The sequence below is a fragment of the Chenopodium quinoa genome, unplaced genomic scaffold, assembly GCF_001683475.1.
Source record: "Chenopodium quinoa cultivar QQ74 unplaced genomic scaffold, ASM168347v1, whole genome shotgun sequence".
Classification (NCBI taxonomy): Eukaryota; Viridiplantae; Streptophyta; class Magnoliopsida; order Caryophyllales; family Amaranthaceae; genus Chenopodium; species Chenopodium quinoa.
The window spans coordinates 1,840,282-1,912,370 of NW_018742381.1; the positions used below are offsets into that span (position 1 = coordinate 1,840,282).

At 37.7% G+C, this 72,089-nt stretch overlaps 2 protein-coding genes across 2 annotated transcripts; both read left to right on the forward strand.

Annotated features, from left to right (window-relative positions):
• The first annotated feature begins 4,051 nt into the window (after positions 1-4,051).
• LOC110698384 lies at positions 4,052-8,958 on the forward strand. The gene is made up of 5 exons (XM_021875806.1): positions 4,052-5,085; positions 5,910-6,296; positions 6,393-8,000; positions 8,092-8,323; positions 8,404-8,958. The coding sequence occupies exons 3-5, from the start codon at positions 7,473-7,475 to the stop codon at positions 8,493-8,495; spliced, it is 852 nt and encodes a 283-aa protein (XP_021731498.1). The 5' UTR covers positions 4,052-5,085; positions 5,910-6,296; positions 6,393-7,472; the 3' UTR covers positions 8,496-8,958.
• An 11,761-nt stretch (positions 8,959-20,719) lies between these two features.
• On the forward strand, positions 20,720-21,981 carry LOC110698391 (oleosin 1-like). Its single transcript, XM_021875813.1, has one exon. It carries the CDS (start codon positions 21,007-21,009, stop codon positions 21,490-21,492), a length of 486 nt encoding a protein of 161 aa, XP_021731505.1. The 5' UTR covers positions 20,720-21,006; the 3' UTR covers positions 21,493-21,981.
• Positions 21,982-72,089: the final 50,108 nt, after the last annotated feature.

Here is a 72,089-nt window from a genome sequence, read left to right on the forward strand (position 1 = left end):
TTTAGGAATCGACGAGACGAGAAATCAAGCAAACAACAAGTCATCGCACGAGAAAATCCTAGCCTCGAAGTGGACTAGCCAATCGAGGGGTAGGATGGATAGCCAGAGCCATTGCCGCAAGGAAAGGCTCGGCCGCAAGCTCAACATGCCTAGCATGGTCGAGCATGCTGGTCGAGCCAGCCATGTGTGCAAGGCAAGGCCTGCAAGGGGCCAGCCGCACATGCTAGGTATGGCAGCACCCAACCCGCACCATCGCAAGCAAGGCCAGCAGCACATGCTAGCTGGGCCTTGTGCGCGAGGTAGCAGCGTGCTGGGCTGCACCTAGCACGAGCATCGCAGCAGCAGTAGCAGCACGCAATGTGTGCGTGGGTTGCGGGCTGTGCGTTCTTGTGTGCTGGGCTACGTGCACGCATAGCGCCCAACTAGCAGGCCCAGCTGAGCACCAGGCCACCAATGTGGCGCGCCTTGGTGCCAAAGGCTGGGTGGCCAGCTGGCGCGCGAGCATTGGCCGTGTGCGTGGGGAAGCCGGTTTGTGTGGGTTTTCTTAGGGAGCAAAGGGAGGGTGGTCCCCCCTTGTGGTACTCACCTAACCCCTTACTCTCCACTTAACACTTGTTGTTTGTTGATTTATTTGCATTTTAATTTGATTTTAGAATTAAATTAAATTGAATAAATGTCTTTTTACCAACTCTCCCACATTGATGGGAGATTGGAATTCAAGGGCTCTTTTCCCAATAAATACCAATCATTTGGCATTGGGAAAGGGCACTTGAGTTGTGAACTTGAAAGGATCTCCACTGCCCATAAAACCCATTTGATTGCGTGGTCCAAACTATGTGGACACAGAGACAAAGGAGGTATGGGCTTTAAACTTTCCCACCTTTAAAATGTTGCCCTTGTATGCAAACTTTGTTGGAGAATTCACAATTCTAATAGCCTTGCTTTTAGCATCATAAGGGAGAAGTACTGAAGAAGAGCTTTACCCACCCCCTTTAAATATGGTTCTCATATATGGAAAATTATGGGAAAGGGATGGAATATCTTTTCTGATTTCACTCAATGGGCCATTGATAAGGGGGATCAATGCTCCCTCTGGTTTGACAATTGGTCTGGCTTAGGTTCTCTTAGAAGCCTTATTGCTGGCCCCTTACTTCCTGACCAACATGAGGAGGGACTTTAGAAAATCATAAGGGACTGCAGCTGGGACCTTGACTTATTGCAAACTCAACTTCCCCCTAATATACACACTCACATCTTAGCCATCCCAATTCCTAGCTTTAGGGAAGACTTTCCTTTCTGTTCCTTGGGTAAAGGGGACTATTTTGACACTGTTGCTGCCAATTTTCATCAATGGGATCTAAAATACCCTGGGGGAGGGGCTAATTTCATCACTGGCCATATATGAACCTTGAATGTTAGACCAACCATCAAGTCCTTCCTTTGGTTGTGTGCTTGGAAATCCCTTCCAACTGTTGACCTCCTTCACCATAGGAGAATTATCAATTCTAGTTCTTGCCCTTTCTGTCCTAACCAGCCTGAAACCATCTCTCATGTGTTGAGAGACTGCCCTAGAGCTTCTGAAATATGGTTTTCCATTCCCTGTCACAAAAATTTCTTCTCTGAGTGCTTCCCAGTTTGGTTTGCCAAAAACATCAAAAACTCTTCTAATCATCCTTTGTTCAACCTAGAGTGGAACTCCTCATTTGCTACTATCCGTTGGAGAATTTGGTTGATGAGAAACAAATAGGTGTTTGGAAACCATAACTCATCCACTGAGCAGTGGTGGGCTACTACTAAAGGGTATGCCAATGAGTTTATATTGTTTGGACCAGGGACCCCTATTGCCAAACCAACATGTGTCATGACTAACATTTTTCCTGCTTGCTATACTATATACATTGATGCCTCCCACTCTGCAAGAACAATGAGTGCAAGGTTAGCTTTTGTATGTAAAGACCATTAGGGTTCATTAGTGCAAGAATTGCAACTCATGTAACAGTCACTTCCCCTCTCATTGCTGTGTGTCTTATGGCCCTTCAATGGTGCACCAGAAATAAACGAGAAGACTCTACCATCCTCTCAGATTGTCAAAGGTGTATTAAAGCCATAACACAGCCTAACAGCCCTGTTGATGAACTACACAATCTTGATCTTACTTGTAGGCACCTAAGCCAAAGCCTACCACAGATCAAGTTGTTGTATGTGTCAAGGAATAAGGTGCATGAAGCAGATAAGCTACCCAGGGAAGCCAGATTGGATCTTGCAGCTCAATCAGCTGGGGCTACAACCCTTGATTTGTTACTTTGTAAAGCAGTACTTTTAACCCCCACCCCCACTTTTTGATGATGTATTCTCTAACTCTAACTATGCTACTATTAGTCCTACTAGGAACTATGTGGGTGTTGTGCCACCTTATTTTGACCCCCCACTAATGGGAGAACTTATGTGTAACAGACTTAATTAATTAATCCTACTCATTTCTGCCAAAAAAAAAAAAAACGTTCAAAATATATTCTTTATAAATAGTTGTATGTTCATTTTTAAAGTACTACATGTTTTTATGACAAGAAATATACAAAAGTTCGATTATATATATTATAATTATTTCAACTCTAAAAATCTGAATATCCACCTTAAATCACAAATAAACATACGATTGCAAATTCACTACCAAATACAAAATTGATAGAAAAATAACAATTTTATAACATTTTACATATTTATAAACAAACTCAAAATCCGGTAAGGAAAGGAAAGAGAAAAAAAAACCATCTTCATTTTTGAAGTATTACATGTTTATATAGGGGTTGTTTGGTAAGTAGCTTTTTGTATAGCTTTTGGCTTTTGGCTTTTGAAAGTGGTCAAACAGCCAAAATTTATGTTTGGTTGATTGACATTTTGGTTGACTAAAAAGCCAGCTTTTCTGCCAATGCCAAAAACTAGTGAGAGTAGCTTTTTGGGGTTAGATTTTGGCTTAAATGATAACTATTACAATTTTATCCCTAATAAACACTTATTACCCATTCTTATCAATTACCTTTCTCTCTCCTGACCAACATGAGGAGGGACTTTAGAAAATCATAAGGGACTGCAGCTGGGACCTTGACTTATTGCAAACTCAACTTCCCCCTAATATACACACTCACATCTTAGCCATCCCAATTCCTAGCTTTAGGGAAGACTTTCCTTTCTGTTCCTTGGGTAAAGGGGACTATTTTGACACTGTTGCTGCCAATTTTCATCAATGGGATCTAAAATACCCTGGGGGAGGGGCTAATTTCATCACTGGCCATATATGAACCTTGAATGTTAGACCAACCATCAAGTCCTTCCTTTGGTTGTGTGCTTGGAAATCCCTTCCAACTGTTGACCTCCTTCACCATAGGAGAATTATCAATTCTAGTTCTTGCCCTTTCTGTCCTAACCAGCCTGAAACCATCTCTCATGTGTTGAGAGACTGCCCTAGAGCTTCTGAAATATGGTTTTCCATTCCCTGTCACAAAAATTTCTTCTCTGAGTGCTTCCCAGTTTGGTTTGCCAAAAACATCAAAAACTCTTCTAATCATCCTTTGTTCAACCTAGAGTGGAACTCCTCATTTGCTACTATCCGTTGGAGAATTTGGTTGATGAGAAACAAATAGGTGTTTGGAAACCATAACTCATCCACTGAGCAGTGGTGGGCTACTACTAAAGGGTATGCCAATGAGTTTATATTGTTTGGACCAGGGACCCCTATTGCCAAACCAACATGTGTCATGACTAACATTTTTCCTGCTTGCTATACTATATACATTGATGCCTCCCACTCTGCAAGAACAATGAGTGCAAGGTTAGCTTTTGTATGTAAAGACCATTAGGGTTCATTAGTGCAAGAATTGCAACTCATGTAACAGTCACTTCCCCTCTCATTGCTGTGTGTCTTATGGCCCTTCAATGGTGCACCAGAAATAAACGAGAAGACTCTACCATCCTCTCAGATTGTCAAAGGTGTATTAAAGCCATAACACAGCCTAACAGCCCTGTTGATGAACTACACAATCTTGATCTTACTTGTAGGCACCTAAGCCAAAGCCTACCACAGATCAAGTTGTTGTATGTGTCAAGGAATAAGGTGCATGAAGCAGATAAGCTACCCAGGGAAGCCAGATTGGATCTTGCAGCTCAATCAGCTGGGGCTACAACCCTTGATTTGTTACTTTGTAAAGCAGTACTTTTAACCCCCACCCCCACTTTTTGATGATGTATTCTCTAACTCTAACTATGCTACTATTAGTCCTACTAGGAACTATGTGGGTGTTGTGCCACCTTATTTTGACCCCCCACTAATGGGAGAACTTATGTGTAACAGACTTAATTAATTAATCCTACTCATTTCTGCCAAAAAAAAAAAAAAACGTTCAAAATATATTCTTTATAAATAGTTGTATGTTCATTTTTAAAGTACTACATGTTTTTATGACAAGAAATATACAAAAGTTCGATTATATATATTATAATTATTTCAACTCTAAAAATCTGAATATCCACCTTAAATCACAAATAAACATACGATTGCAAATTCACTACCAAATACAAAATTGATAGAAAAATAACAATTTTATAACATTTTACATATTTATAAACAAACTCAAAATCCGGTAAGGAAAGGAAAGAGAAAAAAAAACCATCTTCATTTTTGAAGTATTACATGTTTATATAGGGGTTGTTTGGTAAGTAGCTTTTTGTATAGCTTTTGGCTTTTGGCTTTTGAAAGTGGTCAAACAGCCAAAATTTATGTTTGGTTGATTGGCATTTTGGTTGACTAAAAAGCCAGCTTTTCTGCCAATGCCAAAAACTAGTGAGAGTAGCTTTTTGGGGTTAGATTTTGGCTTAAATGATAACTATTACAATTTTATCCCTAATAAACACTTATTACCCATTCTTATCAATTACCTTTCTCTCTCCTAAAACAAAAAAAAAACCCCAATATACTACTAATACACTACAGAGAAAATTTGTGAGAAGTTCAGGTGAACGTGGAGCAGCGGAAGCGACGGAGCATAAATTCAGAATCAAGATTTGGCAACTGCATGACTACATTATTCGGTAACTTTGAATTTTTTTTTTTGGTTATTAAGTTTTTTAGATCTGTAGAAAAATGCCCATTTAATTTGTTTTAATTTGATGTAGAATTTACCATGAACCTCTTCAATTTTCTTTTAATTAGAGAAGGATTAGCATAAATAAGAAGACTTATTAGTTAGTTTAAACAAAATTGCTGAGATCTCAATTTGTAGATGTATGGGTTCTGATTTTTTTTTAATAAAAAAATTTAAAAAAAAAAATTCAATCTCATCAAAAAAAGTGAGATCCTAACTAGCTTTGTTATACTATTAAATAAGTTCAATGTTATAATATACGTTAGCAACTACTATACAAATTAATTTTGTATAATTAAATTTTGGGTGAAAAAGGGTTATAGTAGTAAATTTGGAGAGCAAACACTAATAAAGAAGTCATTATGCTTTCTCTTCATTTTTCTCATGCATTAATATTGTGGTTTTTTTTTCTTCATATATATAAGTATGTGTGGTGGTTTGCTTAATTAATCTCCTAATTACTAAGGAGTACATAATAGAAATATTAGTTTTTTTTTTTAGAAAAAAAACATGTGTTTGATAACTGATGGTGTTGTTACAATTTGAGCTTTTTAGGAAAGAATTTGCAATTTACATCTTTCATATGTCTTGTTTCTGTGAGTATTTAATTTTAAGAGTTTGACTTTTAAACTTGCTATTCTATACTTTAATTATCTTGTTATATGTAATTGTTATTTACATCTTTCGTATCACAATTTGGTGTTTCATTCTGCTATGTAGTATATGAGCTTAAATAGTTATGTAATGATGTTATTACTTACTTATGTTTAGATGGCCCCAAAGAAAAATAAAAGTAATCACATAGGGGAGAGGATAAATGATGGAGAAATCCAAAAATTGGTGAATGTAAATCGAATAACTTGGTCCAATGAATTAATCCACATACTTTTTGATCTTTGTATTAAAAACACATTGTGGAGTAAAGGAAAAAATGGTGCTATTACTTCACACAACTTATTGTGGAAAAAAGTGGTAGAAAATTGGGAAAATACCACAAACATAGCATGGGATAAATGCCGGCTTAAAAACAAATTGGATGGAATGAGGCCTAAATGGATACTTTGGAAACAATTGAAATCGAAGGAAACCGGTTTAGGGTTGGATCATGAAAAAGGAACGGTTGTCGCAAGTGATGCATGGTGGGCTTTAAAAATAAAGGTTAGTTTTTTTTAATGTTATCATAAGAGTGCTGTTTAATGATTAACAAAATGGGGGAAAGGTAAGAAAAATTTTAACTCATTCTTTTTTTGATAGGAAAATGCAAAATTTGAAATCTTTCGTGATGAAGGAATTGAACCTGAGCTTGAATACAAAATGCACCAAGTTTTTGGGGGATGTGCCCAAGGAGCCGAAAAGTTTACCTCAGTGGCCGATCCGCCTACAATAGATGATGAAGCATATGTTCCTTCTCCACCCATTAGTTCTCGTCACTCTCATTCTCCTTATGTTAATGATCATGATGAAGTAGGTTCTAATTTGGGAAATGAATAGGATGCAATGTGGAGGGAACAAAGCCCTTCATCCCTTAACCCCATATCCACCCCTAATGAGATCGATGATAAAGGAAAAGGGAAAAGGGTAATGGAGAGTGGGTTCCTTTCAAAGTAACAAAAGTGCAAGGTCTGAAAAAAAAAAAAAGTCTAGAAGGAGTGCTTCCCTTAGTGATAAAATTGATGGAATGATGGAAATAGTTGCTGAAAGGAATAGTTCCACAAAAGAGTTTCAAACTGCTATGGTGAATATGATGAACTCTATGAATATTGATATACCAAAATATAGTGTGACTGATGCAATGGTTAAGTTGTGCTCCATGGATGATTTTGATTCCAGCTCACCTGAATTTTACTATGCTTGTACACTCATTGAAGATCCACAAAGAAGGACAATCTTTTTAGAATTTGCGGATGATAAGAAAAGAGTTGAATACATAAGGTTTATGTATACACAAAATGTGGGACACAAGTGATATGTGCTAGTAACTTTACTAACTACTTAGAATTGCATATGGTAACTTTTGAATTAAATTAAGAATGTTACCATATGCACTTTTGGAATTTTATGCTAGCTTTTGTTTGTTGGAACTTGCTATAGAATGGCTCTTTAAGCCCATAATTTATATATATCTCATTGTAAAACAAAAAGAAATAGAAAATGTTGTACGCATCCCCAACCTTTATATATGTTTTAGAGAAAAATTGTATGGATGTTAATGGGATTACTTTTGCTACTTTTGTTGGATGATTGAAATTCATCCTTGTTTTGTAAATTTAAATCTTATAAATATTAGTTATGTTATGTAATTGATTTTGATATTTAACTTGTTTGTTTCTAGGTATGGATTATAATATGCAACTTAAAATGCTCTTCTTATGCAAAGAGTACTTAGATGAAGAGGATAATTTTTGGGAATTGATTGCTTGCAACGTAGGTTACATTACAAAGTATTATTTGAACCATATATATAAGGAACCTTGTATGACCTCGTATTTAACCGGCCAAATGTGGGTGATTGAGTTACTTAACGGTCATAAAACACGTTGTTTTAATGTTCTTAGAATGTACCCTCCTTTATTTATGGAACTATGCACATATTTAGAAAGCAGGTACGGTTTAAAACCATGGTTAAGAATGTCAATTATAGAAAAAGTGGGCATATTTGTGTATGTCCTTGCTCATGGTGCCCCAAATAGATTAACTCAAGAACGTTTTCAACACTCCGGCAAAACAGTGAGTCGAGTATTTAAACAAGTTTTATATGCTATGGATAGAATGTCAAGGGATATACTTGTACCTAGAGATCCTAGTTTTAAGGAGGTGCCACGACAATTAGCAAATGATGCTAGATACATGCCATATTTCAAGGTAATACAATTTTCCTTTCGTTAAAACAAAAAAAAATGAAAATATTTTACAAGTTATCGTGAAATAATATAATGATACCGTTTCATTTTAGGATTGTATTGGAGCTATAGATGGTACACATATATCAATAATTGTCCCAGAAGAAGACCAACTGCATTACAGAGGAAGGAAAGGTATACCATTTACGAACGTTTTAGCTGGATGTGACTTTGATTTGTTGTTTACATACATGTTGACGGGATGGGAAGGCTCAGCTCATGATTCACGAATATTTCTTGATACAATTAGTGATCCAAGACTCAAGTTTCCAAAACCCCCAGAAGGTATTATACATTATTATTCCTAATGCCCCAAATTTTTTAAATATTGTTAGGGCTAATTTTTTTTAGTAACTTTCTTTTAGGTAAATATTATTTTGTTGACAAAGGCTATCCGGAAAGAAAGGGGTATTTGACTCCTTACCGTAAGACGAGGTGCCATCTATCTGAATTTTGAGGTGCAAGTCCAAGGGGTACCAAAGAAGTTTTTAATCGTGCTCATTCGTCAATACGAAGTTGCATTGAACGGTCATTTGGTGTTCTTAAAGCCCGATGGAAGATCCTAGATAAAATGCCTAGATACTCATTCAAAGATCAAAACAGAATAATACGATCTTGCTTTGCATTACACAACTATACTAGACGAAGTGGCGTTGGTGATCCAACTTTTTGACTCGTGGATAAAGATCCTAAATTTGTACCTTCCGAAGGAGTTGAGGATATTGAAACTAATGTCCCTCAATGTGTTCAAGAATCGTCAACTAGTGAGGCGACAATTGTTCGTGATAACATTGCTGCTTGCTTGATGAAAACTAGACGAGCCAAGCGAGTCAGAAGACAATATTAGATCATTAATATGCATGCTTATGATTTATTTTTTTCTAAGTTACTACTGGTGTTCAATTATTCACTTTTTATTGTATTATTGAAATTCTTTTAAGCATTATTTTACATGTGAAAAAAATATCATAAATCTTTTCTAAGTCATTTACCGTAACACTAATAATAATAATAATTATTGTTGTTGTTGTATTGTTTATAGTAAATAAAATATGTGATAAAAAGTTTAAAACATCACTAATAATAATAATAATAATAATAATAATAATAATCCTACTTAACAAAATAGAAAAATTATTATGAAAAAAATAATACGAAGTAACAGTGATACTAGTTAATAGTAGTCGTAAATAATAAACCTATTTAAAAAAAATATTATTATAAAAAAAAATATTATAAAAAAATACAGAGTAGCAGTGATACTACTTGGTAGTAGAAGTAAAAGAAAAAATAAATTATTAAAATCATTACTATTAGAAGAAAGATAATAAAACATATCAATGCCCTTAAAGGTAATTTTAGTCCCAAACAACCAACCGTCAATAACCAAACTTACCAAACATATTTTTTTAAAGCCAACAGTCAAACAACCAACATAGAAAGCCAATACAAACAGCTGGTCAGACAAGCCAAGAGTAACAGCCAGCAGCCAACAACCAATTACCAAAGAAGGCCATAATCTAGCTAGCTTAGCTGCAGAATTTACATCATGTAAGGGGAATTACGAAAGTATAAACCTTTTTCCTAACCCATGCATTAGCTTAGTAGAAATAACCACCCTTACGTGTTAGAAAAACGACGTAGCTTTTTTTCTCTCTTTCGGAGAAATGACCTTAAAATTTCCCTTTTTTGTATATATAATTCATTATGTAATGTGAAGTATGCAAGCATTAAAAAAAAAAAAAAAAGTATGAAAGCATAAGTAATGAGATAGTTTGTTACAAAGAAGATGGTTTAGCTAGTTAAACCCTTAATAATTATTTTATTTTATTTTTTTGAAACAAACCCCTCAACCAGGGCAACCCTTAATAATAATAATACTAAAAAAAATTATTATTATTATTATTATTATTATGAAAAATAACAAAAACCTATAAAGTCAACCGAATAAAAGAAATTAGTGGGGAGTCGAGATACAATTTGAGTCCCACCCAGATTATTATTATTATTATTATTATTTTATTTTTTTTATTATTTTTTCTTTTTGTGAAAACAAGGGGCAAGCCCCAAAACGGAAGAACAAACAATAAACAAATTACTGGTACTAACTACTAGACCTAAGCACCATCTAATACTCATGGTGCATCATTCGGAGAAATAGTGCATTATACTCTTGTTGATCTCAAGTTCTCAACTCAAAAACTTACTCTGTGCGGTAAAAATATCGTGACGAATGGAGAAAATATTGCAAAAGGGGAGATTCCACTTGGCATGTAGACTCTCTTAAAACAATTTCTGTACCATTAAATCATAAATCACAAACCCCATGTTGAATCATTCAATAAAATTGTTTCTGAAAGTCTAACTGGCTAATACAAGAGGGGGGGGTGAATTGTATTTGAGGTGAAATCTAAAAACTTTTTGCGGAATTTAACTAAATGAAATAATGACGAGAGAAGATATAGGCTTTTCTAAATTTCCACTATGTAATCAAAACTCTTTACAAGTGAAGATTCAAACCCGTTAACAAGTTCCACAAATTAGGAACTTGTTCCCAACTCTCACAGAAGACTTCAGCAACGAAGCTTCCTTAACCTCACCTTACAAACTCACAATCCCAACCCCAAAGTACTTGTATACAATCTGTGATTACAAATACCTATTGCACTCAAGAATATATGAAGGAAAATAACTCTCTTTATGTTATTAGATGGCTACTGGAATTTTTATGCTTAAGTTATATTTTGCTGAGATAGTTTGCATGAGTATTTATAGAGAAGGCTTAGTCATTAACCTCCACTATAATCACGTCCACATGCCAACAACCCACTAACAACTTGTGGAGTTATCTTGACAGATGGTAATCATGAAGAGGTTTCCTAGCCTTATCTAATTAGTCCACTATCTTAATCAACTTGATAATCATTAGCCGTATAAAGATTTTCACACAGAAAAACCGCTTGCTATCCTTATCAAATATTTGTTTAAAAAGATTATCAAAAGTTTGTTTAAAAAGATTTTATTTGAAAAGATAAATTTATTATTTATTAAAACAACTAGATAATTATCTTCGATAATTATCTTTATTAAAACTTTTACAAATTATCTTTTCTTTAAGAAATTATCTTTTAAAACTAACTTTTATTCCAGTAGTCTTTTTAACATAAGTCATTGAGTTCCTTTCCGACTTTATAATATTGAGTGCTCACAATTAAAACTAGAACGTGAGATTTGCACGAGGCTTTTTAGAGAATGCTACTCCGCATCCAAGTTCCTACTCCGGAACGAACTTTGCTTGAATCCTTTATTCACCAAAGACTCAAAACATTCATTAGTCGAGTTTGTCAATTTGTCCATCAAAACCAAAAGGCTCAACAAATTCCCCCTTTTTGATGATGACAAACATTGACAAACTTAGGTAAATAAAATCATCCAGGCATGCAACAAAAATTTAAAGTAAGACATGAAAAAACCAGAGTAATTAAAGAACTTAAAAAAAACTAACAAGTATTTCTTTTAAAAAGACTGAGCATCAGAAAAAAAATTTACAAAGACTTTAAAAGTTTAGAAAAAGTTTAAAAACTTAGATTACTAGGACTTTATTCAGAACTTAGAAAAGTTTGTACCTTCGATGTGTGAGTTCCTTGGTAAACACCTTAGCCGTCATGAAGTTTGTCTTTTTCCCCCTTTTGGCATTATCAAAAGATTGAAAAAAAACATTTTGCTATACTCCCACTAGACTACGTAGGGAATAGTGAGCTCAAATAATGCAAGGCAAAAATAAGTTAGGTACTAAATCATCAGCAAACACACACAATCATATGAAAAATACGAGCCAAGTTCCCATAGACGAAAATCAAAAGCAGGAAAGAGTAGCAAAAGTTATGAGTTACAAACTGAAATCCGAATGGAACAAGCAAAAACAAAAGAAGTAAAAGTGACAAGTTTGAAATTGCAATTATGGTGAGTAAGTAGGTTCATCAGCTGGGGTTTTGGGGTCATTGGAAGCTTCCTCCACCTCTTCAAAAGCCACCCTGTTAATCGTCTCCAATATCTCCTGAGAGCTGTGCAGTATGTTCTTCTCAGCAGCATCAACTTTGTTCTCCATCCCAGTAAAACTGGTTGCCTGAGCATCTGCCACAGCCTGCACTTGGCGTTGAAGAGAAGCCAGCTGCTTTGCCATGTCCTCCAGCTTTGTGCACACCATCTTTATCAGCTTCTCCATTTCTGCTTTCACCTGTTGAATATCAAAAACAGAAGCATTTGTTCCAGAGAAGGCAGCAAAGCCTGTAGGCTGTGATGTAGGAAAAGCTGGGGAGGGAGAGGGAGAAGTCTGTTTTGGTGAAACAGGAGGGGAAGAGGGTTTAGCTTGGTTTGTGGGAGAGGCAGGAACAGGAGATGGCACGGAGGCAAAAGGAACTTGTGTAGGGGTGAAATCAGGGTCTGAGTGATCAGAAGAGCTAATGTCTTCAATGATCACCGGCTTTAGAGTAGAAGTAGCAGGTTTGACAATTTTCCTCTTACTCCGCCTTAGTCCTCCTGTATAAGGGAGGTCGAGACTCTCACTTTCTGAGCTAGATTCCCCCTCACTCTGAGTCTCCTCTTCTTCCTCAGAATCTGCCTCCTGAGGTTCCCCCTCAGAAATTGCTTCCTCTCCTTTTTCTTCCTCTCCTTTTTCTTTATTTTCCTCTTTTTCAGACTCACTTTCCTCCTCTTCTGACTCACTTGTATCTCCCTCTACAACCTGTGTTTTCCCTTTTCCACGATTTTTCTCCTCACTTCCTCTCGTCAAGAAAGTAAGTATCCCACTCTCAAGTTTAAGGCTCAGGCGAAGCAAAGATTGCTCCGAGAGAATGTTCTCAGGTTTAATATAAGTGGGTGACTCACTTTCAACATCAATCCCAAAAGACTTAAACAACACAGTGAGGAGAGATCCATATGGAATAGTAGATTTATTTGCATAGAAAGCCAAATGTTGAATCATCAATTTTGGAAAGTTTATTTTTATTTTCCGAGCAAGACAAAAGATGATGGTTGCATCTAGTAGGGATACTGTGCTACGTTTTTGCAAACGAGGAACAATGCCTCTCCATGTGAAATTGAACAATAATTTGTGAAGAGGGGTGAGTATGTTATGATGTGAAGTCTTGCTTTTCGGGTTTCCACCGATAAATTTAATAACCCTATTCTCATCATAATGCCCAATTTGCACAATTTGCTTGTGTTTTAGGTATGAACTATAGCCAGAGGTGGGGACTTGAAACAAGTTCCCTAAATATGCAATATCAAAATGAATGTGAGTATCTTTGACCGTAGCCGTGCAAACACCATTGTTGTGTTTGAAAGTATTTTTGAATTCAAACAAAAGCTTAGGGTAAATTGGATAGTGAGAACAATTTTGGAACAAATGCACCCATTCTTGATAATCAATTAAGGAGATGAATTCGGAGAACTTACTTGCCGTACACCAGTCATAATTGATGTGATAACCGTGAGTGTAATTCCAAGATGGAGACTTTTGAGAGCTTCGCCTCTTTCTGTCACCTCCTTTCACGGTTGTAGCCTTTCTCTTTGTCGAAGCTTGAGGGTGAACAACGGCAAGTGGGACTGGTTCAGGGGAGCCGCCAGCAGAGGAAGGCTTCCGGGTTTTTGGTTGTTTCGGGGTTGAGGTTAGGTTGGTTTTCATGGTTATGAGGATGAATTGAAAGGAAGGAGAAGATGAATAGTGTGAATTGGGAGGAGAGAGAGTGAGGCCGGTTATGGAAGTTTATGGGGAGTTTAATTGATTTGATGGGTGAAGGTGGAGTGTTAAAGAAAAAATTTAATTGGGAAGGGTGAGAAAAAGTGACGGTTTGTATGGTGAGGTAGTAGGGTAGTTTTAGGGGTAGTATGGGTTTAATAGGGTGTAATAATTGCATCTTTCAAACGTATCACAATAATAAGATAGATAAAAATACGGAAGGTAAGGAGTAGTGAATATGTTTGCTCCTTATCTTACGTAAAAAAATCTTTTTGTATTCTTGAATTTTATGAGGAATAGAAGAATTGATCATGAAAAAAAAAAAAGAAGGAAAAAGATAAGAATAAAAAATAAGATAGAAATAAAAGATAAGAAAGAAAATAACAAGAAGAAAAACAGATAAATAAAAAAATGAAAAAGATAAATAAGAGCAAATTGATTGTAAATTATGATGATAATTTACGTGATCATGATACAGAGAGTAAAGAATGATGAAAAGGGAACTTGAAACAACATGGCTCAATATTTTTAACATATTAAAAGTATGTATACGTGACTTTTCAATACTTCACAAATCTTTCCCCTGGGTAATTTCAGCTGTGTTATGCACACAAGATTGAGCATAGCATCGTTAGTTACATCCGATTTTACCTTAGGGGTTCCAAACAAAAATCACTTGAGCCGTAGCATCCCCAATTCCACACGCATCTTTTCAAACTTGTCTCTGCTTAAAGGCTTAGTTAAAATGTCAGCAATTTGAAATTCAGTAGAAATAAAATCTAGCTTAATTAAGCCCTTTTCAACATTATCTTTCAAAAAGTGATGCCTTACATGTATATGCTTAACTTTAGAGTGTTGTACTGGATCTTTAGAAATGCAAATGGCACTTGTGTTATCACAATGAATAGGAACGCACTCTAAAATAATGCCATAGTCACGCAACTGTTGTTTTATCCATAGCAATTGAGAGCAGCATGCAGCAGCAGCCACATATTCTGCTTCGGCAGTGGATAGAGCAACAGTGTTTTGTTTCTTGGAACTCCAAGAAACCATGCAAGAGCCTAAGAATTGGACCATACCTGACGTGCTTTTACGATTTACCAAATCTCCTGCATAGTCAGCATCAGCATATCCTCTTAGGTCAAACGAGTCACTTTTTGGATAGAACAGACACAAGTCTTCCGTCCCTTTTAAGTATCGTAGAATCCTTTTGACGGCTGTTAGATGCGATTCCTTTGGATCCGATTGAAATCTTGCACAAAGACCTACACTAAACGAAATGTCAGGTCTGCTAGCAGTTAAATATAACAAGGAACCAATCATACCTCTGTATTTTGTTTGATCCACACGAGTTCCCTTGGGGTCTTGGTCCAACCTTGTGGTTGTTCCCATGGGAGTGTGGTTTATCTTTGTGCTTTCCATACTGTATTTTTTTAATAACTCCTTCACATATTTCTGCTGATGGATCATTATTCCTTCGTTAGTTTGCTTAATTTGGAGCCCAAGGAAGAAGTTGAGTTCCCCCATCATACTCATCTCAAACTCACTGCTCATTAAATCAGCAAAGTACTTGCACAAGGATTCATTAGTTGCACCAAAAATAATATCATCAACATAAATTTGTACAATTAATAAATGAGTTCCTTTTGATTTTAAGAACAAAGTTTTGTCAACTTTTCCTCTTTTAAAATCATTTTGTAAAAGGAATTTTGAAAGTCTTTCATACCATGCTCTTGGAGCTTGTTTTAATCCATACAGTGCTTTATCGAGCTTAAAAACATGGTTAGGAAAGTTTGGATCCTCAAATCCAGGTGGTTGTTCAACATAGACGTCTTCCTTTAAAAAACCATTTAAAAAAGCACATTTGACGTCCATTTGATAAAGTTTAAAACCCATAAATGCAGCAAATGCAATTAAAATACGAATTGCTTCTAATCTAGCTACAGGAGCAAAAGTCTCCTCAAAATCGATACCTTCCTGCTGATTGTAGCCTTTAACAACCAATCTTGCCTTGTTCCTTACAATTGTGCCATGTTCATCTAGCTTATTCCTGTATACCCATTTGAGACCAATAACCTTTTGATTCGTTGGTTTAGGTTCAAGGTGCCACACTTTGTTTCTTTCGAATTCATTTAATTCCTCTTGCATGGCAACAATCCAATCAGCATCTTCCAAAGCTTCTTTGTGATTTCGAGGTTCCAGTGTTGATAGGAAGGCATTGAATGCACAAAAGTTTCTCAGTTGGGATCTCGTCTGAGTTCCCTTGCTTAGGTCACTTATAATTTTATCCAGGGGGTGTGACCTTTGATGTTTCCATGGCTTTGGTTGGAATGATTGAGCTGGTATAAAGGTGTTATTTTGAGTCGCTCTTTCTTCCATTTCTTCATGGTGTTCTGCTTCTGCATTTGCTTCGCCTTCTGTATTTTCTGTTTCTTCTGTATTTTGATCAGAGGCTTCAGTATTGTTTGGAACTTCAGTAGGTTCCTTATCAGCATTTTCAGTAATTCGAACAGGCTGCTTTTTGGGAGTTAATTCTTCATCTTGGTCTGTTGAACGAGTGAGACCAATTTCGAAATCTCCATCTTCATATTCCTGTACACATTCATAATTATTAGTTTCATCAAAAATCACATGTATACTTTCTTCTACACACATAGTCCTCTTATTGTAAACTCTATAAGCTTTACTATTAGATGCATATCCTAAAAAGACTGCTTCATCACTCCTTTCATCAAATTTTCCAAGATTTCTTTTATCATTATTGTGAACAAAACATTTGCATCCAAAAGCTCTTAAATGAGCAATATTAGGTTTTCTCCCTTTTAACAATTCATAAGGTGTCTTGTCCAACATTGGTCTGAGCATGGCTCGGTTGACGATATAGCATGCTGTGTTGACGGCTTCTGCCCAAAAATTCCTTGGAAGCCCACTTGCTATTAGCATTGTTCTTGCCATGTCTTCCAATGTTCGGTTCTTCCTCTCAACCACACCATTTTGTTGTGGTGTTCTTGGCGCTGAGAAATTGTGACTTATTCCCTGTTCTCTGCAAAATTCATCAAACTTGGAATTTTCGAATTCCGTACCATGGTCAGTTCTCATATGAATAAGTTGATTACCTATTGATTTTTGTGTCTTTTTCAAGAAAGTCATAAACATATCAAAAGTTTCATCTTTACTATGTAAGAATATGACCCATGTAAATCTAGAATAATCATCCACAAGAACTAAGACATATCTTTTTCCACTTCTACTTTGAATTCTAACGGGGCCACACAAATCCATATGAATGAGTTCCAATGGTTTTGTGGTGCTTACCATTTTCTTTGATTTAAATGATGATCGAACATGCTTTCCTTTGATGCAGGCTTCACAAATTTTGTCATTTAGGAATTTGATAGAAGGTAATCCGATTACCAAGTCCTTTGACCTTAATTTGTCAAGCAATGAAAGACTAGCATGTCCAAAACGTTTATGCCATAGAAGTGGATCATCCTCAATAACACTTAAACAAGATAGATTGTATTTTGGAACTTTGTTAAGGTCCACGGTATATGTGTTCCCTTTACGAGTTCCTTCCAAAACGATTTTACCAGTGTTATTGTTGATGATTTTGCATTTTTCAGAAGAAAAGCTTACAGAGTTTCCTTTATCACAAAACTGAGAAATACTAAGTAGATTATGCTTCAATCCCTCGACTAAAAATACATTGTCAATTGCATGGGAACTTGACCTTCCTACTTTGCCAACAGCAACAATGTTGCCTTTCTTATTGTCTCCAAAGGTCACTGTTCCCCCTGTATAGGCCGTCAGTGAGAGAAATCTGGATTCATCTCCTGTCATGTGCTTAGAACAACCGCTATCGAGGTACCACTGGTTGTTCCCCCTCACTGCGACCTGCAAAAGAAATTAAGGGTTAGTAGTAGGAACCCTTTCATTCATGGGTTCCTGTGTTGACACATTTAAATCAGATTTCTTCTGCCAAACATAGTTCACATTCTTATTGTACAGATTTGCTTTCTTAGTACATTCTTCACTGCGATGTTCCTTTTTACCACAAAAAGAACAAACGGTCTCACTAGGTAAGTTCACATATTTCTTTTTCTTTCCAGTGGACTTCTTCTTATGAACATAGCCTAGACCTTCTGTTCTTTTTGTCTGAGCTTCCTTTACCCACTTGGGAACACCCGTGCTTGCTGTATTTTTACTTTTTCTTGCAATTTCTAGGTCCTTTTCTAGTTTCTCATTTTTATCATTGGTTTCCTTTATCTCTTTCTTAACATGCTCTAGTTCATTATTAAACATGATTAAAGGAACTTCAGTAGACCTGCAAGAATCAATGTTAGTACACAACATTTTATATTGAGTCAATTCAATATTCAGCATGATATTCTCACTCTTGACTCTTTCAAGGGATTCTTTTAGCATAATATTTTTATCTAACAATTCAAAGAATCTGCCTTGAACATCATTTCTTAAGCTATTCAGATACTTAACATGATCTCTACAAATTCCAGTTGCCTTTTCGGCTTGCCTTAGTTTTGCACATAATTCTTTATATTCATCTAAGGTTTCTAACAATAAAGAGATTAATTTATCCTTTGAGAGAGATTTCAAATAATTAGGTTGAATGACTACCTCATCATCATGCTTTGCCATTAGACAGAGATTGGCTACTTCATCGTCTGTGTGTTCCTGTTCCTCTTCTTCGGAACTTGATTCTCCCCACGTGGAAATCATTGCTTTTCTGAAATTTGTTTTAGAAAAGTTAGGCTTGGAATTTCTGCTTTGATCAGCTTCTTTTCCCTTGCCTTTCTCAGATTCCCATAATGGACACTCTTTGATGAAGTGGTTGGTGCTTCCACATTTGTGACAAGAAGACTTGGCTTTGGGTTCCTGATTTCTTTTACTGTATCCTTTCTTCTTGTCTAGAAACTTGTTGTTACGGTAGAATTTTTTCAGCCTTCTCACCAACATTGCAGCTTCTTCTTCATCGATGTCAGACTTCTCTTCGGATTCTTCATTAGCTCTTAATGCTAGCCCTTGACTTTTGACAGTCTCCTGAGTCCGATTGTTCGACTGGATCTCGTGAGTAATGAGGGAACCCGCAAGCTGTTCCAGATTGAACTTGTTGAAGTCTTTTGATTCCTGCACCGCTGCAACCTTTGCTCTCCATCTGTCATTGTCTGGAAGACTTCTTAAAACTTTTCTGACCTGCTCATCTATAGGAATTATCTTGCCAAGACACGTTAGTTCGTTAGTAATACTTTTAAATCGAGTAAACATGTCTTTAATGGATTCTTTGTTTCCCATTTCAAAGCGCTCATACTGAGACAAAAGAATGTCTATTTTGGAACGTTTAACATCTGACGTTCCTTCATGTGTAACTTCCAGAAGATCCCAAATTTCCTTTGCGGACTTGCACCCTTTGACACGAGTATGTTCATCGGGTCCAAGTCCCCAAATTAAAAACTTTTTGGCAGTAGCATTCATTTCAAGTTTTTCAAAATCAGTTTTTTCATACTCATCCATAGGTTTAGGGATTACCTCATTATTAGCATTCGTTTTCGTAATTTCGTAATCTCCTACTTGTATAATCCGCCATACCTGATAATTCTCTGCTTGGATAAAGATTTCCATCTTATCCTTCCAATAAGGATAAAATTTGCCGTTGAAGTATGGAGGCCTTTGAATGGATGTACTCCCGAATTCCTTTTCCTCTGTGTAAGCCATTTTCCAGGAACTTACTCAACAGGGTTGCCTGCGTGTTCTGAGTTCCCGCTCTGATACCAACTGAAAGTCTAACTGGCTAATACAAGAGGGGGGGTGAATTGTATTTGAGGTGAAATCTAAAAACTTTTTGCGGAATTTAACTAAATGAAATAATGACGAGAGAAGATATAGGCTTTTCTAAATTTCCACTATGTAATCAAAACTCTTTACAAGTGAAGATTCAAACCCGTTAACAAGTTCCACAAATTAGGAACTTGTTCCCAACTCTCACAGAAGACTTCAGCAACGAAGCTTCCTTAACCTCACCTTACAAACTCACAATCCCAACCCCAAAGTACTTGTATACAATCTGTGATTACAAATACCTATTGCACTCAAGAATATATGAAGGAAAATAACTCTCTTTATGTTATTAGATGGCTACTGGAATTTTTATGCTTAAGTTATATTTTGCTGAGATAGTTTGCATGAGTATTTATAGAGAAGGCTTAGTCATTAACCTCTACTATAATCACGTCCACATGCCAACAACCCACTAACAACTTGTGGAGTTATCTTGACAGATGGTAATCATGAAGAGGTTTCCTAGCCTTATCTAATTAGTCCACTATCTTAATCAACTTGATAATCATTAGCCGTATAAAGATTTTCACACAGAAAAACCGCTTGCTATCCTTATCAAATATTTGTTTAAAAAGATTATCAAAAGTTTGTTTAAAAAGATTTTATTTGAAAAGATAAATTTATTATTTATTAAAACAACTAGATAATTATCTTCGATAATTATCTTTATTAAAACTTTTACAAATTATCTTTTCTTTAAGAAATTATCTTTTAAAACTAACTTTTATTCCAGTAGTCTTTTTAACATAAGTCATTGAGTTCCTTTCCGACTTTATAATATTGAGTGCTCACAATTAAAACTAGAACGTGAGATTTGCACGAGGCTTTTTAGAGAATGCTACTCCGCATCCAAGTTCCTACTCCGGAACGAACTTTGCTTGAATCCTTTATTCACCAAAGACTCAAAACATTCATTAGTCGAGTTTGTCAATTTGTCCATCAAAACCAAAAGGCTCAACAGTTTCCAAATCACAACCAAAAATGACTAATTATTACCCTTTAATTTCCTCTGTAAAATCCAAACAAACCAAACACCTCATCCATTTAAACCAATTATAATCACCCTCACTTCTAATTTAGTAAACAACTCCGCAAAACAAGATCATAATACAAAATAAAAAACAATTAAATTAATCAATAAAAAAAATTAAAAAAAAAACCTTAAACTCCCTTAATAATCCACCTTTACTTTCTTCCACGTGCTTGGTTGCATGTCCCTAAAATTCACACTTTCCAAAAACACTCACAAATCCCACTTCCACGTGTCACCTCATCCTCCCTCCCACCTTTCCTTATTAACCCTACTATTCACCACCTCTTTTTGCATGATCTTTTATATCAAACAATTGAAAATATAAAATAACATCCTTAAAAAATGTCTTCAACCACTCGGCCTCACCGCACCACCCAACTCACCACCACACCACCACCGCACACCACCCTCCTCCGCCGCATCCAAGACTCTTCCCCTAACCCATCCCAACTCATCGGCTTCCTCACACTCGCCATCGTTGGCGGGATACTTCTTCTCCTAACCGGCTTTAGTATCACTGCGGTTGTCCTAGGCTTTATTGTTTTTGCACCCATTATTGTTCTCACTAGCCCCTTTTGGCTGCCTATCTTTGTCCTCGTCTTTGTACCCCTCGTTGGGTTCCTCTGCCTTTGCGGGTTTGGTGTTGCTGCCGTCGCGGTTTTATCATGGGTTTACCGGTACTCCCGGGGTCTCCACCCACCCGGTTCGGACCGGTTTGATTACGCTAGGAACCGGATTGTGACTACGGCTCGAGAGGTTAAGGATTATGCTAAAGAATATGGTGGTTATCTTCATAGTAAGGTTAAGGATGCTGCTCCTGGTGCTTAAATGAACTATAATCCGGTTTTGATCGGTTTTTTTTTTCTTTTTTTTCGAATAACAGATCAAAATAACCATGCAATTAAATTAAATTGAATTAACTCGAGTTATTAGTTAAATGAACCGTATAATAATTTGGTTTTTTTTGTTTGTTGTATTTTCATTTTTATAAGTTTGTTTTTGTTTGTTGTATTTTCATTTTTATAAGTTTTGTTCCATCTATTTAGCTAGCTAGTTCCTTGATTTAATATTGCTCGGTTTTGAAATTTTGATGTATACATAAAAATGCATTTGTAATTTTGTTTGTTAAATGCTGAATATTACACATGCATATGTTACAAAGGATTATTAAAATTCTAAATCCTTGCAATCTAATCAAATGTTAACATGTTTCCTTCGAGAAAAGCATATAATTAAATGCTATTATGTCAATACTCCGTAGTATTTTGGCTTAAAATCGTCATCACGGCTACAACAAATCGTTAGTTCAAATACCTATCTACCGTAAAAAAAGAATATATACATCCCTATTCAATTAATGTACTTTAATTTTGATAAAGGGATGAACATTTACTTGATTCAATTGTTTTATGAATTTGTTGCATTTAGATTTTCTGTTCTCCTTATGTATATGTCGTATAGTGGTGTGATCTTTTATCAAATAGAAGTTGTCAATTTTGTTAATTATCATTAACAGATTAATTATCTACATATAATGATTTCTTTTATGTAATAGTTATTGATTTTAATGTCAGCAGAAAAAATAGATAACAGATGAATTGGTGTGATGACACTCATGCATAGGAGGGTCAATTTAGTTGTAGAGCAAACAAAACGATGAATTTGTTTAACAATTGAGAAATTAGTGAAAGATTCTAGTACATATATTCTTATGTTGTAGCTCGAGCGTAGCAATGTAGCATATGTCAAGTTATGTCATTGCCAAAGTGGAGAGTTCAAGTGGCGGAGTTTATTTCATGGAGCACGAATAAAACAATTTGGCTACATAAAACTACAAAATGTGGTAGCCATGAAAAGGAGTAGAGACAAAAATTTCCGAGGAAGTCCATTAAAGTTTTACTTGTACTTTTTTTTTTTTTTTTTTTTTTTTTAAATATACAAGTTTCTCAACATGAGATATGTATCTTAAAGGGGCAAATCCGTCATTTCTCGTGAATAACTTGGGTTAATTTTGTCAAAAATATCTGTATTTTCAAGCTATAATAGAAGGCTTCAATGGAGCAGTGAAGAACTTCAATTGAAAAATGGAAGAACTTCAATGAAGAAGTGGAAGAGATCAATGGGCTTCAATGGAGGACGACCTAACCCTTTCCCGTAGGGGTTAATCTTGTCATTCTTTTCTCCCTTCATAGTTAGGGTTTTCATTTGGTGGTGTTAGTGGTTGTTCACGAACTACTTTTATGGAGGAGGAAGCATGAAGATGATAGAGAATGAAAAAGATGGGGCAAGAAGAAGGAAACAAAAAATAAAAAATAAAAAATAAAAAAAAATAAAGTATAAAAATATATTAAAAAAATTCATATAATTCCTCTCAGTTACAAATATGTCATTTTGAGATACAACCAAATATGCCAAATATTATTGGCATGATTGTGGCCTTATGGGCATAATCTATTAACTATTATTAAAACAAAATATCGTTGATATTATCTCTCATCAAAACTGTATACATGTTGCTTTGTTATGAATTTTTTCCCACTTAAAACCATTGATAATGTCATTTTTTTGAGAATTTTTTTTTTTTTCTGAAAGGATTTTTTTTCTTTTGTGTGATACTTCGTAAACAAGCTAATTAAGTTCTTTCAACAACTTTAATCTAGAAAACCAAAGTATAGTAAATTGAATAGCAACTGATTCTTTTATTTTTATTTAAAGACATATCATTCTCTCTCTTCAATTCCTTAACACTAATATTCAAATGTTAAGAAATTTCCTGAAACATTCAAACTGTATTTCTTTTAAGAAATCTCCTTCTAATGAATCTATGACAAAATTGAAAAGATTCATTGTATATACGAGTTCTATACTATAATTTTTTTTTTTTATTAAAATAGTGCATTGCACAGGGATAATCTATTTAAAAAAACTAAATAGAAAATTTTCTCATATTATTAATATAAAATTATTTTATTTATATGTTTTTTTTAAAATATATATATATATATATATATATATATATATATATATATATATATATATATATATATATATATATATATATATATATATATATATATATAAAGAGGAGCGGTCGCTAAGGGTGGTCCTCCATATAACCAACACTGCTTTTCGCACTATTCATCCGACTTACTTTGACCAATACTAATAAATTATACATAAGAAAAAAGTATATAGTGTTGTATGGGTACTTGTTGGAATCGTAAACACACCAGAAGTAAGTGTTACACTTTGTTCGTCACGTAATTTTAGGTAAATTATTGATTGAGTTTAATATAAAAAGAGATAAGTAGGATTATTGTTAATTAGGGTATTAAACAAATTATAGGAAAACGTAGTGGAGTTGATATTATTGTATTGAAAAGTAAAAGGTGTGAGAGGGAAAGAAATAATAATAAAGTACTTCCTTCGTTTCTTTATAAATGCATCACTTGCATTTTTACAAAGTTTAAGAAGAGTCCTTGTAATACTTCATCCTTTTTTTTTTGTTGGGAATTTAACGTTTAGCTTGCCAATGCATATTTTATAACTTAAATATTTTAAGTACTTTTGTTATACGCTGACATATATATAGATGCTTTTGGAAGTGATTTTGATCCGTTGAAACTATATTGAGTAATTGAAGCAACGGTAAAAACAATTTTGTGGCAAGCAAACAATCGGATATCCGTTGACTTGATCGGTTAAACAGGGTACCTGAAATGTGGTTGCCCGGTTTAACCGGGTTGGGTCATATGGGTCGGGCGTTTAACTACCTGAAGCTCCAAGTACCTTGATCTAAATACCCCTAGTACAAATAGCTAGGTACCTTCATATTGAATCAAGGTAACTATTGATTATTGTCTTAAAAAAAAAAGTAATTGTACTGTTGATTATTTTAGGATAACATTACCTTCGATGTACAATATTTATTCCACAGGCACCTAATATCTTAAAAATTTAATGTCTAAAATTCTTTTTTTTTTTTTTTTTTTTTTTTTTTTTTTTTTTTTTTTTTTGGTGTTTAACGTCTAAAATTCTAACTGAAAATAGCACTTAAGATGGAAGGGAGTGCTTAAAAAGGCTAAGAAACTACTCAATCCCTTATGGACTTATTGCCATAAATTATTGTTAAATGCAAGTGTGAATATTGTTTGTCCTAAATTAAAAAAGAAAGTAAAGGATTTTAAGTTTATAACTCAAGTGGGATACTCCTCTTATTGTCAATTGATTTTAGGATGAAACCTCGTTATAGGTTGTGTTTATGGGCTTCTTGGCTTCTCTCCCCTAGATCACACCCTTGAGCTACAAATTAGGACTCCTATGTTCTTTTATTATCTTCTTTATTGTTTTTTCTTACTCTTATTATTTTTCATTAACTTGTTCCGCATTTATCAACACCATCTGATTTATCAACAAATGTAGGGGAACCTCCTTTATGAAGTAGGTTTTTCTTAATGACGAGGGTTATGACTCTGACCCATATTTAATATAGTTGTCTGTTATATATTAGAAATACATAGCATTTATTTGACATATAGGTCCTTTGACTTGGTAGTGCTTGTAATCTTATACGTAAGGTGGAGCCGTGGAGCCGCAATGAAAGAGATGACTTTGAAAAACTTAGCAAGTCATTCAACTTAATCGATAAAATTTCTAAAACTATTTAATTAAAAAGTATGATCTGATAACTACTAAGGCAAATGTCTCGTTTACTTTGTTTTTTGACCCAATACTACCAAGTCAATTTATCTTTTGCTTCAAACTTAGGGACTTTTTAAAAGGGCCCCAATCACATCAGTTGGATTCTTAACAAATATTTTAGACTCACCATTTTTGGGTTTAAAATTTCAATATTGGTGTTCGTTTGCTAGTGGTCGTAGGTTATTATTTTATTTATATTTTTGTTTCAAATTTCAACTTAGGGAGTTATTGTTAATTACAGATTAACATAAATTTTTTATAACGCATTCTAAATTAATTTCGATTTTGAAAATTTATTTATTACTCAGATGAGGGTCTAAAGAATGCATATATATTACCCATCATTTTAATTAAACTTTTACTTTTATTTATTTATTTATTTTTTATATTTTGGGTAAAACATGCAAGCGTATTAATTTGTGCAAAAACAATTTATTTGTACAGATCTTGCAAACATGCTACCCCGTGGCATAAATAACAATATACTCCCCTAAAATGGTAGTAATTTAGAATGCATGTTTAGCATCGATCGGTGTAATTAATGTTAATTTTAATTTAACATTACTAATTTTAGTAATCTTATTTAACGCTTTCATATGTTAGCTTTTGCCTTTGAATTATTAAGACTTGTCAAATTCAATTCAACATTTAATACAAGTCATGTAAGAAAGAATTAATTGAATTTAGCTAAAAAAATAAAACCATGGTTATGGACTAATCACACATTGTTTGTTGCTGAATTCTAAATTGTTGAGACCCTTTTAAATACTTAGTAACTCTGCTTCGAGCATTACTACATCTATCCACTAGGTAGAAAACCCGCCACAAATAAAATTTAAAAATATTGATATAGCTAATGTCAATTCTACTACCACCACTCTTTATTAGTGATGGGTAGTTTACCAAGTAGGTAAAGAAATGACTAGTTACTTTCACTTTCATATTTAATTCACACGTAAAACTCGTATACAATTTTCTAAAAACGATAACAATATAATAGTTGATATTTGATAACATGCATGTATAGAGATAAGGATCAATGCACTAAACATTACATGATAATGTTGGCAACAAATATAATTGAGGTGCATGATGAACCAAGTTGACAAGTGATTAAGATAAGCAACAACAAATGCGGGTTTGAACGTGTTACAACTTTGTACCTACTTGCCTACTTTATCGTTCGATGAATGCCAAATCTTACTTCACCAATATTTAATATTTTGTTGGTTGAAATAGAGTTAGTGTTCATTAATGTTTTTAGTTTTATAATTTAAGTAAAAGAGAGCATGACAGTTAAGTTTTCACAAAAACAAGTGGCCGAATTATATTAAAGATTTTACCACACAAAAAATGTACAAAGTAGATTAATTTAACATATAATTAACATGGGGTATTATTCAAGCTAGCCAAATAAATTATGGACAAATTTTGATCGCGATATCTTGGAGTTTTATTTGATTTGAGTGAGGTATTTCGAATATGTACTGTGCTCTACTCTATATTTTTGAATTAATTTTACATTAAAAAACTAAATTGTACAAGTAACATACTAATGATTATGTACCACACGAAATTACAACATATTAAAAGCATATTTACTTATATATGGGTTTATACCAAAAAAAAATTAATAAGAATTTATACAGGATAATTAATTTAAGATTTAATTTGTAGAATAAACCACCTTAAGGCTTTAAGGCCTTTAACTAAGATTTTATACGAAGAAGCATGATACCTCCATTATCCATACTGATATGGTAATTGGTAAAGATGTGTAACTTTGAATAATGAGATAAATATATGTACTTTAGACTTGAATATTTGACTAAAAACTTTGTCAAACATTATTAACATTCATAAATTCGCTATAAATCCTACAATAATAAATAATAAACTTATAATAAAGTACTCCATAATGGAATAGTTAATACCTTCACTCTTACCAAAAGTTAAAAAAAAAAAAAAAAAAAAAAAAAAAAAAAAAGAAGAAGAGAGAGAAAAAGAGAAGGAAAAAGAAAACAAAACTAGCTACGGGCAAAGCTGAAAAAAAAAACAAAAAAAACAAAAATAAAAAGTTTATACACACAGCAACATCAAATTCAAAATCGATAATCAATTAAAAGCCTAAATAACAAAACACTAATTATGATACTAACATGCATGTTTGGAATGCCAAATCACTCCACGGCTTCCAATTCCAAGCACACTATACACAAAAGTAGTCCATTTTATCACCTAAATATTTATATCATTCGTACAACCTTTAAATTGCTCCATTTAATATATTTATATGATTAGACTAAAAATTTAAAGTATGTGAGAATGATATGTATATCTAGGTGATGTTAACTCAAATTCCGTATCCCTTATCCCACCACTTAATTATTCATATCAATAATTGATGGTAAAATAATTAATCAATTACCACCAATAATTGAATAATTAAGATGATAGTAATTATTATTATTATTACCTAATAATTCTCAGCCGTCGGATAACCGTGACCAATAAAAGGACTAGCACGTGGCGATTTCATAGGAGGCTCAGGCAACTTATTACCATTACTATCATAATATATGACTCCTGAAAAATCCAAAGGTTCACACTTATCACCCATCAAAATGGACCGTCGCCATACACCACCTTCACCGAAGCTTTCCTCACCAAAATCTTTCTCCACACCACCACGGCCGAGTACTCGCTTATTTCTCGGCTTCACGGCTTTTTGAACGAGCTTTTTCGAGGCTCGACTCGTGTACTTGGCGCATAAGTATGCTAGAGCCGCTACTGATTCTAGTATGTTGAGAGCTACTAACTTTGATGAACCTAGGATTTGCTTTGGTTTATTTGGATGACCCATGATTTTTTTTTTTTTGGCGGTTTTTTATGAAGCAAAAATTTTAAGTTGACTAAACTAGTTGAGATTGATTATTAGAGGGGATGAAGAAATAATGGGGTTGTAATTTGTTGGTGAATTTGTGTGTATATATATAAAGAATGTTAGAAGAATGATGTGCGGGGTGACGGGTGACCGGTATTTATAAGTTGGTTTTAGTTGGTTGACCACCTTTTAATTTTCTGGGCCACTTTCTTTTTTATTTTTATTATAATATTTTTCGGGTTTTTCTACATAGTGTCCTCGTTTAAGTGACTTTAACAAGTTGTGTCTACTGTTTTTTCATATTGCATTTGGTACCCGTCAGTTACAATTTTTTAATTCACCACCCCCTTGTCGCTAGCCTGATGTTAAGTAGTTCCGTTAGTGGTCAGCTAATTAATTTTTTTCTCGTTTTGCTCGTCGAAAAAAGGTTCTGTTAAGTTTTTACGGGTCGGTTAGCCCTTAAGGACCCAAATTAAGCTTGAAATTGGAAAAAAAAAACGTAAGTGGCGAAAAACTTAATGGCACACAAATGGATATATTTTGTGACACGCAAAACAAGGCACTTACTTTGTTTTTTTGCCAATTCCGAGCTCAATTTGGTTCCTTAAAAACTAAACCGACCCCTGAAACCGTAACGAAACCTTTTTCAACATGCAAAACGAGAAAAAAAATTAATTAGCTCACCACTAACAGAACTACTTAACGTCAGGTTAACGGTAAGGGCATGGTGTGTTAAAAAATTGAAACTGATGGGTACCATGTGTAATAAAGAAAAACAGAGGACACAGCGTGGAAAAGTCACTTACACAAGGGCACTATGTAGAAAAACCCTTATTTTAAGTAGGGATCATATGATATATTGAACTGAAATATCCCTTATTATCCTATATGTTTTTTTAAGTGCACATTAGACGATAAACATATATAGTTACATATAATAATAATAATAATAATAATAATAATAATAATAATAATAATAATAATAATAATAATAATAATAAATTGTATTATTAAACTACTCATTAACACGAATCAATTAAGACTAGTCATAATAACTATATTAATTTTATAGATTAAAAGTAATATAGAAAATTCTCTTAATTTATGAATAGTGTACCACAATTCCAAAAGCAAGAACAAAAAAGTTCAGAAGTAGTAGATTTATATAAAATCTAATATTAGTGGAGTATGAATTTTATAGTCCGATCCATATATACTAGGCCAATCATTTGAAGATTTTGCTCTTCTGCTCAAGATGCTTGGAGGGGTGGAATTTTACAAATCCACTTAGAATATAATGCAGACCAATCATTTGAAAATTGGATCATGTATTATATCCGGCTTTTCAAATGCCAGGATGGTTACCATGGTCATAGAACCACCTTCTTTATTGCAACTCTTTGAGGGTTGTGGATAGCAAGGAATAATAGGGTTTTTAACGTCTCAAGTACGGCGGGTATATATTTCAACTCCGGCCTTTATTTGCGAAGGTTTTTGCCAGCAGGGGCTTTTTTCTATAGGGAAAGAAAATATGTTGAGTCAGCATTACACGCCCACCAAAACAGATCCCGAACCACCCTCCCGGGTTCCTGCGACCTAGTTTACAACATTCGGGTGAAGAATTGCGGCCCACGGTTATTCTGGTTGATGGTTCTTAGAATAGGCACACTCATAGTTCGGGGATGGGTTGGTGCCCTTAATTTGGGGAGTATGGGGAACATGGGCCTTTCGGTGGAGCTTCCTATGGGTTGGCACAGTCAGCATTACACGCGGAAAAAAATGCTTGCTTGGAGGGGCTTCAGTGGGCTTTCAAACGGATGATACGTGTTGTTACTATTTATACTGATTCATCTTCTTTGGTTCACTCACTTAGAGATTTACAGGGTCAAGATATTACTCTTAGTTGGACGGTGGATCGTATCCGTCAGCTCAGCGGGGGTTTTGATTGATGCAGCGTTCACAAAGTGCAGCAAGACGTAGTCTAGAAGGCACACAGTACAATCTTGCCACGACTACAAATACTAGTCTTACTTCCTTTAATTATTTAATGTAATGTGTTGTTTAAGCTTATGTCAAAAAAGATATATATATATATATATATATATATAATATATATATATATATATATATATATATATATATATATATATATATATATATATATATATATATATATATATATATATATATATATATATATATATATATATATATATATACTAGGCCAATCTAGATCACTCTATTTTGTGAATTATAATTTGGTATTTTAATGGAATTAATTATGAATCCTATGGTTAGTGATGGGTATAGTATGAGATTCTAGGCTAAGATATGTGGTGTTGTATGAGATTTTATAGTAAAATTGTCCAACAAAATAAATAAAACAATGAAATGGATTCCGATCTCATTTCAACATGGCCAACCAAATGAACTTTCAGATTTATCGATTGTATTTGTGTATAATAAATTAATAATTTTATTATTTATCCTCTAGATCTATGATGACTTATAATTTTTTCTAATTTTTTAAATCTTGTGATGCGAATCAAAAACATCAAGATCGAAATATTAATTGCTTTCTTTAATCATTATTCGAGTCGTCTATTACCCGAGATTGAGTGATGTCAATTTGAATTTGTTTTCCATAGGATTTGTTAGTTTATAAATTCTAATCTTTTATAAGATTTAATTAGGGTTATAGTTAGGATATATTTTTATTTTCTAGTTTTATTTATCCTATTGGGCATGGGATTGTATGTCTATAAATATTTGTTTTCATTGATGAGAATATATGTTATCGAGTCTAAGAACATCTGAAAATTATGAGTTAGTTTGAGTGAATCAAATTGATTTCTAATTGTTGCTTTTCTACTTGTCTGAGTCGAAAAGATCAAAATTTAATTTATTGAATTAGGTATATCGCTAATAGTATTCTTTATTTTGTAAACTCTAAAAAATACGATTTAATCCACATGATCTTGTATGTTAAGCAGTGATGATCTTAAGGTATACGTTTGACAAAGGATGAATTCTTAATTTCTCCTTCTTTTTTAGCTGGAATATTTTTTTTAGTCACATTTCCAAATAATGCATAATCAACAATTAATATTTTAGTGACCTAATACAAACTCGTGAAGAAATTGGCAGATATATATTTCACAAAGGTTACCGCTTCTGCAGAGTCTGCCTTTTCTTTATTTCCTCGACAGTCAGCACTGTGGAAATCGCAGCAGGGGGATCACACCTCTGCTTGGCTTTGGGCAGTCCCTAGTTCCAATGTGTGCTGTGTGAAAGGAATGGTGTCCTTTGAACAAGAGTATTATTCCGATATAGGGTTCAGAATTAATTACGGATTTAATTATTCTGTGAAGTCAAGTGATCAAAAAGTCTGGCTAGAGGCCATCTTCGATTAGTGAGATTAATTTAATCTCACAGCTTTCCTTTAACTAAACCCAACGGGTCACACCCAAGCGTGCAACCGAACTAAGGCGACGAATTACGCCGAAGGTGTTAATATGTCAAACAAGAGGATACGTACTTCGACGTCGGATTACGAGCTTAAAGCGTCGAAGCCGAGCGTCGAACGTCGAGTCAATTCAAGTAATTGACAAAGACAATAAATAAGTCAAATAACATATCGTACTAGGCTCGGAATCCTAGTACAAGGTCTTGCCATACCACGAGAGTGAGGGCAAGGGCCATGGCGCAAGTGCGTGCCATAAGCACCAGCAGCACCGCCAGGCCTAGCACGCCGCCTTGTGCGTGCTGGCTGGTAGCCTTGACACAAGGCCTAGCTAGCACACTAGGCCATGCGGGCAGCAAGGCCGCCCAACATGAGGCCTAGCGCGCATAGCTGGCATGTGCATGGGCTAGCTGTGTCGCACAACAAGGATGGCAGCTGGGAGGCCTAGCGGTAAGCCCAGCGACCAGCACAGCCCTTGGAGTACAAGGCTGCCAGCGCGGCACACCATGCTGCCCAAGGATGCTGCTGCCAGCTGGCGGATGGTGGGTGGACAACCATCCCTGGTCCCCAAGGTTTGGTGGTCCTCCTACCTACCCTCCTTGTTCTCGAGCCACTTGTCGTTTGCTAATTGTTTAGATATTTAATTTAATTTAGAATTAAATTAAATACTAGTTCTTTCACTTTATGAAAAGTCCCACATTGAAAGAATCATGAGGGATTGGAGATGCCATGCCTATAAATACCCAAGTATGCCTTGGGAATTAATTGCAAGAGTTGAACTAAAAAAGGGCATCTCCACATAAAACGTGAGAAAACATTTAGAGTACGTAGACCTCTTGTAGTAGTGTCGGGTATTAGTCTAGCCACTAATCCCGACCAAGTTTTGGGGCGTGGGTGGACCTCGTTGGAGGAGTTACATTTAAGGCTCTAGCTGCGTTTGTGGGTTTGTGTTCTTGCTAGGTGGAAAACACGCTTCAAGGGTATGAACGTCTTTTCCCTCTTCTATCTCTCCCTCTATATTATGTGTTTATTGTTTTTATTAATTATACGCATTATTTAGTTTAGTTTCTTTAATTTGTGCATGTGGTCCTTGGGCGGGTTTTGGTTTCGCACGGTTTTCGCACACCGTAAAACCCAACACCGTGCTACCAGTTGGGTGTTCCATCTTTCTTTGTCTCGACGTTGTGCTCTGCTTATTCAAGGGTTTTTACTGGGGATATTTTCGGTGATCACGGGGTGTCGTGCGCTGGAATTGTGGGTATTAAATATCGGCATAATGTTGTTCGGGATACCCTTTTTGATGTTTACTATCGATCTAAGATTTCAGTAAGAAAGGAGGTTGACATTGGGTTGTCTGAAGGGAATGACGGGGCCCTCAAACTTGCAGATGTGTTATCCCTTGGATCCTGGTCGCGATGTCTGTGTTGACTTACCAGGGTCTTTTCCTTTGACACAGTTAGGGCTATTTGACTTTGTTCCTGGACAGGTTGTGGTTGATGCGGCTCATCGAAAGCGGGTCAAGTATGAATCTAGTTGTCAGACAATTAGATATGTTTTCCTTCCCTTCTCCTTTTCTTCTCTTGGGGAATTAGAGAAGGAGGTTGTTTCGTTGCTGAAGCGGGTTTAGAAGTTCTCGACGACTTAGAACATTGGGGCACGTATTGTTGTTCATATTTTCACCAGGATAGGTTTTGCTATAGCTAGAGGAGTGGAGCCCAGATTGTATCTCGGCTTCCCACTAATTTTTTGTAGGTTGTATGACTTTGTCATTTTTTAATAATAATAATAATAATAATAATAATAATAATAATAATAATAATAATAATAATAATAATAATAATAATAATAATAAAAGTTATTTTTATAAAAACATATATCGAGATAAATCTAAAAAGACTCCAATGACTTTTTTCAATTATTGCATGTAAGTATGGAAAAATTATCAAGAATAATACGATCTTTTACCGATCCTCTGTAAATTAAATAAAACGACATTTTGATTAGGAAAAATTGCAAGGAAGGGCCTTTTAAAGGGACGACCTTGTGACAAAGGTCCTTATAAAAAAAGGTGGCATCAAAGGTCCTTATAAGTCAGTTGGGTTGTGAGGAGGGGCCTTTGACCGAATTCCGACCAACTTCCGGTGTTGACTTCTATATTCAGGCAAAAAAAAAAAACGTGCTTGGCATGTGACCTCTTTTTATTTTTTTTTTCCCTTTTTCCCGTTTCCCTGTTCTTCCTCGATTTCCCCTTTTCCTCAACCATTTCCCCCTTATTGAACCCTAATTTGCGAACCTACTTCATAATAACACTTATGCCTGAGATTCCCTATAAACAAATCTACGACTACGAGAAGAACCAACGCTTCCGACGGCGGCTCTAACGGCAGAGAATTTAAGCTTCAAACATCGTCTTCGGCCACCAATTGTGGTCGGAAAAAGCAACTCTCGATGAAGAGGGTGGTTTTGGGGTTGAATTGGGAGTTGCACTTAGGAGAGAGAAAGGGTGGAGGAAGGAGAAGGTGTGGACCCCATTAATGGAGCTTGAATTTGGGGTTTGACTTTTTTTTTTTTTTTGGGTTTAATTGAGCATTTGATGATGAATGAAGAAGAGGTGTTACTGCTGTTAATTTCTGGGGAGTATGAAGTAGTAGAACAGGGGAAATCGAGGAAGAACAGGGAAAGGGGAAAAAGGAAAAAAAAATTAAAAAGAAGTCACGTGCCAAGCACGTGTTTTTTTTTGGCCTGAATATAGCAGTCAACGCCGGAAGTTGGCCGGAATTCGGTCAAAGGCCCCTCCTCACAACCCAACTGATTTATAAGGACCTTTGATGCCACCTTTTTTTTATAAGAACCTTTGTCACAAGGTCGTCCCTTTAAAAGGTCCTTCCTTATAATTTTTCCTTTTGATTATTTTAGAATAAAATGACATTTGACACACATCTACTATAAATAATATAAATAACCGGTAACCTAAACTAGAATAAAATGACATTCGATCACCGCTTTGCGCACCAACCACCACCAACCACCAATGGTGGTTTTCGTTAATGTTTCGCTGGGGTTTTAGGGCTAAAGGTCGGGTTTCGGGGCTTAATTTCCTGCGGGTTGCTGCAATTTGGGCTGCTTTGAGGTTTTGCTGTCGAAGAGTGAGGCGGGGCTGTGGTGGCCGGATTTGGAGTTTGGGTTTCGGCTTCCATGATGGCAGTGGTGGGTGGTGGGAGATAAGCTTGCTGCGTGGATGCTGGGTGAGCACAGGTTGCGATGTGGTGGTGCGGATATGCTGCTGCTTCGTGTCGGAGTTGTGAACTACGGTGAGACGAGGTGTTTGTTGTGGTTGTAAGTTGTTGTGCGGTGTTGCTGCTAATGTAGAATGAGGAGTGAAGATGAGTGTTGCTGGTTGATTATTCCGAACTTCCGGTTGGGTAGTGGAGATGGAGGGTGGGCGTGGGGGTTTCATGGCTGCCAATTACGATGTGCCACGTGTCACAATTGATTTATTAAACGGTCACGTTTTACTTTGAGCAGAAGCGTGTCAAAAGTCGTTTTATTTTGGAATCAAAAGATCATTTTATTTTTAGAAATATGGTAAAAGGTCGTATTATTTTTGACACTTCCTAAGTATAATTTACAAAACACACTCAAATAGGGGGAGGGTAATATAAATAATGCTAAATCTAAAATATGACAAATAAAAAGAAATGAAGAAAGTATACATTAGAAGTGATTTTTATGAGCTAATTAACTATCTTGCAAAGAGAGCAATTTTATCAATAAAAATGTAAACGATAGGTCTCTAGGTGAAAAGAGGAATTACATATAATTGACAACAAAGATTAAATAAGAATGATTTATAATCAATTCGGTCTTTTTTTAGGATTTTTTAGAAAATAACACCACAAAATTGTCACGATTAGAATTATATATAACACCACAAATACGTACATTAAGAATAAAAAAAAGGGAATTGGAATAAATAAAAAAAATGATTTTTTAGAAAATAACACCACAAAAAAGTCATGAATTGGATTATAACACCACAAAAAAAAAAAAAAAAAAATTATAACACCACCGAAAAACCCAAAAAATTTGATTTCACCACCACCACTTAACGGATCTTTGGATGGAATCTGTTTAGTGGGGCCCGCCATGTACACGTGTCAGTTGTTTATTGGTTTTAAAAAAGAAAATTAAAAAAAAAAGAAAAATTAAAATTAAAAAAATCCTAAACCCTAACCTAGCCACCAACACCACCACTGGCTTCCCTACACACCACCGCCGGCCAGCCCCACTGCCGCAAGCCCAACCAAACCGCCGGTAAACTCCATCGCCCCACCAGCCCTATCCCTCGATAACTCCATCGCCCTTACCACCACCGTCGCCGAACCACAACAACATCACGCCACCACCAACGCCGAACTCAGTAAGAACCGTCACCCTAGCCCAACCTGAGACGCCGCAACCCTGAAATACCCTAGCCAGTACCCAAAAACCGGCAACCCCGATAACGACCCTCCCTTACTTTTCACCCTCAAAACGGTCAAAATCGACCATGGCAACCCTCGATTGGTCGATTTCGGCCGCTGATTTCAATGGTCATTTCAAGGGTTGGGGAAGGGATGGATACCGCGGTGGTTTGTACGGCGGGCTAAAAGGGTTTAAAGGGATGGGTGGTTTTTGCGATGGTTTGAAGGGCTTTGAGTGGTTTTCGGAGAGCGGGGAAGAGGTGGAGTTCATGCTGGTTTCACTATATGGTAGTTGGGCTGTTTTCGCCGGATTATGTGAGGGCAGAGGATGCCAGCGGCAGCGGCGGCTAGGGCAGGTGGTGCCGGTGGTGGGGCTGGCTGGGTTAGGGGTTAGGGTCTTTTTCTTTTTCTTTTTAATTTTTCTTTTCTTTTTATTAATTTATTTATTTTAACCAATAGACACTTGACACGTGTTTTCTAGGGCCCCACTAACAAATTCCATCCAAGAATTCGTTATGTGGTGGTGAAATCAAATTTTTGGGTTTTTTTTTGTGGTGTTATAATAAAGTTTTTTATTTATTTAATTTTTTCATTCATTTTTGATGTTATATCCAAATCGTAACTTTTTTATTGTGTTATTTTAAAAAAAAATCCTTTTTTTTTATTTATCCCAATTCCCTTTTTTCAATCTTAATGTACGTATTTGAGGATCAATATCTTCAACTATACTCAGACAATGATCTTACACGAATATGATTTCTACAACTCATCACATTTCCCGTTTGTGAGTCAATTAATAAGTTTGACCACAAATTAAAATCTTGGATCTTTAAGAAATAATACAGTCATATAGATTATTATTTTTTTGTTTTAAGGTCCACTTATAGGCTGTCATATTTTTATAATTTTGCATAACTATGTTTTTATTACTTATGTTGAATACCGTAAAAAATTAAATGGGACAAGCAAAACAATAACCGAGTAGTTTATTTGTATTGATTTGTTGTTTTTGGTAGCACTAATGGTTGAATTATTGGCACATAATGATTATAGTGGTAACTTATAAGTGATACTCCCTCCGTCCAACGATATAGTTCGTGTTTTTCTATTTTGGAAATTCAAAATGTTGTTTCTCTTTCTATTTTTGATAGTATGTAAAGACCATTTGTGAGGAGGGTGTGCCCATCGTAAGGGATCCTTCTCCTCTATGCCCATGGCCCTTTAAAAGCCTATGACTTTACACTTTTAAGGGTGTGTTAGGATTTTAATTCCTGACTGTTTAGCGGACCTTGAATTAGAGTTGATCCTATCATTACGCTTTTTTGTAAGAAATAAATAAGGAGTCACCAATGAATTTTAGGGAAACTCATAAACTCATTTATGTCTTTCTCCCAAGTAGGGTTCAAGGGATATTTAGAATGAATCATAAGTTAACCCATGCCCAAATTGTCTACTTGTATCAGAAATGAGTTTGGGAGTTAGGGTACTAAAATAACGTTCCTTTTAGGGAGGAATCCCAATTCTAGCCCAAGTGTGGCCTCTACTAGCTCTTCCTTTTTCACAATTTCATTACTAAACAATATATGCAACATGATACCTAAAGCTAAGTTAGTTGATTTTATTTACACACGTTAATCACATAATGATTACGTTGCAACGAATGTCGTTATTCTTATTTAATTCAAATTCGTGAAAGGAACAAGATAAACAAGATTCGCCTTGGCTTAGGTGATAAAACAATCAATTAATTATTCCAATTCTAGTCTTGATTGACACAAGAATACTATGTGAAATTAATTAATTAAAGTTTATTTAAGGTGATTAAACAACACTAAATAATTGATTAAAAGTTGTTTAAGCAAGAAAAGCTGATTTATCCAAGTGCTCGGGAATTTACCACTTTTCCTTGTTAGATCTTCGTTTAGAACACTTATGAACTCCTTCTTGTTCGGGAACTTCCATCGTAAGAACAAACAATTAAAGGGTGAGTGTGTAGGACAAGAAGGATGATTGGTATCTGAGTTCACAAAGTTTCTGCTGACTTTTAGGTTAATTGTTGTGTGTTCCAAAGCTCGTGTTGAACCCTTATTTATAGGGAATGGGTGAGTTTAGGGTTTTGAACATTCTGCCGCAGCAGGTGGCGCACGCAACTCAACAGGTTGTGTTTCGGGGTTATCTGATGTCCTGCGGGAGAGTTACAATTCCGAGACTGGAACCGGACGCCTGTACCTGCAAAACAAACGGATGCTCCGGATGATTGGAGATCCGCCTCCGACGGTCAAGTTAGTACTTGATTAAGGAGTAATTAATGCGGAAATTAAAGTGATTGGGTCTCTCTAGGTGAGAGAGTTTAATGTGTATAATCTGCGTAATCTCCCTTAATGAGGATTAAGGGAGGTATTTATAACCTCGGGAAACGTGCCAATCTAGGTTTAGGTTAACCTTGGGCTGATTGGGCTTCCCACGGAAGTTGGGCCTAGGTGACCGGTTATCCCAGGTGTCATGGGAAGGACATGTGTCGTGTCGTAATTGGTCCATAGTGGACGGATCATTGCTTGACACGTGGCAGGATCCTATTGGCCCATGTGACGGACACATGGCGGAACCTGATTGGTCCACTTGTCAGATGGTGATTGGTGGGGAAAAATCCCCTAATCATTTGCCCCTCACAGGTGGCACGTGGCTGGTCATGTGTTACCTGTGACAGGTATCGCCCTGTAATAGGCGACGGCCTGCTACAGGTGTCACTCGGCGAGAGGCCAAGAGATTCTCCCGCCAAAATTTTGAATTCTGGAAGTGACCCTTCGCCTTCTCACTTCGCCTATATAAAGGAGTGTTGACTTCGGTCATTTTCACACTTGAAAACTTTGTGAGAGAACATTCGGACCCCTGAACTTGCTCTGACATTTTGGACCCTTTCTGCCTACCGCCTGCTCTGACAAGCCGACTGCAAAGGATTTTCAGAACTTCATCAATTGTCACTCGTTCAGGTAACCGTCGGTTCTCTTAATCTTAATTTTCTCTTTACTTTATTCTTTTTTGAAATGGCACCACGGAAGCACACGACACGACCTAGGTTAGTGATCAGCCGGTCACCAGGGACGGCTGAATCTAGGACTAGGAGTGTCGCCTGCCCTTTTCTGGACCCATCTTTGCCCTTTATACAAAGTCCGACTGTATCTGTGTCTATGCAGAGCATGATGGCCAGAACAAAAAAGACTGCCAGGATCTCAAACTCAGACGGCTCCTCCCACAGGGTGCCGATTAGTGAAACATCTGACCAGGCGCCAGATGTGGAAGTGAAACAAAGCGGCTTGAAAGCCGGCAGTTCTGAGGGAGGAGTCAAAGTGACCCCTTCCCATTTTACAGTTGACAATTCTACATTCTCTCCTGCTCGTTTTAAAGGAGGGGAGAGGGGAGGAGTCGTCCTCTTCGGACTCGTCAGAGGACGATTCCGAGTCTAGCTCTTCTGGCCATGCTTCTCTGGACACAGAAGAGAAAAACAGTCGCCTGCAAGAGGCGAGGTTTTCTCACGCAGTTGAGAAGGGGGACGATTGGGCGGAGCCATCCGCCTCTCACCGAGAGCAAAATACCCCCTACTACTGCACGGTACCTCGGGGCCGGATCACAGCCATGCAAGAGAAAGTGGAGAGCTTTATCGCAAACCACACAATGGCCCCCGGCTTTTTAGTGTTCGTGCCGGATCCAGAAGACACAGTCGTCTGGCCGGCTGGTACCAGTTATGATGGCGCCTGCTTTGGCTGCTACGAGGCGGCCATCAAGGTTGGGCTACGCTTCCCACTACATCCGGCTGTTCAGCGGATCTTGGATGGGTATGAGTTGGGGTTATGGCAGTTAGCCCCGAACTCCTGGGTCAACGTACTCGGCTATGTGGCCGGGTGCGAACTGCACGGGGTGGAGCCGAACTTCGAGGCTTTCGCCCACATGAACTACCTCAGCCGGACCCCTAAGGCAGGCGGTACCGGCTGGTATCAATTGACGAGCCACAGGGGCTACCTCATGACGAGAGGTAAAGCAAACAAATGGAAGGACTGGCGGAGCACCTTCCTTATCATTGAGAGTTCAGACACAGAGCTGAACAAGCGCTTCAACAGGTGGAACAAGAATCCGCCCCTTCTTGCAGGCGGCCGCAACATGCCGCCTGTTCCCCCCAAGGCTAAGAAAGAGATCCTAGATAAAGGACTCTTCAAAGTAGAGTCGAAGGTGAACTCTACTTCAGGGGTACGAGAGCAAGTACCCCTGCACTGCGTCCCGAGCTTCAAATGGCTCTACGACGAGTACTTTTTGGCCGCCTGTGGCCTCAGCAGTCGGTGCTCAAGAGGTAGCCGGCCTGTCGAATACTCTGTTGTTCCATGCATTTCTTGTTATGACTTTTATTAACTTTGCTATTTGTTTTTGCAGCGGACGCCATGAGCAAAATTACCGCCTCCAAGACTGCGGCGGCCATGTTGCGGGCCTCCATCATGCAACAGTCTTCAACCGACTCCCCCAACAAGGGGGCACCCTTGGTGGGCTTAGAACCTTTCACCCTCTTTTTGGAGTTGTGTTTATGCATATACTGACTCTTTTCTTCTTTTTTAGACGGGCGCTCCAAGAGCTTCTTCTTCCCAACAGCCGGACCCCAAGGCCCGGAGGACGACTGTTGCGAGCTCTCCTGGTTCTGCCAGGAAACATGTGGCGGCTGAGAAACAGCCGGCCACTTCTTCTAAAACTCCAGCTGGGCCACCTAGAAGTATGAAATTATCCTTGTAATTTTAGACTTGCTCCCTTCTTTACTAGGTCTAATCCGTTTGTTTATGCTTGATGCAGCCGGCCCTCAGGAGCCTGACTTGGTCGAGGTGGCCAAGTCTATGATCAAGGCCGTTCCTCCAGCTGAAAGGGAGGCGGTCAGGGGTGTCGGCACCCTTGACCTAGATGGGATTGCAGGGGTCCTTGCTGAGGTATACTTAGCATATTTTTGAGTATTTGAATTCCAGGACGCCTGTTTTCTTTTTTGTTTGGAAACTGACGCATGTTCCCCTTTTTACTTAGGCCCTGCTCCGAGTGAACGACCTTCACAAGCCGCTTGACCGGAAGAACAAAGAGGGAAAGGCTGGAAAAGCTATGGCCGCCTCTGACTGTGATAAGGCAATGTTTCAAATTGCCCAAAATGAAGTTCTGACCATTGATATTCTTTATTATCAGGCGCAGGCTACCGCCGCTATCCGGGCTCAGTTAGAGGCGGCCCAGAAGAGGAATAGCGAGCTAGAGGCGACCATCAACAACCTCAAGGCCGAGCTGAGACCTCTTCGCCAAAAGATGTCCTCATACGAAACCTTGGAGAAATCCTTGGCGAGCGTATAGGTACGCCTGGTGACCCAGGAGAAGAGTCTTACTCAGGAGCTCTCGGAAAAGGCCGAGCAAGAAAAGAAAGAGCTGGTCCGGGAGATGATGGAAGACTCTGCTCAAATCCAGCGCATGACTTGGGGCCGCCTCTTCCCCAATGCCGACTTTGCCTCATGGGAAAAAACGTACCGCCAATGTTCTGATAGATATAATCAAGAGATCCTGGCGGCTGCTGAGGAAGAGGCGTTGGAGGAGGAGGAGCAGCCGGTAGTGACGCTTGTGCCGCTTGGGGGTAATGCATCAAAGAAGGATGCAGCTGAAGCCGAGTCCAGCAAGAAGAGTGCTGACCAGGCGGCAGCTGCTAATATTGAAGATCTGCCCCCTTCTTAAGCTTTATGTCTTCTTTCCACGGCCTGCGTGCCGTTTGTTTGTATTTACCCGACCTGGGGGCTGGGGCTCTGAATATTTTGCCGGTCTTTGATGACCGGCTTCTTTTTAATGAATTTTTTTTGTTTTGCTTCAAATTTGTTTAAGTATTGAATATTCTGATATCCAATTGTACACTATACCGACTGTTTTACATGGCCGATAGTTGCAAACAGGTACGGATAGTTAGTCACGCCGCCTATGCCCCTGGACGACTGGTTGTCTGTTTCCAGGCTAGACGATCAGTCGGCCATTTATCCAATCGGTATTCGAACCATTTTAAAGACTGGATCCCCTTTAGGCAGGCGGTCCTGTCATTTGTAAAATTTAACCAAGTAGGAAAGTTGTTTCCTACTTGTCATGCTTTTAGGCTAGAGACTTTAGGCCGTCTAGGCCAACTGTTTCCCGCCATATTACATCTAGTGTGAACAGGTGCTGTATGAACACCTTTTTAGTTTCATACTAAAATTTTTAAGGAGTGACCAAGTAAACATGATTGTTACCTAGTCGCCAAGTAACTGAGTAGTAGAGGTATCAAGCGGTGGGTACCAGTTGTTCCCCTTTATTCGCCAATGTTTGTTGGCTTTTAACTCATAGGTTGTTAACCTAGCAGGAGTAGTGGTTGAGAGCCCCTGTTTGCTAAAAACAGGCGGACGACTTATACCTTTTAGGCTCCATACTAAGTTTGAGAGAGTGACTATGAGTTAACTTTGGTGTTACTCAGTCGTCGTCACTCCTGCTTGAGTAGTAAAGGTACCAGGCGGCGCGGCCGGCTGAACCTTTTGATTCGCCAATGTTTGTTGGCTATTAACTCAAGAGGTACCCCCTGCATTTATCCTAAGTAATACAGGCGGTCATCTGACTCAGATGCCAACTGCTACCACTGGTTTGGTTAGTGATAGAGTTATCCTTGTCTCAAAAACGGCTACGTGGTTGCCCTAGGGGACAGTCGTATAGGTGCCGTGTAATTAGTTTATAGAGCAATGTTCCACCCAAAAGGGAGCTGCTCTCTGCGACGAATTTCATCCGGAGGGATGCCGCCGGACGCCTGCTATGATGTTGGGACAGGTCGTATTAGTTTAAAGATTGGATCAGTTGGCTTGGCGCCTGGACTGATCATTCGGCTTGTGGAACTGGTTAGTACTTGGTGAACGTAGGTGCTAAGTAAGAGGAGGGTAGCCGATAAGAATAAAAATTAAACATGGAGAGTGGCCGACTGTTTGTCAGTAGGCATGTCCCTCTTAGGTAAAAATGAAAACTGAGTATGGAGAGTAGCCGACTGTTTGTTAGTAGGCGTGCCCCTCTTAGTACAAAATTGAATATTAAGTATGCAAACTTTTATTAAGTAGCCCTTGACTATTTATATCATTCAAAAGAAATATTTCTTAAGATTATCTGCATTCCAAGTTCGAGGCAACGGTTGGCCGTCTGGTGTTTCCAGACGGTAGGTACCGTCCCTGACCTCTTCACAGATTCGGTAGGGTCCTTCCCAGTTGGGAGTTAGTTTGCCAGACTCATTAGCCCTTCCAACTGCTTCCATTTTTCTAAGTACAAAGTCCCCCACTTTGAGTGGACGCCTGTGTACTTTTTTGTTGTATGATCTAGTCATTCTCAGACGGTAAATTTCATGGCGCAAGACAGCATTGCCCCTCCTTTCAGGAAGTGAGTCTAATGCTAGGCGCATGGCTTCCCAGTTTGCCTCTTCGTCATATAGCATTACTTGAAGAGTCGGCTCGTAGTGTTCTATTGGAAGAACAGCTTCCGCACCATAAGCTAGGAGGAATGGAGTTTCTCTAGTCGCCCCTTTTTCTGTCGTCCTAATGGCCCAGAGAACATGTGGTAATTCATCCGCCCATAGGTCGCCTGCTCGTTCAATCTTTTTCTTGAGACCGTCTGAGATGATTTTATTAAAGGCTTCTACCTGGCCGTTTGCTTGTGGACGGCCGACAGATGCAAAGTAGTGTGCAATTCCTTGGTCACCCAACCAGCTTTTGAGAACAGGCGTCTCAAATTGGGGACCATTATCAAAAACCATATACATGGGAACCCCGAACCGAGTGATGACATTTTTCCAAATGAATGAAATTACATCCTTCGTCTTGATTCCCTTTACAGCCTCCGCCTCTACCCATTTAGTGAAGTAGTCGACGACAACAAGTATGTACCTCCTTCCGCCTGTAGCAGGCGTATATGGACCCAGAATATCCATGCCCCACTTAGCAAACGGTAGTGGGCTATGAATGGTAGTGAGGTCAGTAGCCGGACGGTGAATTAGCTTGCCAAACCTTTGGCACTTGTCACATTTTTTCACCATCTCCATTGCATCTGCTTCTAAAGTAGGCCAAAAGTAGCCCTGCCGCCTTGCCCGTTGAGCAAGCGTCCTACCGCCTATATGGGAAGCATAGTAACCAGAGTGAAGATCGTCTAGTATCTCTCGTCCCTTTTCTGGAGAAACACACTTTAAGAAGGGTTGAAGGTACCCCCTTTTGTGAAGTTCTCCCTTTATTATTTCAAAACTGGTTGCTCGTTTTTTCAGTGCTGCCGCCTGTTGATGATCATCCGGCAGGGTACCCTTTGTCAGATATGCCCTGATTGGATCCATCCAGGTTGAGCTTCTGTCTAAGATTCCAATAGGTTCTTCCTCAATGCTTCTCCTCTCCATTACTTCCCAAAAAACAGTTCGAGGAGTATCACAGGAGGCGGATGATGCTAATTTTGAAAGTGCATCCGCCTGGTTGTTTTCTGATCTCGGCACTTGGGTCAGACGAAAATCTTCAAGGGATCCGACCGCCTGTCGTACCGCCTGTAAATACTTGATCATGGCCGGATGGGTTGCTTCGTATTCGCCATTGTACTGACTCACTATCAATTGTGAATCGGAATAGGCGTCTATTTTTCTTGCCCCTGCCGCCTTGCACATGCGGATTCCGGCTAGTAAAGCTTCATATTCTGCCTCATTGTTTGAGGCCTGAAAACTGAAGCGTAGAGCATACTCGTACCTGTCGCCCTCTGGCGACTGACATATGACGCCTGCTCCACAACCATTTGAAGTAGAGCTTCCATCCACATATACCTTCCAGACTTGGTCTGGAACTTGAGAGTCAGGAGGACGAGTCATCTCAACAATAAAGTCAGCAAAGGCTTGCCCCTTCACTGCTTTTCTAGGCTCGAAGGTAACTTCGAGGCTCTGTATTTCTATGGACCATTTGATCATTCGGCCTGACGACTCCCTGATGGTCAGTGGCCGCTTGATAGGTTGGTCTGTATACACGACGACTGCATGTGCCAAAAAGTAGGGCTTCAATTTTTTAACAGCCATGAAGAGTGCAAGACCAAATTTCTCCACTAAGGGATACCTCAACTCGGCATTTTTCAGTACGTGACTGACAAAGAAGACCAGGAGCTGACAACCGTCTCTTTCAGCAAGGAGAACAGCGCTTAACGCATGATTAGAGACGGCCAGGTACATGTAGAGTACTTCTTTGGGCAAAGGGCTGACCAGCCTCGGCAAGGAATGCAAGTGAACTTTCAATTTCTGGAAGGCCGCCTCAGCATCCGGCCCCCATTCAAACCTTGCCTTTTTCTTAATTTCCTGGAAAAAGTATAGGCATTTGTCGCCTGATCGGCTTAGAAATCTTCCCAAGGCCGCCAGACAACCTGTTAACTTCTGAACCTCTCGGATGGTACGAGGCGACTGCATGTCGATGACCGCCTGCACCTTCTCAGGGTTCGCCTCTATTCCTCTATGATTGATAAGGAATCCGAGAAATTTCCCAGACTCAACTCCAAAGACACATTTCTTGGGATTGAGCATGACATGGTGCCGCCTGAGTGTGGCGAAAGTTTCTCGGAGGTCCGACAGATGATCTTTCTGAAGTTTAGACTTGACAATCATATCATCAATATATGCCTCGACATTTCTCCCAATCTGATCAAAGAACACAGTGTTTATCATTCGCTGGAAAGTGGCCGGGGCATTCTTAAGACCAAACGGCATGACCGTGTAACAGTATAACCCCTGATCAGTGACGAAGGCCGTCTTCTCCTGATCTTTCTCCCATAAAGGAATTTGATGGAAACCAGAGTAGGCGTCCATAAAGCTCATCAAAGCATGGCCGGTTGTTGAGTCGACCAGGTTATCAATTTTAGGCAGAGGGTAACTGTCTTTGGGGCACGCCTTGTTTAAGTCTGTGTAGTCTACGCACATTCGCCAGGTGCCATTCGGCTTTTTAACAAGCACCACATTTGCAACCCAGTCTGGGAAGTAACATTGCCGAATGAACCCTGCATCAAGTAATTTTTTAACTTCGGCGGCTGCCGCCTGACTTCTTTCTTCGCCATGGTTCCGCTTCTTCTGCCGTACCGGCTTCTTTTTCGGATCCACGGCCAGTTTATGTACCGCCAGATCAGGACTAATACCTGGCATTTCATGGACTTCGAATGCAAAGATGTCCTTGTATTCTTTCAATAGTTTGTGAAAGTCGTCACCCAGGTCCCTTAGAGCAGTCGTCCCAACCTTGATTGTTCTGTCAGGACGCGAGTCATCTAAGATCAGGTCCGTATGCTCACCAGCTGGCTGAGGGCGGAATTCATCCGACCGCTCCTCTGCCAATGATTGCTATTTTCTGTCTTTTCTTGCGGCCCCTGTCTGGGATGCCTTTCTCTTCTTGCCGCCTGCTTCTTGAACAGGCGCACTCTCCTTGACATTGTCAAGGTCTATTTTTCTACCGCTCGACCTAGTGGCCATAACAGTGGGCTTGACATCCGAGAGATAGCACTCACGGGCCATCCTCTGATCTCCCCTTAGGGACCCGACTGTTCCATTATCCCTCTCAAACTTGAGCAACATAAGAGATAGGATTATAACAGCCTTGGAATTATTCAGGGTTGGTCGTCCCAGAATCATGTTGTAGGCCGAGAGTTCTTCTACTACCAGGAACCGGACTACCATGTGTCGTCCTTCCCCTTTTTCGCCCAGGCGGATGGGTAAATCCACTCGTCCCACTGGGTGGACTCCTCCTCCTCCAAACCCTACTAAAGGGTGGGATGCCGGATGTATGCAATCAGTCTGATATTTTAGTTTCGACAGACATTTGCTACTGATGAGATCTGAGGAGCTTCTGGTATCTAAGAGGATTCGGCCAACTCTCTGGTTGACCACTTTACATTCAATAACGATAGGGTCGTCATGCGGCCCTCTTACATCTCCTAGATCTTCTTCAGTGATGACAATCTCAGGAAATGAATATTTGGAGGGTCGTTCTTGGTGAACGGAATTTACATCTAACCGTCTGATATTGTCTTTGTTGCCCCTAATAATGGGGCCACCTCCTGAGAAGCCGCCTGCAATGGTGTAGACGACTGCATCATCTGTATCGGAACTGTCGGCCTGTTGATTCTTTTTGGCCGACTGCTTTTTCGAGGAAGTGTTCCCCGTAGATTTCTTGACATAAGTGTCAAGATCACCTTGCTCAGCCAGGCGGTCCAGATACCGCATGAGACTGATGCATTCATTGGTGTGATGACCAACATCTTCATGATAATCACAGAATTTTTCTTGGTTCCAGTTGTTTGCAGAACCCTTCATGGGGACCGGCTTCTCAATTGAGATCCATCCCTTGATTTCCTTTAGGATAAATTGGCTATCCTTGTTAAACGCATACTTTGGGGAGTATGGTTTGAATTCTTTTTTCTTTTTCTGGGCCGGCTGTTTAGAGGAATCAGCCGCCCAGACCTCTTTTCTCTTCTTGTCTTTGTTTGACGACTGTTTCTGTCGTCCTTCTCTTTTGTCGGACCTTCTCCCGTCTGACTGTTTTACCGTACTACAAAGATCAGTCGCCTGTATATAAGCTTCCGCTTCAATCAAGGCCTCTTGAAGAGTCGCCACCCTCTTTCGGACCAAATCAAATTTGAAGGTCGACCCGTCTTTGAGACTTCTGAAAAAGTCAGTATAGGATACTTCATCCGGTAACCCTGAATCTGTATTCTCATCAGGTTAAACTGCCTGATGTAAGATCGAAGCCCCTCCTTCTCGCCCTGCTGAATTGTTCCTAAATCAAGGGTCGTCTTCTTCGCAGGGATGTTCATGGCGAAGTTGGAGGTGAATAAGTAAGCAAGCGTCTTGAAGTTATTTACACAACCAGTCGGCAGGTTGCCGAACCATTGTTGTGCGATTCCTTTGAGAGTCGCTGGGAAACACTTGCACCAAGTGGGATCATCCAACCCTTGAAGGTACATCAAGTTGGTGAATGCCATCAGATGGTCTTCTGGGTTAGTAGTGCCGTCATAGGCGCCTACTAATACATTTTTTACTTTGACCGGCTGAGCGACTTCAGTAATTTCCTTGGAGAAGGCCGACGGCTGTTCACCAAGTCTAAGCAACCGTAGCTGCCAGTCCATAGGTTGGACATTTTTTGCTGCATGTCCACCAAACGGAGGTTGCTGTAAAAAATAATGTTGTTGCGATACAAACGGTAAGTTTGGTACCGCCTGGTCGCTATGAAAGCCGGACTGACGGGAGGTGCCGCCTGACTGACTCTCATGATACGACTGAGTATGCCTCATCGAGGTATTTCGCAGACTGTCTTGGAAGTTTGAAGTAGAGGCCGACTCTGACAATCGGTCACTCTTCTTCTGCTCTAGCAGTAGCCGAGCGTCTGTGTATGTTTTCCTCGACCCGTCCGCCTGAATATGACGAACAGGTTTCCTATTTCCTGGAGTAGGAAAACGGTATTTTGTGAAATCAAGGGCAGGTGGCTCCCACTTCCTAGATTTAGGATGAGGGGTCGCCTCTCGCCCTTGAACTGGCTTCCTCTTCCGTGAAGTGGAGGGTTTCTTAGCCGACTGCTCCTTGTCCAAAGCAGGCGGCTTCTTGTTGATCAACTCTTGAATTTCTCCCTTGAAGTCCCTCATGAAGGTCATGAGTTCGTTCCTTGTGATGGGAGTAGACCCATCAGTCGGCTGCTGCCGAACAGGCGGTGCGCCTGCTGGCTCGCTTCCAGTTTGAAGATGTTCCCGTTCCCTCCTTTCGGTATGACGGGTACGTCGGGCCCTTAGGGTCCCGTCTGAAGCTGTGTGAGCTTCCACTTCAAATTCATTCTCAGTATCGTGGTCCGACTGAACTAGAGGGTCGTCCAGGGGACGTCTCTCTTCAGGAGCCGGTACAAACGTGGATGCCATCTCAGAAGTACTCTCCCCACAGACGGCGCCAAGATGTTTCGGGGTTATCTGATGTCCTGCGGGAGAGTTACAATTCCGAGACTGGAACCGGACGCCTGTACCTGCAAAACAAACGGATGCTCCGGATTATTGGAGATCCGCCTCCGACGGTCAAGTTAGTACTTGATTAAGGAGTAATTAATGCGGAAATTAAAGTGATTGGGTCTCTCTAGGTGTGAGAGTTTAATGTGTATAATCTGCGTAATCTCCCTTAATGAGGATTAAGGGAGGTATTTATAACCTCGGGAAACGTGCCAATCTAGGTTTAGGTTAACCTTGGGCTGATTGGGCTTCCCACGGAAGTTGGGCCTAGGTGACCGGTTATCTCAGGTGTCATGGGAAGGACATGTGTCGTGTCGTAATTGGTCCATAGTGGACGGATCATTGCTTGACACGTGGCAGGCTCCTATTGGCCCATGTGACGGACACATGGCGGAACCTGATTGGTCCACTTGTCAGATGGTGATTGGTGGGGAAAAATCCCCTAATTAGGTTGCACGCAGCTGCTACGCGTAAGTGATTAAGTCGCGCTGCATTGGGCAAACAACCTATGATCTTGCGAGTGGCTTTATGGTAAGATTCGATTAAGTATTTTTATGAAATTCTGAATCTTCGGCAAGGGCATCACTGGTAGTTGTGCTGGGGTGTCACGCGCAACCTTGTGAGTTGTGCGCGCCAGGCAGCGCGACTCCTTGAGTTGCGTGCGATTTTTCCAGTGGAAGCCCTATGTTTTAACCTAAGCACTTATAAATCCATCAAAATTAAGTTTAATCTTGGGATTAGGCCTAATTGCTGATCGGGCTTAGTATTAACAAGCTTTGGTTTATTTTGTTTAAGGTCAAGCTAGTTGGTTTATGTGTTTAGGCTTTAATCAGCAGTCCATAAGCATTCTTCACCCTTATCCAACACAAAGATGGAATTATTTATTGTCATAGCACTTCCAATCGAGATAGGAGACCAGAAGTAAATGTTTACACCATTATACCGTTATTTTTTCAACTTTATTCATGAATTTGATTTAGAATATTTGTATGAACGAGTTTATCCGGAATTCATATGTAATATTTTTTAAGGCGATCGATGTTTATTAGTTGACAGATTTCGTCGCTACCAATATCCATTAATCTAACTGCCCCTCTTGATAGAATTTCAATTACGCAGTATGGTACTATCCAATTGGGCTTGAATTTCCCTCTTGGATCAGTTGGAGGACCTCTAACCTCTATTAGTACAAAGTCACCTTCTTTAATATTACGGGGTCGTACCCGTTTGTTAAAATGTTGTGTAATGCGTTGTTGGTAGACTTGTACATGATGCAAAGCTTTTAATCGTCATTCATCAAGGAACAAAAGCTCTTCATACCTAGCTTGCACCCATTCAGCTTTCGGTAGCTTACTTTTGAGTACGATGCGTAGGGATGGTATTTCTAGTTCAATTGGTTGAACTGCGTCCATGCCGAAAACTAAGGAGTATAGAGTTACCCCTATTAATGTTCATATGGACGTTCTATAACCTCAAAGAGCAAAGTGTAGTTTATTCGACCAATCTTTATAATGTTCTGCCATTTTCTTAATGATGACGGTTATGTTTTTGTTTGCCGATTCTACTACTCCATTCATTTGAGGTCGATATGGGGAAGCATGGTGATGTTTTACTTTGTAACGAGCCAAGAGGGATTCAACTTCTGCTTTGAATTGAGATCCCTAGTCACTAACTAGTTCGTGTGGAACTCCATATCTACATGTTTCGTTCGAGAAACTTTGCGACATGTTTAGAAGTGATATTAACGTAAGAGGCGGCCTCGATCCACTTAGTGAAGTAGTCAATGGTTACTAATGCGTACTCATGTCCTCCCGTTCTAGTTGGAGAAATTTTACCAATAATGTCAATTCCCCAAGTTGAGAATGGCCAAGGGGAAGTGAGATTATATAGTTCGGATGGTGAAAGGTGTTGTAAGTTAGCAAACATTTGGCACTCTGGAAATTTCTTAACATATTGGATGCAATCATGTTCTATTGTGGACCAAAAGTACCCTAAACATGAGATTATTTTGGCGAGCATTTTTCCATTCATGTGAGGTCCACAAACACCTTTGTGAGTATCCTCCATAAGGCGTGTGATCTCGAGTTGGTCTATACATAATAAGCTTTGACCATTTGGCCCTTTTATACACAATCGACCATTAACCATCCCATAATGGGCTGCGAGCGTTCTCAAGGCGCGCTGGTCTTTGGATGAAGTATTTTCAGAATATGTGCCATGAGTAATATATTGGAGGATATGATCATACCAAGGGCTTTCCCCTTCAATGTCATTTAACTCCTCTATTGCACTGCAATAAGCTGGTTCATCTCTTCTTTCAATGCATAATGGTATCATATTTAATTGATCAGGAATGTTGATCATTGAGGCTAATTTTGCTAGCGCATCGGTAAATTGATTTCCGTCCCTTGAGAGATATTTAAAATCAATATAATCAAATTGCTCAATGAGTTGCTCTAGGTGTGCTTGGTATAATATCATTGTGGAGTTTTTGATTTTCCATTTTTTAAGTATATGATTTATTATTAAACTGGAATCTCCATATACCTCTAGTTTTTGCACACCTATGCTAGCTGCTGCTTCTAATCCAACAATGCACGCTTCACATTCCGCGGCATTATTAGTAGCCTCAAAGTCTAGTTTGGCAACGATTGGAGTATGTGCTCCCTCTAGACTTATGAGTTACACTCCTACGCCACACCCTTTTTGGTTGGATGCGCCATCAAAGTATATTACCCATTTGTCATCTTGTGTCATGAGAATTTCTTCATCCGGAAGATGAGTGGTTTCTTCACGACTTGTTTAAATGGGATGTTGGGCTAGAAAATTGGATATTACCATTCCTTTTATTGATTTTTCAAGAATATATTTGAGGTTGAATTCGGCCAACATCACGAGCCACTTGGATATTCTTCCATATGGGTGGTTGTTCAAACAAAACTTTATTGGATTATGTTAAGAAATCACATGAGTGGTGTGGGGAAGCATATAATGTCGTAATTTTTTAGTTGCCCACACTAATGCTAAACATGTTTTTTCTAGAGTGTTATACCTTGTTTAATATTGAATAAACTTTTTACTTATATAGTATATTGCAAATTCTATTTTATCTACCTCTTGTGTGAGCATGGCTCCTATGGTCGTGTCCTTGATAGTGATATAAAGTCTAAGAGGTAGTTTGGGTACTGGTGGGGCTAAAACTGGAGGGCTTTTGAGATAATTTTTTACTTTCTCAAAGGCCTCTTGGCACTAGTCGTCCTATTCATGTTTTTCTTCTTTTTTCAATTTTTTGAACAATGCCTCACAAGTCATTGTCAACTTACTAATGAATCGACTATGTACTATAATTTTCCAAGAAACCTCCTAATTTGTTCTTCTGTTTATAGGGGAGGCATGTCAATAATTACCTTTATTTTCAAGGGATCGATCTCAATGTCGCGTGTGCTTACTACGTATCCGAGTAACTTGCCGGAAGTTACTCCGAAAGCGCATTTTTGTGGGTTTAATCTCATTCTGTACTCTTTTATTCGAGTGAAGAATTTGCGTAAAGATTTTACACGACCCATTCTATCTTTGGATTTTACGATCATATCATCCACATATACCTCTATTTCTTTGTACATCTCATGCAAGAGAGTCGTAGCCGTTCTATAGTACGTAGCTCCTGCATTTTTAAGACCAAATGGCATGACTGTCTAGCAATAAGTACCCCAAGGGGTAATAAAACATGTCTTTTCTTCATCTTCTTTTGCCATTAGAATTTGGTTGTAACCTGCGTATCCATCCATGAAGGATAACATCGCGTGTTCAACCATATTATCCACCAATATATCAATATGTGGTAGAGGGAAATCGTCTTTGGGACTAGCTTTGTTGATGTCCCTAAAATCGACACACATGCGAACTCGTCCATTCGTTTTAGGGGCTAGGACGATGTTTGCTACCCATTCTGGGTAATTACATATGCGAATGAAACCTGCGTCCAATTGTTTTTGTACTTTTTCTTTTATTTTTAAAGCAACGTCGGGTTTCATTTGTCGAAGTTTTTGTTTTACTAGTTTAGACATAGGGTTCAAGGGAATGGTATGTTCTGCAGTTTCCCTATCTATTCTAAGTAAACACGTCTTCGAATTCTTTAAGTGTTGATATGAGATTCGATCGCTCTTCCAGATTTAAGGTTAAGCCAATTTTCACTTCTTTCTTGTTTTCACTTGTTCCTATATTGATCGTTTTAGTTTCTTTGATCACAGGATTCTTTTGTTCTCATTCATTCATTAATTCAATCAATTTATTAATGTCATCATCCTTGTTAGATTGATTACTATAGCATTCAAAAGATTCAAGAGAAGACATATACTCGGAAATAGAGCTCGTATTATTGAAATCAAAAGAAAGTACATCAAGAGAGGAATCCTTTTTGGGATTCTCGTCCTTAGAACTAGAAAGTAAAGACTCAGTAATGGCCACAAGGCCTAAATTCTCAGCTTCCTTAAAATCTAAACTAGACTCGTCGTCGAATTCTTCAAACATTTGTCCTTCGCCTGTAATAATTTCCAGCTTGTCACCCTTGTGGTTAGTCCACTTGAAGGTCTTTCTCCATCCATGCTCGAAAGTATTATTGGAATAGGTGATCAATGAAGTAGGGTCGACAGCTTCGTCTTGTATGGCATTTTGATTGGTTATGATAGCAACATGGTTTTGCTCTAGTCCAAATAGCAAGTTAAAGGCTTGCCTATCATAGCACCCTAGAGTTGGGTGTTTTGATTGAGTGACATTTAAAGTCATCATTCAAGAAGTAGCAATCGTGAAAATTCTCGAATCTAGGCTTCTTGATACCTTCAAGAACTAGTGGTTCTGGAAAGTTGTAGCATGGGTAATTCTCCCCATCCCTAATGAATTTCCCATTAAGGGTTTGATTGTAAGATGGGAGTAAGGAAATTATCCCTTTCTTATTGTTGTTCCTACGTGCCCTTACTTTGGCATTGTGAGCTTTGAGTTCTTCCTTGGTTGGTTTATATCCCAATCCAAAGGAGAAGCTTTTGTTTGGGATAAGAAGTAAGATATTTTCTTCATTCCTATTCCCAAAGGCATCCTAGGAAAGTAACTACTCTTGAATAAGATGTTGTTTACTATTAAGGCGGAATATGGATCAAGTTTGAAGAGTATTTCAAGTTCTTCATCCGTTTCTAGTGTGCAGATAACCTCCGCGGCGAAACCCCACATATCTTCTTCATCGTTGTCATGATTTATCTCTAAAAGAAATTGATCGTTTATTGCGACTTTTAGAGGAGAAGCATGTATAGTCATAGGAAGACCTTGATAGTTCAACCAAATCATTTGATGGAGCGAAGATGGTATTGCTCCAAGTTCGTGTATCCAAGGACGTCCAAGAAGAAGGTTGAATGTAGGTTTTATGTCCATGACATGGAATTCAACCATCTTTTGTATTGGGCCTATGGTAATTGGTAGCTTAACAGTTCCACACACCGATCTTCTTGAATTATCGTAAGCCCTAATGCTTTGTGTTGTTGCATGAAAATCTTTTTCTGGGTCTAGGCCTAGATATTTTGCGGTTCGTAATGGGCACACATTGACGACGGACCCATTGTCAACTAAAGTAAGAGGGATGTTGTATCCTTTGCACCCCACAATTTGATATAATGCATTATTGTGAGTGGTGTCTTTTGATGGAAAATCATCACTAGTAAAGATGATTGATTTGTCGAATTTTTCACCAGTAAGCAAGCTAACGAGATCCTGGGGAGTTATGTCCGTACTTACAGACAAAGCAATTAAAGCACTCATTAGAGAATTCCTATGTTCCTTAGAGGTACTTAGGAGTTCCCAAATGCTAACATTCACCTTAGATTGACGAAGTTGTTTGACCAATGGATCTTCTACCTAAGGTGGAGGTGGTATTGGATTTTGTTTGACCTTGATTGATCGAAGATCCATTTGGTTGTGTTTGATAGACTTGTCCAGAGCGAGTTAAGTGATCAATCTCATTTGGATTAGTTTTGATACTCGTGAACCAGTTTTCTTCTAGAGGTGTTGAATGTGCCTCCATTTCATAATGTTCCATGAGTTGTGCTTGATGCCATTTTTCATCTAGGGAAAGGTTTGACAAATCTTGTGATTTCCCAAAAAATGATCCTAATCAAGCGCTCCACTTGTTTCAACTTGGAGACAAGGTGGAGGTGGGACGGTGGCATATTTTGAGACATCTAGGTCTTTACAATTGTCGTCCCATAATCCACATACTTCATTAATTGCCCCTATGAGTGTTGTGGTTAGAGGTTTCCCTATGGGAGTGATGTAATCCAAAGGATTGAACTCATCACTCCTCACATGGTCCTCATCGATATGAAATATTCCCAATGGGGAAACATTATTATTAGGTTTAGGCGTGAGAATTTTCCCATCATCTACTAGATCTTGAACCTTGTATTTCAAAACAAGGCAATGTTCAGTATCATGCCCTACACCCCTATGATAAGTACATTAACCATTGCCATCCCATTGAGGGTTTCTTCTTTCTATGGGAGGAGGAGGCGTTGGCTCAGTTTATGAGAGTAATCCTTTTTCATTTAATTTTTCCAATAATTCTTTATAAGCTAGAGAGAATTGCGTGAATTTTCTTTCTCTTGTCCACCTTTTTCGAGGATCGTTATTATTATATTGTGTGGACATTGCAAAAACATCAATAGAGGATGAAGTGTTATCATTCCCCTTCTTGTAGTTGTTCTTAGGTTGATGATGATGAGGCTTGCTTGCCTTTTCTTTGTCAAGATCATCTTCAATCCTAGTAGGCGCGGAATAGACCTTTTAAAAAGTGTCTAGACCAAGGTAGCGTAGATGCTTGTTGTACTTTTCATGACAATTGTGAATGAATTTTTGTACTAACTCGAGTTCGGGCGGCCTTTGGGCAAGGTGAGCCGCCTTTTCACGCCATCTACCATAGAAAGCATGGAAACCTTCATCGTCGCCTTGCTTAAGCATTTCAAGTTCACGCAAAGTTGATTTGAACTCTACGTTACTCTCATATTGGGTAATGAAAGCCGAAACTACATCTTCCCTTGTGTTTTTGAATTTGGCATCTAGCCCATAGTACCACTCTCTTGCGGCTAGGTCTAGTGATAAAGTGAATGTCAAAGCATAGAGCTTAGGATCAACTCCCTTTAGAGCCATGGTGCCAGTAAAACTCATTAGATGATTTTTTGGGTTATTGGTCACCTTAAATATTGGTAAGTCTGTAGCTACAAACTTTTCAGGTAAAGTAAGTCCCACAAGGGGAGAAAACTGTTCTGCGTCAAAGTACTTGTTCCCTAGTGTAGAGCGAAGAACAAGTTTATCCAACGTCTTCTCTCGTTCGGCTAAAGCATCCATTTTTTGTTTTATAGCTAAAGCCTCGGTCTCTCTCCTTTCGGCATTTTCAATTTTCTTAATTCTTCTAGCCTTGGCTTCTTGAGCATTTTCCTCTCTCATGCGAATAATCTCTTCTTGTAGTTATTCAATGGTTGACATTGTTGGACTAGGATGAGTTGACAAAGGGAGATGGTTCGAAAGGGGTGGATTGTTTGATGGTAAACGTAGAATGCGAGTGCCCAGGTGTCTTTGTTCCCAAGCTTGGTAACCAGCCCTAAAGGAAGTACGAGAAGTTAAGAAAACTAACACGCTTGCTTTGAAAAAAAAAGAAAAGAAAAGAAAGTGAAAGGAAGAAAAAAGACACAAATTATGTTCAAATAGATATCATCGCCTTTCAATAATTCATAAATAACGATATTGTTTGGACGAGCCAATAGTTCACGAAGATCAAAATGGTCTCGCAGCAGAAGGCACGCGCAAGCTACTGGGTCGCGCGCAGCCCCATAACTTGCGCTAGGCATGGTTGCGCAACTCAATGAGTTGCGCGTGCCACCTGTTCGAGCAGGATTTTTTTTTCGAACGATGGTATCTTCTTTATTATGTTTTTTTATTTTTATTTTTATTTTTTTGAACGTTTTTTAATCATATGGTATCCTTTGAACGTGAATCAAAACTACGAAGGGACAACTTCGTAGTTGAGAACCTAAGTTAAGACTAAAAAGGAGGGAAAAAACTATCTTATACACGTCGCAAATAGTCATGTAATCACATAAGCATACGAGAAAACCATCAAAACACATAATGTCATTCTAAGGTCAAGGTTTTGGGTGTCCAAGGGTACCACATCTTAAGAAACGATGCACAAATCAATCACTCAACGTGTTGACCCATGACATAGCTCTCCCAACATTTTGTTGGCGATATGGGTGGGATGATTGTTATTGATTTTGGAATACAAGCCTGGTGTTGGCGACCCTTAGTCAATGAGCCAATCCCCAATGGTTAGAAGGTGCTTATGATTATGCATGATGCAATGTTGCTTGTTTTGCTTTTATTTTCGTGAAAAAAGGAAGATATTATGAGTTCAAGTCTTGCACTCTAACTAGAGATTATCCAAGTTAGACCTCGTTACAACTCATAGGTAACCTAAGTTGGAAACCTTGAACCATAACTAAGAACTAATCTTGTAACCTCTAAGTCCCCATTGGAGTCGCCACTGTGAGGAGGGTGTGCCCATCGTAGGGGATCCTTCTCCTCTATGCCCATGGCCCTTTAAAAGCCTAGGACTTTAAACTTTTTAGGGTGTGTTAGGATTTAATTCCTGACTGTTTAGGGGACCTTGAATTAGAGCTGATCTTATCATTAAGCTTTTTTGTAAGAAACTGATAAGAAGTTGCCAATGAGTTTTAGGAAAACTCATAAACCTTGTTCATGCCTTTCTCCCAAGTACGGTTCAAGGGATATTTAGCATGAATCATAAGTTTACCTATGCCAAATTGGTCTACTTGTACCAAAAATGAGTTCGGGAGCGAGGGTACTAAAATAACGTTCCTTTTAGGGAGGAATCCCTATTCTAGCCCAAGTGTGGCCTCTACTAGCTCTTCCTTTTTTCACAATATCATTACCAAAAAATATATGCAACGTGATACCTAAAGCTAAGTTAGTTGATTTTATTTACACACGTTAATCACATAAAGATTACATTGCAACAAATGTCATCATTCTTATTTAATTCAAATTTGTGAAATGAACAAAATAAACAAGATCGCCTTGGCTTAGGTGATAAAACAATCAATTAATTATTCAAATTCTAATCTTGATTAACGCAAGAATACTATGTGAAATAAATTAATCAAAGTTTATTTAAGGTGATCAAACAACACTAATTAATTGATTAAAAGTTGTTTAAGCAAAAAAAAGTGATTTATCTAAGTGCTCGGGAATTTACCACTTTTCCTTTCTAGATCTTCATTTAGAACACTTATGGACTCCTTCTTGTTCAAGAACCTCCACCGTAAGAACAAACAATTAAAGGGTAAGTGTTTAGGACAAGAGGGATGATTAGTGCATGAGTTCACAAAGTTTCTGCTGACTTTTTGGTTAATTTCCGTGGGTGTCAAAGCTCGTATTGAACCCCTATTTATAGGGAATGGGTGAGTTTAGGGTTTTCAACATACTGCCACAGTAGGTGGCGCGCGCAACTCAACAGGTTGCGCGTAGCTGCAGCGCGCAAGTGATTAAGCCACGATGCACTAGGCAGCACAACCTATGATCTTGCGCATGGCTTTATGGTAAGATTTGATTAAGTATTTTTATGAAATTTTGAATCTTCCGCAAGCGCATCACTGGAGGTTGCGCTAGGTGTCACGCGCAACCTTGTGAGTTGCGCGCGGTTTTTCCTGTGGCAGCCCTAAATTTTAACCTAGGCGCTTCAAAATCTGTCAAAATTAGGTTTAATCTCGGGATTAGGCCTAATTGCATATCGGGATTTGTATTAACAAGCTTTGGTTCATTTCGTTTTGGGTCAAGCTAGTTTGTTTTTTTTGTTAAGGCTTTAATCAGCAGTCCATAAGCATTCTTCACCCTTATCCAGCACAAAGATGGAATTGTTTATCGTCATAGCACTTTCGGTCGGGACAGGGGACCAAAAGTAGATGTCTACACCATTATACCCTCATTTTTTCAACTTTATTCATTGAACTTCCTAATTTACCCTTAAATTATCCACTTGCATTGTACTTTTTTTCACTTTCTTTCTCTAACATTTGTCTATAATTTTACTAATCACTTTTTTCCCCTTAAATTATCCACTTGTCTTGTACTTTTGTCTAGCTTTTTTTCACTTTTAATGTACTTTTTCCACTTCTCCTCCCATTTCTTAAATACCGTGAAAAAAACACAATATGAACTATATTATGGGACGAAGGGAGTAAGATTTAACTTTATATAACATTATTTTATTTTTGTTGCCTCCACGTTTGTGAAATCAAGATATATATGGTACATTTAATTTGGAACTTGATTCTATTTTGTGTCATTAATGTGAGGTGTCTAATTGTATACAAGAATTTTATCTTTCCCCGCATTATTTATTATAATTGGATTAAATTCACAATATCAAAATTGGGTACATCGCCAACATATTATGGTGTATATGTTTGGTTTGGTTGCATGTAGAGAACGATTCAAGTCTAAAAGCAAAGAGCATGGAAGTTAGAGGTGTTGCGCGCACGTACAAGAGATGTGCATGCGCGCAACCCCGGATGCAAAATTTGAAGCAGAGACCAAGCAGGCCCCTATGCGGACAAAGGCCAGGGTTGCATATGCAGGGATAGTGGCCTACGCGGGTAGAGGTTTATAGCCTGGGTGTGAATTTTGGGCTTTTTTTTGCAATTAACTAACATGGATTAATTTATTTCTGTTGGATTATTATTAGGCTTGGCATGCGCACAATATATTCATGTATTGTAATTAATTATATGTTAGATGAAATATATATATATATATATATATATATATATATATATATATATATATATATATATATATATATATATATATATATATATATAAAACCTCTTGCATTTTGACTTCATGAATTTTTGAGAACTTGCAATCATCATCATCAAGGTTTACTCCGTAGTAAATTAGTGGATGTTACACCCAAAATTAAAAATTTTGACTTTTCTTGACTTTGACTTGTTGACTAAGGGAAAATGGACTTTAAATTAGAATTCTGCTAAGGGCCTTAGTCTGATGATGGAAGTAAAGTTGAATAGGCTAAACCCAGTCAAAGGCCCAAGAAGAGGTGTAAACCGGCTTTGAGGCAAACAAGGCATTTTAATATGAAAGGAGACTTGGCACCAAGAAAGATAACCGCTTAACAATTACGGGAGTCAGTGGAAATCCGCTCTAAGTTTGCATATAAATAGAAGTGAAGAAACCAGAGAAGAACATCAGCAAATCAATCAACAACAAGCATTTAATTTTCTTTAAGCTTTATTCTTAGCTTCTCTAGATTTCCCTTGACTTAGTAGCCAAGCTATAATTTAGTTTCTTAGCATGTATTAAAGATAAATCGTTCTTTTCAATTGTATGAACATGGAGGTAACCTTTCCTTTAACTTAATTATAGACCTGACTTTATCTTTCAATTAATGAAAAGCATTTGCATCTTTTGTCATATGTTAATCTACTCGTTTCTTTAGCAATCTAACTTGTTTAATTTATTTGGAAAAGCTTTTTTACCGTTTGTTTTGTTACGTTAGCGAGGTTATCAATCTTTTTAAACCAGTAACAAGAGGGGTAGCCCCTTAATACTCTAGAACAAGGGTATTTGACTTGTTGGCAAAGAACAATATTTGGCGCAAAAGGTTTTTTTGGCGACCACAGTGGGAGAACATTAAACTAAATCCATTTAAATCTGAGTATTTGGAAGTTTTCCCATGCCTCCTAAGCGTTCTGCACGTAAAGGAAATACTCTAAAAGATGCTAATTCATCAAAAAAAAACGCAATCCAGAGATCATTCTAGAGGATCAATAAGATCTAGAAAATCAACTACAAACTGAATACACGTCACATTCTTCTGAACAACTCAAGCCTCAAACACAAAGGCAAGATGAGTTGATTCTCAACAGAGGAGAAAGTCATTCTCCCACCAGAAATTATATTGGGTTATCTCCCTGCAATTAGCTCGGGTTCTCATGCACCCATGTGGTAAACTCTTTCTAATTTCATTGTTTACTTATTTTCTGTTCTTCGTTGTTGTTAATTGTTGATTATTGCAAACTTGGTAGCATATTCGTTATCCCTTCCGATCACTTGATATTAGAGCAAAGGTTATTGTATTATTTTGGTGGTGATTAGGGTTAGTTTGTGTGGTTGAACTAGTTGTTTGTGATTAGAAAGTCCAAAACTACTAGAATCTTTGGTGTTACAGTTTTAAATTGTTAGTTTGGGCGTTCAAATTTTAAGTGGTTTGTTGAAATTTCAATTGGGTTTTGGAAGATGCATACAATGTAAATTGAGGATACCAAAGGGATCTTACTTTATCAACCTCTTGATGAAATTATGAAATCTTCCGATATAGAGGAGAAGGATTATATATATATATATATATAAGGGATCATGTGAGAACACATCCCTTATGTGAGAACCTGGTGTATGTGAGGACATATTACAACCGTTGGATCAATTGCATCCAATGACTACCATTTATCCCAGTCAAACGTAATTTCAAAAAAAAAAATCAGCGTTTTCTCTCTCCTCCTTCATCACCATTGGTTGCTGAAGAAACCCATGAATTTCCCTCAATTGCAGCTATTCTCTCTCATCTCCCTCTGGATTTCGAGCAAAACCTACGATTCTCCCCCTCTTTCTCTCAAAACCCTAAAATCAATCGGCGATCAACGCATCAAAGATCAACATTTCACAAAAACCGATTTCTTAAACGCCGAAATCCTGTTTTTGCAATCCCTGAGTTTTGAGGTCGGAACCATGAAGAATTAGGTGTTTTTGGTGATTGAAGAATTGATGATGAAGCTTAAAGAGGTGGCTAAGGTTGGTGAGATGGTGAGCATCGATGTTTGTTGTGATGTCATAGATTTGATGTACGAGAACGATGAGATTTCGCGGATGTTCGTGGAATCGTTGGTGTACCTTGCGACGGCGATTGTGGCGGCGGTGTATGCGATGACGGTGTCGAAGCAGCGGTGCGAGTTTCCGTTGGTTGGTTGGGTGAATTTTGTGAGTGGTTGTAGAGAAGAGGATGTAATATGGGTTGTTAAACTCATTCTTCAACATGTTAACGACGAACGAAGAAGGTAAGTATCAATTGTGCATAATTGATAATCGATTTTTTATTGAGGTTAAGCTAAGGATTACTAATTTGTATGTCTTAACTTAATAACTTTGGTTTAAGCTATGTTTTCAATTTTACTTAGCAATATTTGAGTTTTAATTGAGTAATGAACATGCATTAGTTAGTCCTTTTTTGTTTTATTTAATATGGTTTAAGCTGCTTGGTTCTGTTAATTGGGTGTGGGAATGCGTGGGAGTTGGACCTGGTGATACGGTGAGGTGGCGAGCTGCTTGTTGTGTTTGGTGGATGGTGGTTGAAATGGTGGTGGCGTTGTGGGGGCGTGAAGTGGTGCTACGTGGGTAATTGAGAGGAGCAGGTGAGGTAAATTAGTGTGAATGGTGGAACAGGGGATTAGCGGGGGAGGTGAGTTTCGTTGGTGGTGTTGTTTCTATGTTTAAATTTCGTTATTGAATTTTGGTTTCGTTTTCTAGTTATTAGTTTAGTTTGATCAATTATTTTATTAAACAAGTTAATTTAGTGTAACTCATGGAGTATTGTGGATGAAGTTGATAATTTACATTCAAGGTCAATTGTAAGGAGCTACATAACTACTTAATAAGCCTGTTGGGGAAATTGGTTGAATCTTGCATGCCTTGATATTAAATTTGCATTATGTGGTACTCTGTAAATCGGTCTTCCTTGAATGATATCTATTTATGGTTGGTGAATTTGCTTCTCAGAAGTTTTAGGAGTCAAACTAGGTGTATATTATGCCACACATTTGGGAAACAAAACAATCCTTCTATTCCTGCACACTGTTTGATGGCCTCATTTTTCAAATTTAGGAAGGAGACTGCTTTTTATTAATTAAGACTTCTTATTCCTCTTTTCAGTTTCCCTTCATTATCCCATTTTTCTTTATCAGGTTTTTGATTTTGTATAGCATATCTAATGAAATGTATGTTTAGTTTGGAGTTGCAGTCATTTGTTAAATTAGCACTAAGTATTTGCTCATTTGACAAGTGAGCAACTAACTATTTGCTCATTTGTTAAATGAGCAAAAAAGTGATTGCTCATTTCCCAAATAATCAAAGAAATGTTTGCTTATTTTCCAAATGAGTAACTAATTATTTGCTCATTTCACTAATGAGCAAAGAAATGCTTGCTGATTTAATGAAAAATTAAAGAAATATTTGCTCATTTGACAAATGAGCAACAAACTATTTGCTCATTTTACAAATGAGCAAAAATGTGCAAATAATTTTTTGCTCATTTATCAAATGAGCAAATATTTTTTTTCTCATTTATCAAATGAGCAAAAATGAGCAAACAATTATTTGCTCATTTGACAAATGAACAAATAAAGTAGACGAGTACCCAAGTATTTTTTTTTACTGATGAGTGTATTTTCATATTTGGAAATGTATCTATTTGTTTCTAGGACTTTCTCTGGTGTGTTGTAATTAGAGTCTGCAAATGTTTTAGTCTGATTACAGGACATTTTCTTGCGTGTTACCATTAGAATTTGGACATGTATCCATCTGATTCTAGGACTTTCTCTGCTTTAAAAGTTGATATAAGTTGCTTTTGTCCTCTTACATCCTGATTCCTTGTTGAGTCTCTAAAAAGAGATGAAAATCATGCTCTTAGCTGGTATAATAGTAAGAGCAAACACAACATACTACTGTATTACAACATATCATATACTACTCACAGAGTTACAAGCAAATATCATTTGTTCAATTGCCTAAGATCGAGTCTCATTTGCATCAGCACAAACTACACAATTTTGATCATCAGAGCCTATTTAGCTTCATCAGAGCATTAATTTGTCAAATGAGCAAAAAAAATCAATGCTCCTTTGTCAAATGAGCAAACTATTTAATGCTCATTTGTCAAATGAGCAAATGATTCTTGCTCATTTTGTCAAATTAATGCTCATATGTGAGTGTGTTTGAATGTTTTAAATACGTTAGCCTACTAGCTCAAGGGTAGATCATTATGCAAATACACAAATGATGTGGGTTCGAATCCACGTAGGTTCATTTATGCACTACTAGAAATAGGTTGATTTCCGACGGACCATTTCCGACGGACATGTTTTTCCGTTGTAAATTGCGACGGATTATTATTCCGTCGGAAATTTACGACGGATTTTCTACGGAATACAAATCCTTGGGAATTTATGGGCTTTCCGAATTTCCGACGGATTTTATTTCCGTCGAAACATTAAGTTTCTGACGGAAATAAAATCCGTCGGAAATTTCCGACAGAATATTCCGTTGGAAAATTAATTTTACGACGGAATATTCCGTCGAAATGTATTAAATAATAAAAAAAACAAACCTAAAAAACCCTTTAAAAAAAAAACACCGGAAAGTCAGCTTCTTTTTCTTTTTCTCTTTCCTCCTCTCATTTCCCGGATTTCTTTTTCTCTTTCCTCCTCTTTTTTTTCTATCTTCTTTTTCTCTTTCTCTTTTCTTTCTCTTTCCTCTTCTCTTTCCCTTTTCTTTCTCTTTCTCATCTCAGTTCGTCTTCTTGCTTTTCCCCTTTCTCTGCTCCATTTTTTCCCCCTTTCTCTGTTCATCTTCGTCCTTTAATTTCCCTCTTTTGTTCTCTCATCCTTTCCCCTCTCCTCAACGACGCAACCACCGCAACAGCCACCATCATCAACCACAAACTAATGGCCACCTTCCAACAACAACCACCGCCGCTACAACACCACCGGGAAATACCACCACCGCACGAGCTTTTCAAGGTTTACACAACAACACCACCACGAAACAACGGCCACCGTCGCAACAACACCAAGGTTCTTTTGAAGATCTAGTTTTAGTTAAGATTAAATTGTAGATCTTGTTTTGTTTTTTGAACATATATGATTATAGTTAATTATTTTTGTAATTATAATTGTAGTTTATAAATTTATTAGATATTTGTAATAATAATAGTGAATTTTCGTTTTTTTTAATTGAAATTCCGATTAAATAATGTACCGGTTTAGATGTTGTTTTTGTGGTAATTTTTCATTTTTTTTTTTGGTTATTGGTGGTGTTTTGAGGCTGGTGTGGTGGGGTGGGGCTGGTGGTGGTAGGCGCTGGTGGTGTTAGGCGCTGGTGTGGTGGGGTGGGGCTGGTGGTGGTAGGCGCTGGTGTGGTATAATTGTGGATCTGGGAGGTTTGGATTGGGGGTCTGGGTGAGGTGGGGTCCGTGGGGTGTGGGTTATTAGGTGGGTCTGGGTTAGGTGGAGGTGGTAGGGTGGTGTGGTTAGCCGTGGTGTGGGTGTGGGTGGGTTGGAGGTGGTTAGGCGTGGTGGTGTGTGGGTGGGTTAGGGGGATGGTTAGGTGGGGAAGTGGTGGCTGGACAGGGCGGGGTAGGGTGGTGCTAGATTTTTTTTTTTTTTTTAATTTTTGTTTCCTACGGAAATTCCGTCGAAAGTTTCCGGCGGATTTGTATTCCTCTTCCAATGAGAAAAGTCCGCCGAAATTCCGTCGGAAAACACTGTTCCGACGGAAAAGGCCATTTTACCTACAAAGGGTATTCCGACAACCCGTTTCGACGGAAATTTTGTTGGAAAACCCGGTTTCCGACGGAATTTAGGGTGTTTCCGACGGAATATTTCCGTCGAAAATGGCCTGTTTTCTAGTAGTGATGTAATGTGGAGACACAAGTTTGTATGAGAGTTTATTTGTAACAAAGTTTATATAGTTATAAATCATTTCAAACCATTTTTTTGCTCATATAACTTAGTATCTAATAGAGATAACCTATGTAGGAATTGAACCTACATCCTCTATACATTTGCATAGTGCTCTACTAATTGAGCTAATAGGTTTATCATATGTTTTAAAATCATTTTCTATGTTATAAATTATTAATCAGCTCATTTGATAAATCAACAAAGAATTGTTTGCTCATTTGATAAAATGAACAAAGAATTGTTGCTCATTTGATAAATGAGCAAAGATTTGTTTGCTCGTCTGATAAATGAGCAAAGAATTATGTGCTCATTTGATAATGAGCAAAGAATTGTTTGCTCATTTTGTATATGGACAATGAACCTTTGCTCATTTGACAAAATGAACAAAGAATTGTTGCTCATTTATCAAATGAGCAAAGAATTGTTTGCTCGTTTGATAAATGAACAAAGAATTGTTTGCTCGTTTGATAACTGAACAAAGAATCACTTTTACATAAGACCTAGCTAAGGTAGGTGATCTTTTATTTCCACCTTCAAGGCTCCAACATATGACGTACTAACCACATCTTTTCTCCAATCATTGTGTACTTTTTTGATTCATAACTCACAAATATTGACCACAAATAGTACTGTAGAAAATTATCTCTTTATCATTGCTAACACTTACTTTTACTGTTTTTTAATACCTCTAACACTTTAATGAGCAAAGAAATACTTTTTGATTTAATGAATGATTAAAGAAATGTTTGCTCATTTGACAAATGAGCAACTAACTATTTGCTCATTTGTTAAATTAGCAACTAAGTATTTGCTCATTTCCCAAATGATCAAAAATTTGATTACTCATTTCCCAAATGATCAAAGAAATGTTTGCTTATTTTACAAATGATTAACTAATTATTTGCTTATTTGATGCTGTACAGAGAAAATAAATATCAAGGTCTCAGTCATCTGACAAACACACACTAGATGCAACAAATTGAAGAAGAAAACTATGAAGTATTTAACAGACGTAAAAGTTTATGTTTAAGACTATATATTTTATTCAAACACTGAATATTTGTTTAACAGTAATGCAGTCCCCATAAAGAAACATTGCAGCAGTTGTAATCTCAACCATCAGACAGTTATTAGAGTAGCAAACAGATAAATCAGCATCAATATCAGAAAGCACAAAGTAGATGTTAAGTAAATTGGAATGTGAGGTTGCTCTAAATGCAATTACTTGTTAAAAGGAGACAAACAACCTATATATGATATATTACTTGTCAAAATGACATAGTACAATGCAGTACACATCAAGACCTTCATCAGAAGCCTAGGTTTGCCAGAAAGCTCCACCAAAGCTCTTATCTTACACCACAACTCCACCCTCACCTTACCCAATGACACGCACAACAACAGCAATAACACTACAGCAGGCCACACATCCTAATATTTGCGCCACCAACCATGCCCTGCTACCAGCAATTTTGCAGCCATTGTTCCCAGCCAACACTAAGCTGCAGTTACAGTCCTCACAGCCACGCCACACATTGCAGCACACCAACATCACCTTGTAACAAATTACCACCAATCACGATCCCATAATAGCTACCCAAACCACCCATTTTCCTCAATTCAACCCTCCAAACAACCTGAATCAGCCACCTCCATCTCACACGAACCAAGTTGTTCCATTTCTACAAAAATAAAATTTAGCCAAAAATTAATTTTCGAATGACTTGACAAAAAATTACCAAAACAAGAACATTCAATAGGAAATTTAACGAAAATTAACAAAGATTAACATGCAATATGAAAATGTTAACGAAAACCCTAAATTGAGAATACTCAAAGTCAAAAATCAAGCAAAAATTAGAATATCAAACTCGAATGACCAAAATTAAGAGCATTCATATTCGAAATTTCTGAACACTAAAATCGAATGTCAGAACATCAAATTAAAAAATTTACTAAATTAAATTAAGATCACTCAATTTGAAAATTTTAACAAAAATCTGAAAATAAAGACCATGAAATTTGAAAATTACTAACCAAAATTAAGAACATCACTTAGTTGTTTATTGTTCAATGAAGCTTGTTGATTCTTGTTGTTGCTGAAACCTGATATAAATTGAACGGATTTGTGCTCAAAATCCTTGAATCACATTGAAATTGTGATTGGAGCTCATAAGTTCTTCCGCCTAAGTTCTTCTGACGAGCAATAATTAGTTTTCTATAAAGGGGGAGAAGTTTGGTTTTATTACTTTTTTGCCATTATAGAGGCACGTTTGATGTGAGTCGTTGATGACATTTGATCCTAAAGCCTAGATTTTTTCTCATATATTAGTAGTATTCTCACATAAGGACCTATTCTCACCGGATCCCGACCCTACGTAAAACAATCATGCGTTATTTTATCTAGGTATGAAAGAATGATGCATCATTGGAAATTTTAAAATAAATATCACTTAAATTAAGAAGTATTATAAAGATAGAAGATAAATAAGGATATTTTAAGTAGTATGATTTAAAATCTCAAAAATAAGAATAATTTGTAGTAACAAGCTAAGAATAACAATAATACTAATTATTCATCCACACCCTGTAAACATTGAATGAGATTTTTATTTTATTCTAATATAATATCATTCTACTACGTAGCATCTCTTACTTAACTTATTTAGATACTGGGGGTCGCGGAGCACATATACTGTCGTCATCTCCTGTACCTACTTGACAAAAATAAGCTTCACAACATTTGTTGAATATATCGCATGGTAGGCCAACATCTACGCATTCGAGGCCTACAAGATTTGGAGTTACAGCTTGACAGAGGTTGTTTGAGGGTAAGGGGATAATGGGATACTGGCGGACAGCCGAGGTGGGTTGAGTTTTAGTTACAACCAACAAAATGGCCATCAACATTAGAAAACTAATTATATTTCACTAATACTCTTTCTTACTATATATATATATATATGGCTTGCTTATTTTTCTCGATTCCTTATTGATCTTTGTGAGTTGAAATGATTGTGTTGGATGGTTGGAGGGGATACCCTTTTATAATGAAAGATATACAAACACATTTAATTTTCTTCTATAAATCGCATATTTATTAGCTTTCATTTCTAGGAACTAAAGAAGGAACTATATCAATAAATCATGATTCTTTCTTTGCATGTATTGATTCTTCATAAATTGAGATATGCATGGATGAATTATGCTTCTTTCTTTTCTTGTATTGATTCTTTATACATTGAGATATGGATCAATAATTTATGTGCATTTCTATTATTGAAAGGAGAGGGAGGGGTGAGAAGTTGTGTCCAAATTATGAAATACCCAAAATTCCCCTCATTCACTTTATTTTTATTTTTGTAAAAGTAATACTTAAAATGAGTTAGACAATAAATAAAAAATCAATGATTATTGATACACCTTGACAAAATTAGATAAAATTTTACTATTGATTGTTTAACTTAGAAAAACAATTTAGACAATAAAAATATACATTTTTTTTATTAAAAAAAAAAAATAGCTTAATTGACTGAATAAGGATTACAAACTACATAAATAGTTCGCCAAGCTACTCAAAGAAGCTTTACTAGCTCCAGTGTTACAAATAGGCCAAATATAACTAAAGTACAACATCCTTAAAATGAATTGTCGTCTTGATAACTCGAGTATTTGCTTTCCATGCCGCGAGAGATACCCAAATTTATGTTTGTAGGTTTTGGATCCACATTCCCGTTGAGCATGGGGAAATTAAAGAACGGAAGAGTAAATAACATCCTTTTGTTGGCATACATCAACTAGAGCTGACAAAGACATAAACAGTCCTTAATAACAGATAAAACAAGTAGGAAAATAAGATGACCATGGCTTAACAACACAAGTTGAGTCACTTTCACAAGCGACTTGGTACCCTTAACTATGGGTACCTTTGACCCCCTCGTTAAGGAAAGGACCATTAACATGATAAAAACCCCCAGTGATTGAAAATCCACAACTAATGTAATACCCCATAATTTTGAACTAAGGTTTTACGCACACTTTTAACTTATATTTTGACTTCTATTTAAATTTCGAATTTCTAATTAGTTATTATTAATATTTTGATGTTGTTGTTAATAATATAAATATTATTATTAATTAGGTTATTATATATATATATATATGCATTATTAACTGCTTTATATTTCATCTTTTAAATTCTCTCTAGTTTTCTGTTAACACATAAACTTTACATGTTATTCTGCTTCATGATTAAATTATTATTATTATTATTATTATTATTATTATTATTATTATTTTTGTTATCATTGTTGATGATATCAAATATTAATATTAATAGTGTTGTTATTTTATGTGTAGTTAATTTGCTTCTTATTTCATTTCTTCTCCTTGATTTTTTGGGCCAACTAGGATTAGTTCGGGATAGAATTGGGCTAGTAATTAATCATCTCATTAGGTTGTATAAGCTCGTTTATTTTCTCTCCTTAAGCCCACGTTAGTGCTTAGTCGTTAACCCTCCTAAACTAGCCCAATTAGCATCCTTAATCTAGGGTTTTGCTTGGTAATCACATGGGTTGCTTGAGCCAGTCTTCTCCTCTTTATCACGACTGTACAGCTTGTTGCTGCTCATTTTTCAATCCTAGTAACCCCCCAATTACACCCTCAATCAAACTCATTCAATCACCATTTAAATGTTGTCCAAAAACACTTAAAATTCCCCACCTTTTTTGTACAAAAACAAGGACGTGAGTTTGCTGCACTATTCACAACGTTTTTCTCCTTTCAACTCTCTCAATTTTTTCGTGTATTCATCAAGGGATTCTCGTGGGTATTTTCTATTTTTTTTCCCTCAAGTTCGAGCACAAATCGTCCTCAGCTCAAGATCGAACACCAAAGAAAAACGTGGTGAAAGGAGCTTCGTTTGGGGCGTTTTGGTGGGCAACCCTTACTGCACCTTAATTTGATTTTATAGCCTTCAATTAAGAGGTAACTAGCACTATTCCAAGTTTGGAAATCATGGGTAGGTGAGAGTAAGGCTAGGTGCAAATTAGAGTTGGTTGTATTAGGAATTGACATAATTTTTGTGCTTTCATTTTTCTGATTTATGTGTTGTTTGTGCGTGGTGAATAGGGGGAGTTTTAGTCATGTTTATATCTGATATTTATGCTAGACTAGATAATCATGCCTAGATGTTGTTCGGCCTCTTTGAAAGTTTTCTTTGATCATTTGGGATTTCTCTCCGTTTACTATATTTATTTCAGTTATTTATTTATTTCCTTAAGTTTTAGTAACCTTTAGAGCGACATTACCGTCTCGACCTTATTTCCACTAACGTCTTACCTTCTGTTTTAGACGGGGTGTTATAGCTAAATTGATTTGGAGATTACCAAGCAATAATCTACCATTACTCTAGTGACGATCAAGTTAGAAAGAGTAAGAAAACAAAACACTCTAGCTAAGACCAAACCTAATTAAGAACCAAAATGAATCACTGACAAGGTCCATCCCAAAGATAACCCAAACCCAAAGACCAAACCATCGAAAGAGGGGCTTAACACACCACCTAGCCCTCCAAACATTATGTAAAAGCTCAAGCTTAAACATAAATAAACCCATTCAAAACAATTAAAGCATCGAAGAAAAGGACTTCACGATAAAGAAACCAAAACTAAAAGAATGCACTAAACATGCTACCTAACGAACTAAAATCCTTAAATACTAAAACAAACCAAACCAACAAGCCAAGGCAAGAAGAAGAAGACATAGAAACAAAATAAAACAGAAACAAACTAGAGATTTCGAATATAGATGTAAGAGATTGACGAAACCCTAATCCTAACTTCACCAACTAGCTGTCGCGATAACCTTTTTTCAGGCAATCCCCTGACGGCGGCGTTAGAGCTATTCCAAGACCCCTAAAAACGTCAACCTCGTCCTTGACTACACGGTTCTTATTCTCTACCACGAAAACACGCTCCCAACTCAAGGAAACCCAAACGAAACCTCACTTGAAAGGA

What these genes read in the sequence shown, in the direction of transcription:
- LOC110698384 (XM_021875806.1), top strand. Translation starts at nt 7,473, where the DNA reads ATGGATTATAATATGCAACTTAAAATGCTCTTCTTATGCAAAGAGTAC. An exon ending in GATACATGCCATATTTCAAG is followed by an intron (nt 8,001 to 8,091) that starts GTAATACAATTT and finishes GTTTCATTTTAG; the next exon opens with GATTGTATTGGAGCTATAGA. An exon ending in GTTTCCAAAACCCCCAGAAG is followed by an intron (nt 8,324 to 8,403) that starts GTATTATACATT and finishes ACTTTCTTTTAG; the next exon opens with GTAAATATTATTTTGTTGAC.
- LOC110698391 (XM_021875813.1), top strand. Translation starts at nt 21,007, where the DNA reads ATGTCTTCAACCACTCGGCCTCACCGCACCACCCAACTCACCACCACA.